The 72,089-nt window shown below is 42.2% G+C and overlaps 1 protein-coding gene, 3 long non-coding RNA genes and 1 pseudogene across 4 annotated transcripts; 4 read left to right on the top strand and 1 right to left on the bottom strand.

The window, feature by feature from the left end:
* Positions 26,414-27,999, top strand: LOC110430845. Its single transcript, XR_002448235.1, has 3 exons — positions 26,414-26,471; positions 26,714-26,834; positions 27,437-27,999. It is a non-coding gene; the product is annotated as an uncharacterized LOC110430845 (long non-coding RNA).
* Positions 31,145-34,185, top strand: LOC110431013. The gene is made up of 2 exons (XR_002448477.1): positions 31,145-32,337; positions 33,826-34,185. It is a non-coding gene; the product is annotated as an uncharacterized LOC110431013 (long non-coding RNA).
* Positions 36,252-40,666, bottom strand: LOC8073066 (annotated as a pseudogene).
* LOC110431012 lies at positions 41,240-44,577 on the top strand. Its single transcript, XR_002448476.1, has 4 exons — positions 41,240-41,438; positions 42,621-42,688; positions 43,966-44,111; positions 44,220-44,577. It is a non-coding gene; the product is annotated as an uncharacterized LOC110431012 (long non-coding RNA).
* LOC8058837 (protein FAR1-RELATED SEQUENCE 5) lies at positions 64,781-65,629 on the top strand. Its single transcript, XM_002438427.2, has one exon. It carries the CDS (start codon positions 64,781-64,783, stop codon positions 65,627-65,629), a length of 849 nt encoding a protein of 282 aa, XP_002438472.2.

Raw genomic sequence — 72,089 nt, 5'->3', positions numbered from 1 at the left:
TTGATAGTGATCATCCGATTGTGTGAGTGAGCGATTCAAGTGCGTTGCATTGAGAAATTGCATCGAGTGGCACTAGGTGTTCGTGTTGCAAGCCGGTGGTGCTTATTACTCTTGGAGGTTGCCACCTCCTAGACGGCTTGCTGGCTTGTGACTCCGTCGAAGCACGCAAGGAGATTGTGCGGTGCTGCAAAGAAGAGATTGTGAGGGGTACGGTGCTCACCCCGCGGGGATCGCGAAGAGCAACTCTAGTTGAGCGAGACGTGAAGAGCGACAAGTGGTCCGGCCGGGTCAAGTGCTAGAGCTTGTGGTAAGCACTCGACATGGGAGAGTGTGACTTGCGGGTCACCACTAGCAAGAGGACCGGCGGCAACCTTGGAGCTTGTCTCAATGGGGACGTAGCTTGGTGGCAACCAAGTGAACCTCGGGAGAAAATCATCGTGTCAACATTGTTCTTCCCGTTGGTTTGCAAGTCCCTAACACAAGCTTGTTCTTACATTCATATACTTGTGCTTGTGTAGTTGCTGTAATTAGTTAGCTTGTGTAGCTTGCTAGTTACCTTCTTGCTTGTGTAGCTAGAAGTAGTTCCCCTTGCGTGACTAATTTGGTTTGTGTAACCTTGTTAGTCACATTGCTTAGTTTGTGTAGCTAAGTAATTTGCGCTCTCTAATTTGGCATTGGTTGCCTTGTTATTGAGCATTGCTAGTGAGCTTAGGAGCTTTGTGCTTTTACTTGCTAGTTGTGTAGGAGCTCCCCGGTTTGCAAAGTACTAGTTGCATAGGTTTGCGTGACCTTGCTCCTAGAATTGATTAGGTGAGCTCTTGCTAAGGTAGCACCTTGCTTGCTTGTTTAGGATCTTTTCAAGGTGCTAGAGAACTTAGATAGAGGGGTGTAGTCTTGGCTAGACCGATAGTTTTAATTCCGCATTTGTTTCGGTTAGCCGGCGTAATAAATATTAGAATGGACTATTCACCCCCCCCCACTCTAGTCTGCCATCTCGACCCTTCACATACCCCTCAGTAGACTACCGACCAAATTTCATCGACACCTTGTGACCCTTATTGAGAAATTTATCATGCTCTCAAGATCAAAATCACATGCACACCACATATATATTTGTTGCTCCTACATTGGGAGTATGCAACAACATATTTTTCCATCCACCTAAAAATGTTTTGCTCCTACTATGGGAGAAGATATAAAAATATTTATTAGGAATAAATACTCTAAGTTCTTGTAAATGTCTTTCTTGAGTTCTCCAAATTGCAAAAGAGGTATGTGGCAATGCAAAAAGAAAGGTATGAAAAAATAGACAAGTGTTCAAGGTATCTAAAACAATGGGTACTCAGATGTCTACTTATAAAAAGAGAGAGACAGAGAGAAAGAAAAAGAAAGATAGCCCATACTCTCTAGCATGAGTTTTCTAAAGTTCTAAAATAAGAGAGACATGTTTCCAAGGAGCATAGTAGAATTAGGATAGCCACTATATATATCAGCTTAAAAAGTCATGAATGCCAAAGTTGTAGGAGTCATGAAGATCTACAACTTTTATTTTTGTCATACTTTCATTTGACAAAGTTTGAGCAGATGAATTTTGGAATTTTCAAAAATAATAAGTTCAAAATAAATTTTGAACCCCAAATGATTTCATCTTTGAAAGTGATGAATACCAAAGTTGTTCAACTAATGATTATCTATAACTTTTATTTTGGTGATTTCTTTGTTTGGTAGTGTTAATACACATTGTTTACAAAACTTACACATCTCATATGTAAGTTCTATGTACAATGTGACTAACACTTTGCTATATGAAGAAATGACCAAAATAAAAGTTGTAGGTACTGTTGAGTTCTACAAGTTTGGTTATTCATCACTTTTAAAGTTGAAATCATTTGGGGATCAAAATTTAGTTTGAACTTGTCATTTTTGAAAATTCAAAGTTTTTACTACCAAAAACTTTGTAAAATGAAAATATGACAAAATAAATGTTATAGATCTTCATGAGTTCTACAACTTTGGTGTTCATGACTTTTTCATTTAAAATCATTAAGGGGCAAAATCTGGTTTGAAGTTGTAGTTATTTGAAATGGGGTTGAACTCATGACCTCATGCTCCTTGCTTATCCACTGTTGAAAGGTCCTAATATGGCTAGAGGGAGTGAATAGCCTATTTTAAAAACTACAAACTCTCTAGAACAAAGAGTTAGTATATAACAAGCGAAGCTTTTTTTACTCTAGCTCTAATTGAGGGTTGCAAGCCACCTATCCAATAATTTTAATTGTTATGATCTCTAAGTTCAATCAATGACTATGTCACTACTTACACTAGAGAGCTACCTAAAGTTTTTATGCAAGAAAAGAAGCTACTCTAGTTTGCTGGAATGTAAAGGAGTAAGTTGTGAACTTGTATACCGCCGTGTAGGGGATGAACCAATCACCAATATATGAACAAACAATCACCGAGAGAATGGAAATCAATCATAATTGAGACCGATTTTTCTCCTAAGGTTCACGTGCTTGCCAGCACGCTAGTCCCTATTGTGTTGACTAACACTTGGTGGTTCGGTGGCTAAGAGGTGTTGCACGAACCTCATCCTCACTAGGACACCGCAAGAACCTACCCACAAGTGAGGTAACTCAATGACATGAGCAATTTATTTTGGCTCTCCACCGGGGAAGGTACAAGACCCATCACAATCACCAAGAGATGGCCATGAACAATCACCAACTCATGTTAATCCTCCTCCGCTGCTCCGAGTCATGTAGGTGGCGGCAACCACTAACAGTAACAAAAAAAACCGCAGCCACAACAATTCTCAAGTGCCACTATATGCAACCACTCATGCAAATGCACTTGGAATCACTCCTAATCTTACTATGAAGAAGAATCAATGATGGAGGTGAGTAGGAGGTGTTTGCTTAGGCTCATAAGGATGTCAATTATGTCAAAGTGTCAAGAGAGTGAGCCCTAAGCCGGCCAAATGATATTTATAAGCCCCTCTTCAAATAGAGTCGTTAGGCTCCTGGGGCTAGCCCTGTCTAGGGCATCAGATGCAGCCTCAGCATCCGACGGTCCCCTGATAGGCCCATGGATTGCTGCCATGTGTCCTTAGTTAAATGTGACCCATTGATCTCCAACTGTCACTTAAACATTTGTGTTCTCAGGTACAACGCGCCGAACGCGTCAAATGCAATGCACCTAGAGTCAGCGTCCAGTGAGTGTTTCACTAGAGCAACAAAAAATATTTATTTCATTTTCTCAAGGTATACCAACACCATCATGGGTGTACCATCGTGTACAAGTGTATTAGCATTTTCACAATCATTTTCTTCGAAGGAGTTAAATTAGTCCACTAGGTTCTAAATGCATGCACAAGAACAATGTCACCTAATGGCACTTGATAACCGCTTAGCCAAAGAATTTCCCTCTTTATAGTACAACTATGTATGCTAAAGATGATCATACCCTGTATGGCGACTTGATCACTAAAACTAAAACTCTAAGCAATACCTTTGCCTTAATCTCCATAGAGTTTTGTTTTTCTCTTTCTTCTTTTCCAAGTTGAGCAATTGATCATCTTGTGGTCATCACCATCATCACCACGATCATCTCTTGCTCCATCACTTGTCATGTAGTAACCTCATCTAGTCTACACACACTTAGCATAGAGGTTAGTACTTTGGGTTTTATCAATTATCCAAAACCAAACTAGGGCTTTCAATCTCACCCTTTTTGGTAATTGATGACAACCCATTTACAAAGATTTTCTATAAAATTTTCTTGGATTCATGTTGCTTGCCCAAGCATTTTACCATGTGCAAAGGTTATGGACAAGTTACATAGACCAAAATTGATAGCAATTGCTCCCCCTACATATGTGCTAAGAGTTTGGATTTGGAAGCTTGTACATATGCTTGAATAGGAAAGATAGGAGTCAATTTCTACCAAATGATGCTAAGGTGTAAAGAATGGACCTTTGAAGCATGATATCAATCAGAGTTGCCAATGTATACCATCCTTAGCACCATTAGTAACTTGACATTCACAAAACTAGAACACCCCATAAGATCAACATTATAAACAACGTTCTAGTACCACTTATGAAAATACAAAAGTCTAGTTACACTTCCTATGCATGGTAGTTCTTCATTTCAACAATCAAACCTACAACTAGCATACACCACACAAGCAAGGTATCAGATAAATAACTTTAAAATTAATGCAAATACATGCAAGCATATGTGATACACATTCAAATGCAACATACAAGATTATGAGCTTGCTCTCTCTACTTGTGTTCTTCAAATTTTTAATTGATTCTCTTCCTAATTGATCCCCTTCCTTTATCTTTGTAACTTCTCTCCCATTTTGTCATTAAAGACCACAAAAGGTGAGTTCAAAAATTTAGATAGGTTAGTGTGAAACCATGTGAAGTGAGATCATTTTCTTAAAATGGTTCAATCTAGATTACTTGCCTAAGATATTTAATTTAATCTAAGGACAAACTTTTTCACACCTCAAACAAGGGTTATCTTTTTCACATCTTTTAAAAATATGATACATGCACCCGGACCAGCGGATCGGGCCACATCCTTGTTAATCCGCGAGCCATTTGATCTAGCGAACAAGCGACACTGACCGTTTGATTGGGTCTTCACGGGTCTCCTACCCATAACGGGGCCGTCACCTGCTCGCGAACTCAGCCTAGGCACAAAATACCGAGAACCGAGAACCGAACCGAAAATACCGAGAACCGAACTGAAAGTACCGAAATCGAATTTTTCAGTACCTTGTTCCACTAGTACACAGAGGTTCTAAGCCTGCGGGGGTGAAACATTTGCATAGGTGGTTTTAGTTATAATGCGCCTATGTTGAAAATTTGTACGGCTAGAATTGAAAACCGGCTGTATAAAAGGCTCAGTACAGGCGGTTATTGTAAGAAAACCGCCTGTGTACATGAACCATTTACACAGGCGGTTCAGTTATGTGAACCGCCTGTGTAAACAAACCGCTTGTGAATTATCTTCCTATAAATACCCGAAGCCCTCTTCTTCCTCCTCGGGCAGATCTGTAGCTCGCAGCCAGCTTCCATTGCAGCCCATCTTGGAGGTCCAGATTTTTCAAAATACAAGGGGGGAGGTTTTGATCTTCATTTCTTAGAAGGAGTGGCTAAGTAAGGTTAGTTGATGCCTCTAATGCCTCTTTTTGTGCCCTCTTCCTCAATTTAAGCTACTTTTTGGATCTAGGGTATCACCATGAGAGGGAGAGAGTAGAATAGCTAGGTATGATCTATATTTGCTCAAATGAGGTTGCTTAAGATGGTTAGATGATGTCTCTCATCTCTTCTTTTTTATGTTTACTTCTCTAATTAGTGAATCCAAGACATATATATGTAGTAGTTTCCATGAATAGTGTTTCCATGCTTGGGAAGAGAGAGAAAGATAGGTTTTCTTTTTAGTTTTTTAAATTATATTGTTTAGGATGTTATTTTTATGTAAATTTGATTTAATTATGCGATAAGCATTTTTCATGTATGAGGTTGCTTAAGATGTTGACTCTCCTCTCACCATTTCCATGTTTCCTTCTCAAATATTTTTTAGTAATATAAAGATATATATTTAGTTTCAATCAACAGTGTTTTTGTACCTTGTCCAATTTATTTTAGTGGTATAAGATATATATTTAGGGTTTGATTTATATATTGTTTCAAATATATATTGTTTAGGATGTTATTTTTTATGTAAATTTGATTTAACTACGCGATAAACATTTTTGTGCCCTCTTGTTTAAGATGTTGCCTCTCCTCTCACCATTTCCATGATTCCTTTTTCAATTTTATTTAATTGTTAGGTCTTCTTTTATTTTTAATAACAAATATTTGTAGACAATATTTCAATTAATTTACTAACTTTTCAACAGGTCATGATGGAGAGGTCCTTATGGATGTATAACTTATCAAGACTAGATCCATCATATATACCTGAGGTGCATAGGTTTGTTGATGCCGCTATGAACCATGCGTTGAGAAAAAGACGAAGCATATATATTGTCCATGCTACGATTGCAGAAATTTTCTTCTATTTGAAGATACTGAAGTAATCATTTCTCATCTAGTCTGCCAAGGATTTATGAAGGATTACTTGATTTGGACAAAGCATGGACAGGGTAGCTCAGCGCCTTATACAGTTGGGGACCCAACACACATCGACACCGATGGTCCAGGCATGCCTGCTGATCAGTTTTTCCACGACACACCCCAGAGTGAACATGTTGTGCCAAATGTTACCGTTGGTGGATTTGCTGGGGGGAAATGATGGTGCAAGAACTCATGTCTTACCAAATGATACAGCTGCGGAAGATGTTGAATTCTTGGAGGCAATGTTGCGTCGTCATACTGAACCATCAATGTTATTAATGAAAGGGATGGAGGCCTTGAAGAAGGCGGCAGAAGAGCCTTTGTATGATGAGTCTAAAGGTTGTACCAAAGAATACACAACGTTACGAGCTGTGCTAAAACTGTTGATGGCAAAAGCCAGGTATGGTTTGTCTGATGCTGGATGCGTTCTTAAGTATTATCGGCGATATGCTTCCAATGGAGAACAAAGTGCCTGCTAACATGTACTATGCAAAGAAGTTGATCAGTCCGCTGACTATGGGTGTCGAGAAGATCCATGCGTGTAGAAATCATTGTATCCTGTACCGAGGTGATGATTACAAGGACTTGGATAGTTGTCCAAAGTGTGGTACAAGTCGGTACAAGACAAACAAAGACTATCGAGAGGATTGTGCTGCGTCCATGTGTAAAGCAGGGAAGAAGCGAAAGAAGCCCCAAAAGAACACCCAACAGAGTTCAAAACCCATGATCAAAGATAAAGAAGAGGTTGACTATTATGCGCAGAAAAAGATTCCTGCTTTAGTGATATGGTACCTTCTAGTGGTAGATCGACTGAGGAGTTTGTTTGCTAACCCTGAGGATGCAAAACTTATGAGTTGGCATGCTTCTGATGAACACAAAAATGATGGCAAGCTTCGCCATCCAGCCGATGGAAAGCAGTGGCAAGATTTCAATGACAACCACCGAGACTTTGCCAGCGAACCAAGGAATGTTAGGTTCGCACTGTGTACAAATGGAATGAATCCATTTGCTGAGAGGAGCAGCAAGCAAAGCACATGGCCGGTGATTCTCACCATCTACAACCTCCCTCCATGGTTGATGCAGAAGCGAAAATACCTTTTGCTAACCTTACTTATCTCTGGACCAGTTCAACCTGGAGTTGACATGGATGTTTTCTTGAAGCCATTGATGGAGGAAATGAAAATGTTATGGGAAAAAGGTGTTCCAATGTTGGACGAGTATCGCAAAGATTCATTCACGCTAAGAGCAATTATTTTTGTTACTATCAACGATTACCCTGCACTCTTTATTTTATCAGGGCAATTCAAGGGAAAGGTTGGTTGCGTGGTGTGCATAGATGGTACCCATTACGTGTCCCTTAATGCATCTAAGAAGATAGTGTACATGAGGCACAGACGCTTCTTATCGAAAGGACACAAGTACCGCCTGAAAAAGATGGATAAGTACTTTGACTATAATGATGAAAGGAACTCAGATGCACCATTAGGTAATAGCAAAGCTCATAAAGTTTTCAAAATAGTGAGCAACATTAAATTTGTGTTTAGAAAGAAGACAAAGGATGGAAAATTAAGAAAGGATGTCAAATCAACTCCAGGGGCAACATTCAAGAAGAAGTCAATTTTCTTCGAGTATTTGCCATACTGGAAAGACTTGGATGTACGACACGCGATCGATGGTATGCACGTCCAGAAGAATGTGTTCGAAAGTCTAATTGGCACATTGCTAAACATCAAGACCAAGACAAAGGAAGGACCCAATTCACGCTTTGACATGGTGCAGTTAGGCATAAAAAAAGAGCTTCATCCTGTTCTTCAAGAAAATGGGAAGTACCATCTCCCAGCAGCAAGCTACAACCTCAACATAGATGAGAAACATGCGATGTGTGAGTGGTTGAAGAAATTGAAAGTCCCATCTGGATTCTGCTCTAGCATACGGAGTTTTGTGTCAATGAAAGACCTAGCACTCACCAACTACAACTCACATGATTGTCATGTCATGCTGACTACTTTCCTCCCTATTGCAATAAGGGCTATAAATCCAGTATTCTTAAAGATGGCAGTCACACGATTGTGCTACTTTTTCAACAAGATCACACAAAAGGTAATTGACCGTGATGAGTTAGAATCCCTTCAGGAATTCGCAGTGGAAACAGTATCATAGTTTGAGATGTGTTTCCCCCCATCATTCTTTGATATCATGGTGCACCTTGTGGTGCACTTGGTTCCACAAATACAGGCACTGGGTCCCATGTACCTGCATGAAATGTGGACTTACGAGCGTTTTATGTCAACACTAAATGGCTATGTATCAACTCGTGCTTGTCCCGAGGCGTCCATGATAGAGGGGTATTGTACCGAAGAGGCGGTTGAGTCCGAAGCACCATTCTGCAATAATGTCCTAAAAGACTAGGTTGCAATAGGTTTGCCTCCGTCAAGACATGAGGGTAGGCTACATGGATGTGGGAGGATTGGACGAAAATCATTCATCCCACCAGATTACAATACAGTACTTGAGGCACATCACAACATCTTACATCAGCTCTCGATAATGGAGCATTTGATTGAACAACACATGGATGAGCTTCGAGAACATAATCCTAGGCAAACAGAGGATTGGGTAATGAAGGAACACAAGAAACAGTTGTACACATGGCTAAGGGAGCAGGACATTCCATATGGGGAAATAATTGAGAAACAAACCATCAAGGCTTTGGCATCTGGACCATCACGCCAAGTCATAACATGGCAAACCTATGACATAAGTGGATTCACATTTCATACCAAGTCCAAGGACCAAAAGAGCATGACACAAAATAGTGGTGTTCGATGCGAGGCCGTAGATGACAAAACTGGTGATATTATTACATAATTTGGCTTCATCGAGGACATATGGGAACTAGACTATGGTACATTTCAGATCCTTGTGTTTCGATGTCAATGGGTTGAAGATAAACATGTCATAGTGGATAATTATGGGGTCAGAGTTCTTGATCTAAGTAAGGTGGGATATAAAGATGACCCATGGATCCTTGCTAATCGTGCTGCACAGGTTTTCTATGCTGAGCAGATCCTTTCTAAGAATGAGAAGAAAAGTACCGACAAACCAAAGCATGTAGTTTTTCTAGGAAAGCAACAAGCAGTTGGAGTTGACGGTGTATCGGATCTGGAGGATTTTAACCAGTTCAGTGATATGTCCCTCTTTGTGGACCATCCTATGAAGATACAAAATATTGAGCGAAGCATCCCATAGAGTTCTTTGCCATGGGTGCGCCCTGAAGGACAAGGAAGAATAGTAGCGGCCTATATTGTATCTATGATTCATCATGTAAACGCTTTGTCAAATGCAAAAATGTCCTATTTATGAAATGTATATCTTGATGAGTGGAACAAACTTTGTATTCATGACTTTTCGAGTTGGGCACGTCTCGAGTTTTGAAAACGTGTGTAGCTGTGGAAATTTGAAATTTCAAATTTTGAGTGGTCCAAACTCTCTCAGATGAAAAGTTGACCCTTACACACAATGTGTATCTTGATGAGCTGAACAAACTTTGTATTCATGACTTTTGTATCTGAGGCTACCAAGGGTCTAGTCAAAGTGACTTTTTAGAAAAAATCCAAGATTTGACTTGGTCAAACTAGGCACTAAATGACCTCAAATGAAAAACTTTTGAATACATGGGTGTTAGAGCTCCTCAAGATACACATTCCATACATAGGATATTTTGGCATTTGGGAAAGGATTGGTAAACTCTAGTCACAAATTGTTGAATGTGACACAAACTTTATGAAACTATATGTGAGACTTGTGGATTTAGAACTACACTTTTGAAACGCTTTGTCAAATACAAAAATGTCCTATGTATGAAATGTATATCTTGATGAGTGGAACAAACTTTGTATTCATGACTTTTCGAGTTGGGGACGTCTCGGGTTTCGAAAACGTGTGTGTAGTTGTGTAAATGTGAAATTTCAAATTTTGACTAGGTCAAACTAGGTCCAACTAGGCACTAAAAGTCCTCAAATGAAAAAGTTTTGGATAGAGAGAAGTTAGAGCTCATCAAGCTCTACCTTTCATACAATATGCAATATACATTTGAAATTTAAAATAATATAAAAATAATATATAGGTGTGAAATATCATTATACAAATAATATATAAACAATATAATTATGTTACAAATATAGAATATAGAAATAATTATGTTAAAATATTATTATATTATAATATCAATATGCAATAAAAAATAGTAACCAAAAATATAGAAAACAATTATAATAATAATAATTGCAAAAAACTTTGTACACGTGGGTGGTATTGACCACCGCCTGTATAGTGCTATTTCTACACGCGGTGGTCAATACCACCCGCCTGTAGAAAACATTTTCTACAGGCGGGTGGTATTGACCACCGCGTGTAGAAATAGCACTATACAGGCGGTGGTCAATACCTGTCTCTTATACACATCTCAACCGCCTGTAGAAATGGAGGCCATATAAAGGCCACGCGTAGACCCCCGAAATTTTCTAAGTTCGAAGGAATCCACGCCGGCAGGCTGCTGAAAATTTCCACGGCGCCAGAGTTCGAGCATCCGTCGCCCGTCGTCGTTCCGTCGAGGTAAGCTCGCTCGATCGCCGCGGGAGCACACGAGGTCGGGGAGAGGGAGGCACCGCGTGCGCCCTCCGCTGCTCGCCGCCGGCGACGCGGCCTGAGGCGGCTGGACGGCGACGCGGCCCGAGGCGGTTGGACGGCCGTCGTCGGGGGCCGGGCTGCGCCTGCGCCTGTGGCTCTACATGGGGAAGGCTCGGGGGCCGCGCGCAGCCGCCTCGGGGGAGTCTCGGGCTCCTCAACCGATGCGGCGGCGGCGGGGCGTGCTGCGGCCGGCGGAGAGGGTGAGGGGGAGAGGGAGGGGGAGGGGCAGGGGTAGGGGCCGGTGGGCCGGCTGCGCAGCTGGGCCGGCCCACCAGCGGCCAATTTTTGTTTTCTTATTTTTTATTTTTCTTATTTGATGTATATGATGTATATTTTTAATTATTAATTGTCCAAAATAAATGTATATGATGTTTTATTTTTCTTATAGTTATTAATAGTTCTAAATAATTATTAATTGTTCTAAATAAATGTATATGATTTTTTATTTTTCTTATAATTATTAATTGTCTTAAATAATTATTAATTATTAATGGTCTTAAATAAATGTATATGATGTTTTATTTTTCTTATAATTATTAATTGTTCTAAATAAATGTATATGATGTATTATTAATTATTAATTGTCCTAAATAATTATTAATTATTCATTGTCCTAAATAATTATTAATTATTAATGGTCTTAAATAAATCTATATGATGTTCTATTTTTCTTATAATTATTAATTGTTCTAAATAAATGTATATGATGTATTATTACTTATTAATTGTCCTAAATAATTATTAATTGTCCTAAATAATTATTAAATGTGTATGATGTTTTATTTTTCTTATATACATTATGCATATGCTAAGTAGTTATTATTTATTTTTTATAATGCAATTATTTACAATGCAATTATATATATATATATATATATGTATGTATGTATGTATGTATAAAAATAATAAACAATTAATATTTGCTTTTAGTTTAAGTGTCTATGTATATACATTATATGCATATGCTAAGTAATTATTATTTCTTTCTTTATAATGAAACTATTTATTTGAATAGATAACCACGATGACTTCTCCAACCCCAAACCAAGCGTCAGGGTCTGACCGCATCGACCAAGCACCGGAAAAAGGTTCGGACCACACAGAGAAGGTGCAAGTGTCACACCACACTGAGCAAGCGCAAGGGTCGGACCACACGGAGAATGCAAAAGAACGTGAATCAAGTCCTTCGTACGAGACCTCCCCTAGCAATATTCCAGATCCTCGTATAGAGAGGAACGCTCGTCGTGAATTAGAACGTGACCCTGATTACATTCCAGAAGGAGATGAGGTGATGAATTACTCATCTATAATTAAATCTATCTAACTTTTATGTCCCTCAGTATATGTACAAGAATTATTTATGTGTTTAACTTTTAACATAAACAGGAGGTGTTATCTCAGTTTCATGAACTGAAAGAGATCCTATCCCAGGAAGAATTCACACATGAAGGTGCACCCGAACCAACGACGGAGACAACCACCGAGAAGAGCACCGAGAAGACTGATGATAGGAAAAGGAAACGAGGTGACAGAGGATTGAATCTGTTTCTAAAAGTCACATTTAGAATTACAGATGTGAGCCCGACAGGACAACCCCTAGCTCCTCCAGAGGCCTTACCTAAGTGGCGTAACGCACTTGGATTCTTAGTTAGGGACCATCTTGACATCAGAGTGGGCAAAAGTGGACCAAAATGAAATCACAAGAATGTGGGACGAGCTGCTTACAAGGTTTGTTTTACCTCAGGGTTCAGAAGACCTAGTAAAGGAGTACACATTGAAGCAGTGGGGAGTCATGTTTAGGAATTACAAGTCTGAGTTGAATTCTAAGTGGGCAAAGAAAGGGTTGGACCCGACCAAAAGATATAAAATCACTGCTGGTCAGTGGGCGGTGTTTCTAGACCAGAGAAGTACCGAGGACTTCAAAGCTTTGAGCGAATCTAAATCCAAGCTCGCAAAAAGGAACAAGTACCACCATCACCTAGGCACAGGTGGTTACCAGCGCAAGCTTGCCCAATGGGAGCAAGAGGATGAAGCGTAGAGGGCTAAGGGTCTGCCAGCGCTCCCTGACCAACTTGGTCGCACGGGCTCGAGGTGGATTCGTGCTCATGTACCAGCAAAGGAAGCCAAGTCTGGCTTATCATTTTCTGACCCAATGGTCGAAGAGGCAGCTAAGAATATTTTCGCTGTGGCAGCTAAGCAGCAAGCGGGCGAATTTAAGCCTCAAAGGGAGAAAGATGGCCTTACTGTTGCTCTGGGTAACCCAGAGCATCCTGGTCGTGTACGAGGCATCTCATCAAAAGAAGGATGGAAAGAAGGATTCGGACCAGAGTGGGAAGCAATGTATAGGAAACGGGATCGCTACAAGGCAGAAATGTCTAATTATTTTAAGGAGGAGGCTAAGAGAGAAGTCGAAGAGGTGATGTCTAAAATCCTCTCCAATCCTCCTCCTGAGTTGATGCAGCGATTGGCAACCGCAATGTCTAGCCAATTAAGTGGCCAGCAGCCTCCTCAAATGCAGCTAGTCGTCGCCCCGACAACAACAGAACAAGCTCCAGCCGTCCCAAGTAGTATTGCCTCTACCGGAGACAAGGTCCGCTATCCAGTTGATGAGATTGATAGTCCTGTTGCTTGCTCCCTAGTCATAAGGTATGGTTTTAACAATAACCGTACAAGGCAAGTAGCAACAGGACTTGCGATCTCGGGGCATCAATTCCATGGTAGTGAGATCCCTGAGGACTACTACAGGGTGGAAGTGTTGACAGTTGTCCAAGGATATGAGGACGACATGCTAGACATTCCCAGTCTCGAGGGCATTGAGAAACTGGGACAAGCTATCAAGAATTTTATTCATCGGCCTCGACGGGACGTCCTGCTGTCTCAGCTACCAGAACCATCACCCCTCGAAGTGTCGCAGACTCAGGAGTCGTCCCATCCCACATCTCTTCCCACTCCACCAACCTCTCCAATCTTGCATCCACAATCCCCAACACCACCATCACCAATAATGCCTCAACCACCATCCCCACCACCATCAAAACCCACTCCCCCACCATCACCTAAACCCCAGGCTTCACCACCATCACCTAAACCCCATGCTTCAACATCCGCAATCTTCCACACCACCAGCACCCAAAAATGATGATAAGATACCACCGCAACCAAAGAAAACAAAATTCTCGGTCCCCAAATTGGTTTCCCCGTACGAGCCAAAGAAGAAGGCCGCTGGTACGGCCCTATTTTTGTCCGGAATTACAAGGAGCCGCACTTCAAAACTCGTTGACTTAGCAGAGCATGAGAAGGAGGGGTTAAAAAGCTGCGAAACACGTATTGTCAATATCAGGCCACCAACGAAGGATGATTACAAATTTGTCCCTACTAAATATGAGGCAGGCAGACCACTACTTAGTTGGGACAAACTCAAAAAGATCCCAGCTGGTATAAAAAGGATGCATGACTGGTATATGAGAGCAGCTTCTGTAGGCATTGACACGATCAATGTGATTATACCACCAACAGCATTCAACAGTGAGCGTACAAAGGCAATCATTACCTTCAAGGACATGTGGCTAATGATGAACCTGCAGAGACTAGACGTGTAGCTGGTAACCATGTTTGCATTGTAAGTGTCACTCGTACTATCTTGTGTTATAATTCATGAGTTGCATCAATTTTCAACATCTAACATACAAGTGCTCATTGCAGAATGAATTTTGAACAACAAGAGATGCGGTACGGTTCAGATCCGGATAGGTCTGCCAGTAAAAGGGTTGCGTATCTGAGCCCGATGAAGATATGTGAGGAGCAGCACAACTTCAGAATCGGAGACAAACACGACTCCTTAGAAGGTTTGGATCCCGCTGAGCGTAAGAAGATAATAGATGAAATTCGACTAGATTATGAATGTAAATACGACCTCTACATAGCCTTGGCACTGCTCAAGTATCAAGATCGAGAATGTGTTGTTGCCCCATACAACTTTGGTAAGTGTCAATTTGTATTCATCGTCGTATTAGTAATTTCAATGGGCACTTGCATCATAAATTCGATTCTCTCAGGGACCACTGGATCTGCCTCCTCATTAATCCTAGTCTAGGACGTGTGCTAGTCCTAGACTCTGCAGACTATGATCCTTCAAGTTATACAAAATTCATTACACACTTGGAACGGTAAGCTGAGTACATTAAATATTCATACCTACTTTTATAAGAGTTTCAGACTAACTTGAGGATTGTGTATTCGATACTATAATATCAGAGGTGTAAGGTGTGATTCATCAGAACCGGGGCAGCCATTGAGATTATTTTATAAATGGCCGATACGTACCAAAATATCACAAGCTATCTTTTATAAATATAATATACATATGATGATGTTGCAACTAATAAATATCCACTTTTTCGTCATACATCAGTGCCATAAGCAACCAGTCAGATCGGTCCACTGTGGATTCTATGTCTGCGAGTTCATGAGAGAGACCGGAAGATTTGTAACTAACCCTTCTAAGGTATTGCTCTAATAGTCGTTTATATAATTGTGTCATTTTTTGTTGCTAAGCCTGTGTTATATTAACTATAAATTTATGATGTTTCTAACTTCCTCTGCAGCAACATGAGTTGGAAAAGGCAAAGAGCGTGACTCAAGGTGTTCTATACAACATATGTGAGGACCTCTGCACTTTTCTCTTGAGAGAAGCCATTCCCATCGAAGGGAAATATCACGACCCGACCAGTGCTAAGAGATATTAGTAGGCTAAAGCTATCTCGATCGGGTTATTAGAGCAGAGGTTTCAGATGTGAAACCTCATATGTCTGTAAACAAAAAACTTTGATGTGTGATGTTTGTAATTAATATAATTTTATGTAAAAAGTAATGGTATATATAAATATATTGCATGTTGCATTGATTGAATCTTCTAGCCTAACATAGTTTCAATATTAATGTATATAATATATATATAATATTAAAAATAGGGTTTGCTAGAAAATAGAGTTAAATTGGAAAATCTTACCACAGGCGGTTCTGTTATGAGAACCGTCTGTAGAAATTCTTTTCCATAGGTGGATCTCATAACTGAACCGCCTGTAGAAATTGGTTTCTAAAACAGGCGGTTCTCAGTTAACCGCCTGTGGAAACTTTTATTTCCACAGGCCTGTAGCCACTGGCGGTTCGACAATCCGCCTGTACAAAGGGGTTGTGAACCGCCTGTATAGTATCTCTCTGTACTAGTGTTCGGTTCCTAATTTTCAGGAACCGAATTTACAAAGATAAATTCGGTACTATACCTCAGAGAACCGAATTTACTGAAATGTGCTGAGTTTGAGTGTAGTTATATTGTTAATAGCACTATTTTAGTCTATTATATTTTATACATGTGGTACTTTACTCATATAATTTTGTAGACTTATATATGTATGTATTTGACACTAATATTTTTAAGAATGATTTCCAAATTATATCAAAATTAGCTTTTGAACTTGCTATTATATGTTTATGTGATCAGTTCAGTATTTTTTTAGTAAATACTGAAACCGAACCGAAAGTACCGAAACCGAATTTCTTCGGTACCAATTTTTGGAGGGACTGATCGGCACCTATTTTTTAAGGAATCAAATTTTTCTATAAAAACCGAAGTACCGATCCGAAGTACAGAATGCAGGATGATCGCGAACCATGCGTCGCACAGCAGCCGCCTCCTTGCGTCCTTCAGTCCTTGGTGGATGACTCATCCCTCCGCCTCAGGCCACCGTGCATCTATAGCTCGCGGGCCGCCAGATCTCAAAGTCACGCGCCGCTACGAGGCATTATAGCAACGCCGCACGCTCCTCCCTCGCAGCCTGGTGCGGGGCCAAGAAACATCCTGCACAATCCAGCCATGCAGCGGCGTCGATGAAAAACAGACCGAGTTGCACCACCATCCGCTTCCACTCTTGCGACCAACGAGGCCAGCTCAAAATCAACTCAGACTCAGAGTCGCAACCAGAGGTAGGGATGAAAACGGTACAGATATTTTCCGACCGTATTCGAGACCGAATTCGTTTAGATAGGTTCAGATGTGTCCCTATCCGAGTCTAAATGTTTAACATCCAATACCGTATCCGTATCCGAATAATTAAATCGTATATTTATGATGTCGACATCCAATCATATCTTATCCGACATGATTGACATTATCTGTATTCGTATCCGAATCCGACCAGAAATATGAAAACAAATATGATATCGGTGATATCCGTCCGTATCCGATCCGTTTTCATCCCTAACAAGAGGAATAGACCACCAAGTGCTCAACCAGTATTCCGTCATCTAGTGGCAGAGCTAAGATTTTAAACTTAGGTATTCTCACTTCCACAAAATCAAACTCATAGACTTAATTAAAATATATCCAATCGTATTGCAAGTCAGTAACTTTAAACTAATATTTGCTTTCTAGAATATAGACTTCTAATTAAAATACCAGTATTTTTACATATTTTAAGCTCAAATGTGTGAAAAATACTATATATATTATATTATACGTTTATATATATATAAATATATACACATATTCACATAAAAGTGTACCAAAATAGTTGGGTATTTTTTTAATACCATATAGTATATGCTGTTATCACCTTCCCTTGAGATCACGCCCACGGTGATCTCTGCTTTCCTTCAAACTTTGGCATGGTAAACACGAACCAAATCCCTCTTATATTTAGCTCTTTCAACTCGGGGGCTATATTTAATACTTCATATATATGCCCCAAGATTTGATGTGATGGAGAATCTGAAAATTTTGCAAAATATTTTGGAAACTATACAAGGCATTGGTGAAATTTTTGGGTTTTGACTACTCTAGCATTTTCGTTTATATTTGACAATTATTGTCCAATCATTTATTAACTAGGCTCAAAAGATTTGTCTCGTAAATTACATGCGAACTATGCAATTAGTTATTTTTAAACTATATTTAATGCTTCATACATATGCCACAAGATTCGATGTGATGAGAAATCTTAAAAAAAATTATAACTAAATAACCCGTCGTTGTGCATCCCTTTGAGTGCTTTTTAGGTGGATCGCAGGTATGCTCCTTTCTTCCCTCTCTAACATTTTCTGCTACGGCTAGAAGATGGACAGTAGAGCTGGGGGCACATTCTCGTTCCTGTCCATTGCATAGCCGCCGCCAATCTCCGCAAACCTCTGCTCCCGCCTCGTTTTCCCTTAGACAGCATCCACAGCCGCATTGTGTTTCCTCCATTGCTGCAACCAAAAGCCGCACTTGCCACCAAAATAGAGTAGCCCAAGCCCTCCGCCTCAGCAAAGGCCAGCGAGATGGAGTATGTTGTGTAGTCATCGTGGTTTCTGATGCCATGACTGAGGATAATGACCTCCTGAGGCTCCACGCGGTCATCATTTCCACACTGCCGGAGGGTACCGTCCGACCACCATAGAGCTGTCCTACGCTCTAAGCCAGCAGCTGCATGTTCCACGGTACAACAGCCGTGTCTCCCGACGACTAAAGGCTGGGGTCTTCCTGGCCGATTTCAATATTTGCCCGGAGTGTGACCATGCGCTCTGCAAAGCAGTTCATAGAAATTAGGGGCACCATCCTTTCCATCTGCCCATGGCACTCGACTGGTGGCAGTACTGAGTGCACATGGTGGTACCGCATCAAGGTCATCATGGAGAACATCCCCTAGAGACCTAGAACGAGGACGGTGTGAAGGCCATCCTAGTCCTAGGTGATGCCTGCATCATCGACAGACTTGACAGCATATCGGTGGACCATGAGCAAGTCCTCTAAGTTCCTTACTTGTTGGATTTGGATGGAGGATCCGGATGACCTCCCGAGGTTAGTAGAGTACTCCATCTTCACGATGGATGCGGGGAAGGCGCTCGACATCAATAGCCTCACTTTTCCTTTGCGCATCGCGTCGACTCCACCCAAGGGGAAGGACGATGAGTGGGCGATCCTGGTGCACCTCGCTCGATACGAGGACTAGAGGCCAAAAAGTCTCTGAGGGGATGACCTCAGGTACCTCCTCAGAGGTGGGCAACTCGTCACCAACAATCATCCCGTTTGACTAGATGCGGGGCGTGATCGATGGGCGGTCGACTGGGGGGAGCAGGCTGAGGCCCCAAAACTGTCGTGCACCGCCTGCCCCCTAGCCACGACATGATCGGGACCGTGACGATGACAACTTTGGACAAAAGCCACGTGACATGGGGCACATAACTCTAGGGTTCAACAGCTCTTCCATGGGTGCTCGTCGGATCATTAGTCCATGTGTGCACCCGTTCACCCCCATCCTACCGTTAGGCTAGGGCAAACGAGCAAGTATCAGTGGACTGCTGGGCAGGGGAGGAGCTCTAGGATCGCGGGCATTTGTGGTCGCAGTCATCTTCCCAGTTTGGGAGAGGCAGGGAGCTTCTTCAACATGCCTCTGAGGATTGGGAATGTCATCGCTCCTGCTCCTCTGCCCGACGCAACACACGCCACGCAATGCCACCGTCGATGAGTCTAGACCCCATGATCCAGGAGTCCCTCTTCCACCAGGGGGCACCTTAGCCCTGTTTCTCGCCGGCCAATAGTGGGGAGGTGATTGGCTCGCCTACATATGAGTCGGTCCTTGAGCTGTGGAAGGCATGTCACCCGTATTAGGCCTAACTCCGCGATGAGGGGTAGGAGATACGCTTTGGCCCGGGAATTCAGCTTCCAAGGCCCAAGTTCTGGGCCCCTTTTGAGCACAGGACGGGCCGAATCACCTAGGAGGCCGAGCACGTAGCCTCGGCCCGCTCGTCGGATGACGGCCAGGTTGACGACATCTCAGATCGAGTCACCCGCATGGACATCGACTCAACGGCGCTGCCTACTGCATCGACTCCAGTGACTGCCCCTGCTCCGACTATTGGCAGCAGAGATGAAAATGGTACGGATATTTTTCGACCGTATTCGAGACCGAATTCGTTTAGAGGGGTTCAGATCTGTCCATATTTGTAACACCCTAAAATTTACTCCTTTCGAAATAGAGTTAAAACAATTTGATTATATATTTTTGTGCCCATGAAAATATAGGAAAAATAATATTTTTCATTAAATTAAATTTATCGTAAGGCTTAGCAATATTGTTGTGCATACATGCTGGTGCATAAGATTTGATGTAATGTTTGCTTGTTACTCCTTTGTGTGTTGAGAGTGAGCAAAGTTTTTGAAATGCGTTTAGTAGATCAATCTTCCTTGATCTATCTTTATCTACAACCAAATTCCTTATTTCTCAACTTAAGTTTTTATTAGGAGCTTCCTAAAATTTTTTTGTCATCCAACTCACTCATTTCAGTTCCTCGTTCATCAAACAATATCTACAATCTTATTGGGAATTTTTCTGACATTTGTTTCCTCTTGTCTGTGAGCATAATCTAATTTTTAGATGTTCTCATTTATCTCATCACGAGCTCCAAATACTTTATTTGGGTTCCTCATATTCTATAATGTCTCTGAGAATTTTCCTCGAATTTTTAGAGCTTTCGGAGTATTTTTCGTGGCTTAAATAATAATTCTAGATTTTCCTAGAATTATTTTATCCATGAAATTAATTAATTTCGAAAATAATATATATATATATATATATATACGAACTCTTCTTAGACAAAGCACACCAAAGACTACCATATGGAAGCCTATAATTTGAGAATTCCTAAGGTAATAAAATAAAATTATATTTTCTTCTCTACAACGTGATCGCCCTCAGTCCAGTGTCGATCCGCCGTCGCCCTGCTTTCCATCTCCGCTTCGTACCTATCTGCGAAATCTCTATTGGTGAGTTTGTTTTTCCCGCATCAAATCGTGGCCGTAGGCTTAAGTTTCATGCTCGCCGGCTAGGAGCTCGCTGCTGCCAATGGCTGGCCGCCAGGCGTGTGCTTTGCTCCAATTAGTTTACCTTCGTTTCTAAATCAAAATACGTTTTAGTAATTACAAAATTGCAACCAGATTTGTTTAGCTCATAAAATCTTCATTTTAACTCCGATTTGATCCATTCAAATTGCGTTAGATTCGTAATCACAAGATCTACATGTTAATCTCACTGTTTTACAAGTTTACAACTTTTTATTTTCGTGATCCTATTTAATTAATTATTTTATTAAAGAAAATCTTAGAAAATTCATATCTTTTTCGTTATATCTCCGATTTTCGTGATCTTTACGTCTGTGTGATCGTAGTGTGATATAGATTCATTTTATAAACTTTTCATCTTTATTTTCTACTATTGGTGTATTGTTCTAATTATAGGTTTGTTTGCTTTGTATGATTGCCTCTAGATGATTGTTGTTGATGTGATGACTGAGCTTAGTCGGTGAGCTTTTACGTGGAGATCAAGAAGCAGTTTGTGGAAGGTTTGGAACTAAAAGAAGGATCTGAGTTTTAAGGCAAGTATAGCTTAGGATCACCCTTGTTTTCTAATAACTTTAATCACACAATTCATATTGCATGTGTCTCCTTGATAAGGATTTCCTAGTATTGATCTTGTACCTTGTCACCTATGGTTTTGCATTGGGTAGCTTATGCTAGTGCTCCACTAAACCATGATCTTGTAATTTGATTAGTGGAATATGCAATAAACATTAAAAGAGGACTTTTTAGCAACTTTGGTAAAGAGGGCTGGAGCATTGGGCTATCTTATGGTGTTCTAGTTTCTCTCCATAAGGACTTATCTGTATCTGACCATCCGGGACATACAGTACAACTGTGAGGGCTACATGGATCTGGCTTTAGCTCAGTATGAGGACCTTTTCTAGCTTGTTAGTGGTTACCCTTGTGGCGCAAATAGGGGATAGCAGACTGTGGATTCCTGTGGGTGAGTCACACGGACTGACTAACGGCTTCATAGTGAACCCTGCCGGTCTTCCTTGAGAGTGGGCTAAGGGGCTGATCACCTCGGGCGAAAGGGTAAATCACGACTCACAGTGAAAGTGTACAACCTCTGCAGAGTGTAAAACAGATATATCAGCCGTGCTCACGGTCACGAGCGGCCTTGGACCAATACAGAATAAATGATCACTAATGGCAAATCATTAAAGTTATTGTTGTTAATATGTTGTTTATGCTATTCTTTATTCACTTTACTTGATCATGAGTTTACTATGGGACTTGACAACTTGATGCTACTCATATGCTAAAATTGTGACAACTAAAAGCTACATGCAGTTTAACCAGTGTCTAGCCTTTGAGCCTCATGAACCTCATGTTATTCTTGCTGAGTACGAGATGTACTTACGCTTGCCTTTACATTTTATTTGGATAAAAATCCCGGATGGGTATCAGATTGCTAGTTTGGAGAAGAGTTTAGGCTTGTGCTCAACCAGTCAGTTGTCCCTGTGGATTTGGAGCTTTCGCATGAAGAACAGAGTGTTATTCCGCTGTTTGTTGTCTAAGGTTATATCTCTAAGTATGTTATATAATAAGCATTGACTATTGATATTACCTTTATTTGTGGCTATATGTGAGATTTGACTTCCTGGGCTCACATATGGTGTGTATCTGGTTTTGTTCTTAAAACCGGGTGCTACAATATTCGAGTCTGAATATTCAACGTCCGATAACGTATCCGTATCCGAGTACTTAAATTGTATATTTATAATGTCGACATTTAATCCTATCTTATCCGATATGGTTGAAAATTATCCGTATTCGAATCCGAATCCAACCAAAAATATGAAAACAAATATGATATTGGTGATATCCGTCCGTATCTGGAGCAGGCAATCAAGGCGATATGATTGGCCACACGTCAGCGAGGGGGGATATTTACATTTTTACCATTATAACGGATGTCACTTACTCGAATCTCACTCTTAATCTGGCTCTTACAAAAATACCAGGCGTGTGCAAGTTTGAGTTTCATTTTTGCCACTTTAGCTGATGTGGCACGCCACGACACGTTGACACGTTGGCACACAGTCAACAGGGCTAGGTAAAAAGACTCTGTTGCCCCTGTCTATTTGCCCACATATAATAATTTTGAACATAAACTGATATAAACTAAAAATAATGGAACTGAAATAAACTGGAAATAAACTGCTTGTATAGATGACAGGGGCATTATTTCAGTTCCATTATTTTTTCAGTTCCATTATTTTTAGTTTATGTTAGTTTATGTTCAGAATTATTATGTGTGGACAAATAGATAGGGGTAGCAGAGTCTTTTTACCTAGACCTGCTGACTGTGTGCCAGCGCGTCAACGTGTCGTGGCGTGCCACATCAGCTAAAGTGGCAAAATTGAAACTCCAATTTGTACGCTCTGTAAACTCACCTTTTACACCTCATATCCCACCTTTTTATAAAATAAATTGGTGGTATCTCATTTTGCTTTTCGCCTCTAAGCACTTGACTGATATGACGACATGGGATGCCATAGGACTCATAAAATTTGCAAGAGCACATACCAAACAAGTTTGATTTGTTCATCTGAACTATTCGCTCTTTACCAGATTGGCTGCTAATAGTGACAATTTTTTTATCATCATTCTCTGAAATTCCTTGAATAATGCAATGGTCTCTTGCAACCATTAGTTGTTCCTGAAACTTGTTGAAAATTTCATGAGTATATACAACACTACACTGCTTCTCCATGAACCAGGGTGTCGTCAATTTACGCTTGGAGTGAATACTTTTATTGTCAGCTATCAACTCCTCTTGGCGCTGGCACTCCAAAGCTGTAGAAAACCTTAGCCAAAACTCAACAAAGGACAATTTCCGATGAATGAAACGGTTAAAGAAAGAATTGGCACTCTCCGATCGTGATGTAGTCCTAAGGAGTCCTGCTAAAGGTATGTCCATAAAGTATGCTGGGATCCATGATTCTCGCATGGCGAACTTTGTGGAAAACCACTCAATTTCAGTGAGAGTATACTTGATCATGATAGAATTCCATTGAGACTCAAACTCATCTGAATTCTCGGAGCCCCAAACACACTCATTTAATAATTTCCAGAACTCCTCATCATTTTTTAGGTCGGGCCCAATCTTCTCAGGTACCTTATCCATGATATGCCACATACAGAGTCTATGAGTTGTGTTTGGTAGAACCTGAGCAATAGCAGCCTTCATGCTCGCATCTTCATCTGTGATGATTAGATGAGGTGCTACTCCACCAGTAGCCTTCAGAAAGGTCTGAAACAACCATACAAACGAGTCGATCTTTTCATCAGCCAGAAACGCTGCCCCAAGGAAAACACTTTGCCAGTGATGGTTGACCCCAGTGAATGGCACAAACTTCATATCATATTGGTTGGTAGTATATGTAGAGTCTACCGAAAGCACATCACCAAAAACACTACAATTTTTTCTACATGTGGCATCTGCCCAAAAGACACACACAAGTCGTCCTTCTTCATCCACCATAAACTCATAAAAGAAGGCAGAATTTGCTTCCTTCTTTCTCTCAAGTTGATGCACAAACATTTGTGCATCAGCATCTTTGATTTTGGTCCTCAAGTCACGATAATAGTTCTTGAAATCTCTCAGCGTGCAACCAACATGCTGAAATCCACCATCAGTGACTTGGAGAAGTCGAAATGCCTGTGATGTGCCAATACTAGCCTTATGACAGTTGAACAAAGTACTCTTTGCCCTCTCACTAACTCGACGGTTGGATCTTAGCAGGTGTCTCTTATCTGGCGACACGAACCCATGATTGTGCTCCTCAACAAATGACAATATTTCATACTTCTTCTCACTGTCAAGCTTCACAACAATACGTGCCGCACAACCACATCGGGTGTCCATCACATTAGATGTCTTCCTTTTTTTCCCGGACTGTTCAGTAACTTCCTGTACGCTCTGCTTCCTATACCCTTCCCTTGAGCACAAAAACCGCTGGTAAATTATAATCTCATTTTCCTTCTTATGTGCACCAACACGAACAGAGAAACCAGCATCATGTGCATACGCTTTGTAAAAATTCTCCGCATCATCAAGTGTATCAAACGTCATTCCCACCACAGGCTTTTTATTTGCTTTGCACTTATCTGCTATATTAGGAGAAGATGTTGTTCGTGGTGTGCTTGGTTCCTCAACATGGGCTACAACTCCAGCATCGACATCCATGATGGACAGGACTGCATGTTAAGGACGACATTACCAATGAGTGTAGTCAATGTGATAGTAAAGATGAAAGTTTTGTAGAAAAAACAAACCTGCATCGGGGCCGTGTGTTCCTGTGATCATAGGCAGCATTGCGGCGGCGTTCGTGGCAAACGACGTAGGCGACCCCGTGCTCAGCATTAGGGCGGAGTTCGTGAGCACCATCGGAGTGGAGTTTGTGGGCATCGTGACGGCCATCGGACGGGGTCCTTCGTCTCCACGGTGGACGCTGCCGGATGAGGCTCCATGTATGACCTGCAAGTTTTCATCATATGCACTGTGAGGAAATAGTTTACGGCTGCGGCGCGAGTTTCTCCAGACAGAGGGCAGAGAAAGGAGAGATGGAGGGGCTGACTAAATCGGAGATGGAGGGTCTCACGTCCAGCAAGATCGCCGGCTTCGTGGTGGATGCCCCTGCTGCTCCAGCGACGATGTTGCAGGCCTCGTGGTGGCTTCTCGATCACGTCCAACGACGATCCGCGGCGGTGGAGCAGTGCGAGGTCCGCGCCGGGGCGATCGCCGTCGTCGCGCTCAGGGTCCGCGGCTGCGGCCGGTTCGGCGCGTGCTGCTCGCGGAGGCCCGTTCGGCGTGTTCGGATCGCGATCGTGACGGAGGCGACCGTGACGGAGGCGATCGTGACTCCAGGCGATCGTGAGGAGGGGTTCCCGTGAAAAAAAACAACGAAACGGTGGGATGCTGCGGGCGTTTAAGTGTAAATATTTCCCACCTCTCTCAGCAGCCATCAGATCACGATCCTAGAGTCCACGTCCTAGTTTACATGTTTACATGGGAACCTTGGTTTGCACACGATCCGTTATATATATATATATAAATGTATAATGCTATAATCTATAGTATTTTCGCACATTTAAGCTCAAAACATGTAAAAAACTGGCATTTCAATTAAAAGTCTATATTCTAGAAAGTAAATATTAGTTTAAAGTTGCTGACTTGCAGTATGATTGGCTATATTTTAAGCCTATAAATTCAACTTCGTGAAAGTAGGAATAGCCGAGTTTGAAATTCTGCTCCGCCACTGGCTGGCCCTCGTTGCAACGGTGGCCGTCCTTTCCTCCTCCACGGCCCCCTCGCGGCCGGCTGTGTGCTGCACACTGCCGTGGCGATGGTGCCCCATTGTGCGGTGCAGCGGCGCGAGCGGCCACCGCGGGGCGCTGGTGGACGTCCTCTGCCGCGGCGCGTCAATGGCGCGAGGAGCAGCGGCGGCGTCACGGCGCGGGCGGCAGCGTCGTGGTTGGGACGCCGAGGTATTCCCCTAGCCCCTCCCTAGAACCCTCCTCTTCCTTCTTCTATTGTGTTGCATCGCATCTGAATCCGATGGATTCTGCGGTGGTGTTGTCATACGGATCTCTTCCATGGACGAGCTCCATTCTCTAGGTTTCATTTTTGCTACCTGAGCAGACTGAAATTGAGTGTGCTGATGTGCTCGAATTATTATTTTTTGTTCAGTCAAATTTGATTGGGTTTTGGATCAACTGTATTTGGGGCTAACCAAGATTTGCCGACAGGTGCCCTCTCCTTCTCTCTCTCCTTCCCTACACTCCCTCACCTCACTGATTCCACTTCCCTGTGATCGAACGTAACTTACCTCTATTCAGTTAATGAAAGTGGTGGATTCCAACATGTCTGGATGAAGAATATATTGATACTGTGTGGTCTGCTAATACAACTCACGTGTACTTTATGCATGGTATTTACAGGCTGCATATGCATTTATTTATTTATTTATTGAATATATGTGTGTGCTCAGGAGCCACTGCTATTGATTTTCATGTCACTATGAGGAAGGGGTCATTAAATGCTGCTTGCTCGGTTTTGAAGCTATTGTTGCCCTCTCTTCCATGCATATGCCGTGGTAGCACCTTGCCAATGTAAGTTATCTTCATCTTGCATATAACCGTTTAGGCGTTTACTTTTGGTATTTATAGGATATATATTTCCCACTCAGATAACCTAAAGATGCGATGAGCTATAGTCTATCTCTAGGTCCATGTGATTTGAAACATGGCTTTTATTGTAGTGAGATGTGCGAATTTACTTGCGACTGCTGAAACAAAAATTGAGGCAGTGCGTTAAACAACTTCAAAGTGTATAGTTCATATGGAGTGTACATGATGGTCTATCTATTCTGGAATTTTTTTTGGGGTGCTGTGTAGATCTCATGATAGATTTTTTACATGGTCACAATGGCCATTGCTAGATTATCAATTTAGGGTTACCATTAATATACAGGTGATCGTACACTATTTTAACATGTTCGATAGATCCTAATAAAGATTTTTTTCTCCTCATTGGATCACTGCGCACCATATCTTATAGGAGTTGCTTAGCCAGTGCAGGCCATCTCCTTGTTGCTGGCTAAGCTGGTAAGACACTCAGCACCATATCCTGTTGTATATGCTGGTCCTTAAGTAATTAACATATCAACATTCTAGATATATGCTTGTCTCTAAGAATAGCTCTTTGCATGCAGTGCCCTGCAGCTTATATGGTGGTTGGTTTGTCATACAGTTATTCATGTCCATCTATCTTTGAAACATATGGTTCCTATCTGATGGCTGCACGGAAACACAGACAATTTAGTATGGGGTAGGTACATTCATTTTTTTAGAATTGGAGGCCTTTTATTTTCTTGCATACCTCATGATTTTTGTTTACTATCCAAAAATGATGAACAGTTTCTTTTGTGAGCCAATTCACATTCTGCAGGCTTCTTTCCTTGTCTCAGGAATGCACTGATTCTGGTAAGTTCAGATAGGTGCAGTACATGCATCGGGAATTTGGTTTCAACATCTTTGGAACTTAGCTTTTCAAAATCTTTGCAGACCGTAATTTGGTTTTGTCATCTGCTATTTTTATTGTTTTTCCACCCTCGTTCAGCCTATGACGAAAATTTTGAACCCATTGCTAAACAATATGATCTGATATTTATTCGCATATGAGGTACTGGGCTTATATCATACAATTTTTGAGTGTAACTCCGCTGCCGTCATGCTTAAAAGTTCAGAGTTAATAAATAAATGATGATTCATATGTTTCTGAGGCTTAAAAAGCTTATTTTTAATGAAAAAATAATAACTTTTTTGGTAAGGCGACAAAATGTCGTCTGTCATTTTTTTATTCTCTCTTTCCTTATTCAGCCTATGATGAAAAATTTTTACCCATTGCTAAAGGATATGATCTGATGTCCATTCGCTTGTGAGGTACTGGGCATGCCTTTCACTTATTTACTCTTACAAACCTAAGGTTACTCATGCACAGGGGAGATGTACACGTCGCCCCTAAATCTCCCATTGGTCCACCTCAGCGCAACCTCCTCCTCCTTCCTCCTTCCTCTCGGGGTGGCGGTGTGGTGGGTGGCAGCAGCATTTACCTCTACAAGCCAGAATCTCACCGCCACAGGCGAAGCTATACACGTCACCCCAAAATATTCCATTGGTCCACCTCAGTGCTGCCTCACCTCCTCCCCCTCCCATTGGTCCACCTCAGCCAGCATGCCTTTAAGCTCCAAGTTGGTAGACAAATGATGAGTGGTATGTTTTTGAGGCTTCAAAAAAATCCTATCTTCAATGAAAATAAAAAGGATAGCTTTTTCATTACGGTACTAGAATTTTTTTCAATGTCGTCAGCTAATTGTACCATATGAGGGAAACTAATTGTACCATATGAGGGAAACTGATGAGGCCAACTTTGAAATACATGGCAGTTTGGAGATCACTCCAAACGGCTATACTTATTGTATTTAATGCACAATACTGCATTGATACTGCACCTATATGGACAAGTTCGTTGATTATGTGTTGTACACTTTCATTATTGTTTCCCTTCAAGTTCTGGAGCTTATTGTCGTGTATATGTTAGCAAATCTTGCTGGTTTCATGCCATCGAATGACATTTGCTCGATGAATTTGGGAAGGGAGGCCTTATCAAGAAACCATATTTTTTATTTCATCGGTGTATACTTTATTTTATTTTTTGTATCTACATCAACACTTGATCTGGGTAGTAGATTATTCTAATAAAGTAATAAAAGACCTGGTGAGTTAGCCATAGTATCATATATCTCAATGTTTGGTCACAGTTGTTTATGTGTTGCTGAGTGATGCAAGCTGTCATCTACCTCTTCCATCAGATTGCCTGCAGATTGTACTGCAGGTACCTTTGTTTAGGAAATAGCTGAACCAAAGTATCTGCTTGTGTTCTAAAATATAAGAGCGGATGTTGATTAGCCTAATTTATTTAACAGTCCCTCTGAGGCCTTATGCTTATTTTCCAAAATATCACGCTATCTGCACAATGGATCCTTCAAAGTTTAATATCCTATAGATTAGTTACTTTCATTTATTCATGCAGTATTGATTTGGATTCGTTGTTGCTTAAGTCATTGTTGTGGTTATCTTTTGCGATAGTTATAAAGAGATCAAGGGCAGCCAGTACTTCTATGGAGATGGCAACCTTTAAAGAAACTTAATATCAGTTTCGCCGTGTATATATGACATATAAAGGAAAGTTAAAAACATGTAGTATTAGCAGCCTGTATGTGCACAGCTATATTCATGCTGCCTATGTCCATGTGCTCCTTCTACTTGCATAGATCTGTGCCTGCGGATATGTTATTTTCATTAAATCCACTATTTCTATCTCAAATATTTTTTGTTTTCTTTTTTCCTTTCCCTTCAGAAACACGCGAAACTTCGGTTCTCTGCATTTTTTCCTGCCTTAATTTGCTTTTACTCCCTATGACACTAACCCTTTTCTTCATACCACAACAGATTTGACATGTACCTTGCATACTCCCTAGGCTGCTAACCCTTTTCCTACTGCTATAGAATGGAGCAGCAAGATCGGTCCTGCATTTGCAACATGAACATGGTCATACTCAGTGCATAGAACAACTCGCGGTTCACCTTGATAGGTTCAACCTGTGTATATGACAATGCCTTCTGAACTAGACATGGCAGCCCGCTTATAAAATTTCAAATGCTATTGTCCCAGTGTATATTATGTGAAGCACCTATACTCAGCTATGTATACCTACATTTTGCACATGTGCCATGTATAGGAACTGCTATAGGTCCTTCCATAGTGAGCTAAAATCATATATGTTAACTTCTTTTGTAACCAGAGTTTATCCAGTATTATATAATATACTACTTACTGTTTTGATCCCCAATCGGCACGCAGGGCGTGCCATTCCTACTAGTTCCTAACCATTTTCATCCAACTAGGGTCCTCAGACCTTGCTACCGCACACCACGACGAAATCCACGAGCAGTACTATGCTTACGCAGGTAACGAAACACAATTTCGGACCAAAACGCATACAACTAGTGCTATATTACATACTAACACAATTCTGTTAGTCAACAGGTTACAACGACGAGGCGACTTCGCAGCCATGAGGTATGCCATCTATAAAGTCCATTTAAATAGCCACCATATTGCAATAAAATATAGACCCCAAAGTTATAGAACATGTTTTGGTCTGCCCAAATATTGATACAGATTCATCGCTGGACTTTGTATGATGTTACTGCATCTATATCCAATTCCGAAAGAGCCCGTAGCCCACTTACTACTGACTTTGTATGATATTTCTAGCAAACACTTTGTGATGTTTTTGTATAGTTGGTTTGAGAGAGGCCACAGTCTGCTCCCTACTAATCTTGTATGATGTTACTGCCCAATGCTTTGCCGCTTTTATATAAACAGCGAACCTTACCATCTACGAAGCTTGGTAACCACCAAGACTCTAGATCATATGTAATATTTTGTATGGGTACCTACGCTTGCTACACTGTACTTCAGCATGTCAAAAAATTTATATTTCCCACATTCACAACTATCATGTATTCCAGGTCTCTTACCACTCGCGCGCAGGGGCGCGCGTTTGCCACTAGTAGCTATTTATTGGTTGGTCCTTTTTTAATCAAGGGTGCTCATGATTGTTTTGGTGAGAACCTGTATCCTCTTGTTGAACAGCTGGAGCGTGAGCAGGCTGCCAAGGTGACTGTTGTGCTTCTGGAGATGGACCAGATGGAGGTTCTCCACCTGCTGGAGTTGCCAGATGCTCTCAGGCAATGGTTGCTGAAGCCATGGAGGTCCTACGTTCTGCCCAGCATCTCCAGCAGAGCAATGCCCCACCCCCCCCCCCCCCCCCCACCCCACCTCCAGCTGAATTTGATGATTTGCAAACTGCTGGCAACTTTTGCTTGATACCTGTCCTTAACTAGAGTGTGATGACTTTGTTTACTTGGTCAGTTGGAGTTTTAGCTGCTTTATAATTAGCTTACCTCTGGTCAGAAACAGAAACTACTTCTCTTAAGACATGATTGCCTAACATTATGTTTGATTCTGCATGGCAAAACTTCTTGGTGGGGGTTGATTCTCTGAATAGCTATGTTACACGGATACTCCAAGGGAGGTGACGTATCCGTATCCGATACTCGTCGGATACGCGGATACGGATACTCGGATACACCATTTTAGTGGATTTTCTTTTGAGAAAGTGTGTATCCGCGTATCCGATACGTATTGTATCGGATACTCGTATCCGTACTCGTGTAACGTAGCTGAATAGTATGTTCCCAAATTTCCAATGCCTGATGGATATTTATGGGTAGCCATGGAACTACACAAATATAGGTTCATATGGCCTGCATTTTTACCTCTCTGCATGAAACATTGGGCATGAGTTGAAAAAAAAATAAAACTTGCAAGTTTTGATTCCAATTTGAAGAGACATGTACTTTATGATTTGAAGAGGCATATATGTAGAAACTATAGAGCTAGCTGAGGTCATTTCAGGTTTTAAGGCATTCAAATGTGTTAGATTTCTTAAAGAATACATTTTACACCCCCTGTTTAGTATATTATTTGTAGATTTCAATGAAATCCTATTTCCTGCTAGAACTACAGAGATCATTATTTTTTCTGCTATAACACTATTTTTTATGGGTCAACAATAAGAACTATGCTCGAGTGTAAGCCAAAACGTTTTATAATTTGGAATGGACAGCGAGCTGAGGTACACGATATAAACTGACTCAAATACTCTATCGATAAGGCAAAGCTTTGACTTTATATAGAAATGACACAACAGTGACAAATGGAAAATGACTAAAATGTATCTCAATGCGAGTAATTAATGTAAGCAAGTGTCAGATCTTGCTTATTGAACAAACTGTTATTATACTTTTGAGCTTATTCTCAGACAAGCATGTGGCAAACAAGACATCATTAACCCATTTCAAACGTGAAAAGATTCATTGGTCGATTTGCTCCAGCATGCGGCACACAGGGTGGGCAACACAGCAACATCTTTAGATGGACTCATCAGTCATCAAACGCGAGCCAAGCTCCAAACGCGACAAGGTAATTTCAGCTCCTCTCCTATCCTCTGTTTTTGCCTATCTGAAATTAGTGCTCTCTGAAATTGGGTGTTCTGTCACTTCAGTAATGTTTCTGGTAGAAACTATGTGGTAGCTGATGTCAAAGTAGTGTGATACATGTCTGTATTTTGAAAGCTACCTCTGTGGCCAAAAATAGAACCTCATGAGCACGCAGGGGTATTTAAGCTGTGACAAGGATAACTCTGGTTATCTTGTTTTTGCATTTCATAGAACATACACATTTTTATGCTGCTGTATCCTGGTGAATAGTTGCAGGCATATAATTTTGTCAAATTACAATTACAGTGTATCCCTATTCATTATATAACTAGCGTTTTTATTAAATTGTTTCTATCGGTGTGGGCCTTGTTTAGTTCCTAAAAAATTTTGCAAATAGTTTCAAATTCCCCGTCACATCGAATCTTGCGGCACATGCATGGAGTATTAAATATAAATAAAAATAATAACTAATTGCATAGTTTATCTATAATTTGCGAGACGAATCTTTTGAGCCTAGTTATTAGTACATGATTGGACAATATTTGTCAAATACAAACGAAAGTGCTACTATTCCTATTTTGCAAAATTTTTTGGAAGTAAACAAGGCCGTGGTATCTAAAAGTACAGCTTTTGAAATATGGCTTTTTTCATCTTAAAATGAGGAAAGTTCAGTTATGTGTCAATCACCATATTTTTCCTCATGCCATTGGACTGTCATATGCATGTTACCAATAATATATTTCAGTTGAATCATTTGTGTTTCCACATCAGATATATGTTGATCTTATAGTGGCACAAAAGATTAACGTGAATTATTTCTAGGTTGGACCATTAGTGTTCTTATTGTGTTATGTCTGGGATGATGTTTGTCTGTTATTTAACTAAATTAATGTTTAAAGCTATTTTTTGTTAATACAGCATGCTCTTATTTAGATTATTCTTGTGTCCTCAGCTTAGCATACCACATTTTCCCCCCTCATGTAGGCATTCTTTATTTGAGACATATCCTGTTAGCCTATGATGAACTGGCATGTGTCCTAGTGATAATAGGTGGTGGTCAAATTTTTTTGAAAAAGAGATGGTTGCAGTTGAATTCTATACATGCTGGAGCATAGGAGAGGGGAGTAGTAGAGGGGTAGTAGGAGAGCATAGGAGAGGAGAGTAGGGGAGGAGAGGAGACGTGTCACAAAAAAAAGCAACTGGTGCTTGCCAAAAAAATTTGAGCAGCTGCTGCCAAACATAGAGTAGAGGAAAGCAAGGAGCATTTAGCAGTTACTATAGCAGTAACTATATGTGATACTTCTTGTGATAACTCTTACCATTCTGTGTTTGTTTGCATATATATATATATATATATATATATATATATATATATATATATATATGAGCAAGCTAAAAATGTCCTCTCTGAGGCACTGGAACACGTCATTGCTAAACCCATCCACAAGAACCTCAGCAATTTGGGTTCCAGACTCGACGGCTTTGGTGAGCAGCTCGGTGACGTGGTGAAGAAGCTGGACAAGGTGATGCAGAAGCTGGACAGCATGGCTCCAAAGCCTAACTGATAGCTAACTAGCTATGGCAGCAAGGACTTCTGGTGATATAGCTAACGCAGGGGATGACTTTTGGATGTTGTGGCTTTTGGGGACTCTATGGCAGCAGGGACAATTCAAACTAGTGGTGATGTGTGCATCTGGTGATGATGATGGGTATTATGGACACCAAACTATGCCAGTGATGATGTTGTGATGTATATATTATGATATGTATGGAAACCTAGCTAAATGCATGGTTGTGGCTATATGCATCTATCTTTATGATATCTCTTTTAGTGTTTGTATGAGTCGTGTATTATTGTATGTTGTGGTGATCGGCGAGGTATGGTCTCTGAGGGGGTACGGACATGTGGGCCACAGATTAGGGGGTGGTTGGGACTGCTTCACAAACTCTGCTCCAGAAACTCTACTGTGGAGCAGCTCTACCAAAAACTAGAGTTTGTGGAGTACCTCTTTAGGTGCTCTCACAACTCCACCCTTTTTCCTCGAACTGAGTGCGTGGAGCTGAAACCGTTTGGCTAAAAAACATGGAGCAGAGCTGAAAAACGTGGAGCACGTGGAGCAGAGTAGTCTTAAACACCCTCTTAGTTTGTAGGAGCCCCTAGTCATTGAGCTGTACTTACAAATAAAATTACTAGAGGCAATTGGTGATTGAGCCGGTCCTACTACAAATCGAGCTATTTGTAGGGGTGACTCGTCGCACCAGACGCCCTCACTGTAGGGGGCCGGTCCAGTCGCCTCTAAAAAAAATTAGAGTGCCTGAGTCTAGGAACTCTGTTGGCTGGCCACATATGTGGATCCGCCCCTATAAAATCAATTACTATTTGATACTGCACTGTATTATACTCTATTTTCGATTGAATTGAAACAATGTGCATTCAATTAGTAACTAAAATAAAAGTCCACCTTTTTAAAAATTTTAAAAAAGGTGTCCAGCTCATGGCTACTTAAGTGTGCGCATTTAACTTTAAGCGAGATGGACGCAGTGATCTTATTTACTGCCGAAAAAATAAAATATAATTTAGTAGTCAAAATAAAGTTCAAGATGTAAGTGCACTCTGATTATTACATGCATACTTATAAGCAAGTACCGTGGGGGTCAATTAACATCCCTTACATGCTTATGCTAGCTCCAAATAAACAGACAAGAGTCTAAATATATTTGATACAACGCAGCCACTTATATCAACTTTTTTCAAATAATCCCCATATCCAGCATGGCGTGTATGGGAAATAGGTTCTGACGCCCACTGGTATATTTATACGTGAGCCTAACTGTTGAAACTTTGAGGTATTCAAATTATAAGATATTGTCCCATATCGTAAGGAGAAGAAGACAATCTCTTTAAGGATGAAATCCGACAAAATCAACAGGGTAGTGCCCGTCTGCTTCAGTGAGCTTATTATCTTTGGCTTCATCGAGGACAATGTCAGCATTGTCAAAGTCCCATTCATCATCGTCGCCATGTGCATCAGCAGGTGGTACTTCCTCATTGTTATTATAGTTGCGGATGACCCTCCATACATCATTATCATCAGCAAAGTCGTTGTGATTGTGAAGAAGATGACGTGTATTTGCAAACAGCGGTGGAAGGCTGATGGTAGTCTTCAACACCCACTCCATGTGAATCATGTGACCATTTTCTTCTTGTTCCTTAAGAATCCAGACTCGAAACTGGGGGCAGCGACCGCAGTTGATCCAATACAGTAGCGCAAAGCACACCCCTTTCTCTGATTTTCCCAAATAAAAGGTAGCATTCTCACCAAGTTTGCCGCCTGTTGCCGGAGGTTTGATCATTTGGTAATTGTCTTTGGACAAGGCTATCCTGCAATTAATTAAGGGTACAAAAAGCATGCACTACAGGAGGCAGCTGCTTTGCCGAGTGCCTGCGGCACTCGGCAAAGGCACTATTGCACTCGGCAAAGGCTTTGCAGAGTGCCGCACTCGGCAAAGGCCCCTCGCCAAAATTTGCGTCGGTAAAGAGCTCTTTGCCGAGTGTCATTTGTCGAGCACTCGGCAAAGGCTTTGCCGAGTACTCTCGCGGCTCTCGGCAAAGAAAAGGCACCGTCACGGCAGTTCCACCGCTAACGGTGGCTTTGCCGAGTGTCTTCCATCAAGACACTCGGCAAAGAAAACAATTTTTTTAAAAAAAATTCTTTACCTAGTGTCTTTCTATAAAACACTCGGCAAAGAAATGATTTTTTTTAAAACAATCTTTGCCGAGTGCCTCCTATAGGGCACTCGGCAAAGAAATTTTCTTTTTTTAAAAAAAAGGGCTTTGCCAAGTGCATGATCTTTAGCACTCAGCAAAGCTGGAAATTTTTTCAAAAAAAATTTGTGTGAGTGCAAGCGTTGTAGCATTCATATCATATTGAAGACCACCCTAACACAAGCGGAGGACTGATTTCATCAGAAGCTGGCTGGGCTCAATATCTTAGGCTGCACAAAAACAAAAAAACAAGACACCAATATCTTACTACAGCAATTAAACTCCTTTTCTCGACACTTGAACAATTTAACTAAGACATTTAAGCTTCCACCGTTTCAGTAGGAGCCTTGATCAAAAGACCCTTTGTCGGCTTAGCCAAAAGGTCGGTGGACTCCAGGAACGGGGTCTTCATATACTTAGTCTCAGTGCAGAACTCAGGAGTAAGGAAGCCATAGGTCTTCATCAGACAATCAAACGTTGTCTGCAATTCACAAAGATGTGAGCGTGACAATAAGCTATTGAGTTTCTCACACTAACAAAAATGAAATAGACAGTCTACATCCATAGATTCACTAGAGCTATACTCAAATAGGGATCAAGTGATTAGCTATACAGTACATTTAGGGATCAACTGATCAAATAATCGTAAACAACCTAGAGTTCATTGGAAAAGTTAGGTAGCTTCTTACAAACAGAAATTACATTCGCCAGACATGGAACAAAATATGGAATGGCTGGATAAAGTACAAAATTTGTGTATGAATATAACAGGGCAGGTTTTCCATTGGCCAGACATGGAAGAAATCTGTGCACAATTCAATATACAGATTGCACAGAACAAGAAACATAAGCACAAGAAACACAACTCTGTATCAGTCATTTACTGCTTTCAACACCATATGCCATAAGTAGTGTTATGTTAAGCAATAAATAACAACTGCAAGAGTGCAGGACTGGGCAGATCGAGCCAGCCCTGTTCCATGATGTCACTGGACAGAAATGATTTTCAGTGTTGTAAATTGATGTTCATATATGTGAAGGTGAGGCACGCGTAGCAGATGTACAATTAATGGAATTTGTGCTGAATCACCTTATTACGGTTCTATTTAACAAACCATAGGAAAGAAAGTTATAAATAACACAGAGCCCAAATAGTAACAACCAAAATTAGTTTGAACAGAAGACTAATCTAGGTGAACTACACTAGTTAACTTCACAGTTACAAGATGTGCAAATCACCTAACTTTCAACGCCCAGTATACAGAGCAACAAAGCCATCAATGAGCAAGCAATACAGGATTAGGCAAAGATCTAAGCTGGTATACCTTGACGAAGTTACCCAGTGTCTTGGTGAAGCCACGGGACGAGGTGAAGACGTCCTCAATTCCAGCGAACTGGAGGACCTTCTTGGGGACACAGGCGGCGACGATCCCAGACCCCGTGGGCACCGGCACCATGCGCACGGTGACGGAGCCGCACTTGACGGTGACCTTGCAGGGCACGGTGTGGGGCTGTCCGATTTGTTCCCCCAGTACCTCCTCCTGACGGGCACCCTGAGAGGCACGACCGAGAGCTTGGCGAGGATGATGGCGCCACGGATGGCCGTAGCGACCTCCTCGGCGCACTTGACGCCGAGCCCGACGTGTCCATCGCCTCGCCGACGACGTCGAACGCCTTGAACCGGGTGCGCTGCACGGGCGTGATCTTCGTCACCTCATCCTTGAGCCCCGGGACGAGCTGCTCCACGATCTGGTGCTCCTTGACGGGGAGCAAGTGCAGGTGTGGCGCGTTGGGAGCGGTGTGCTGGGGAGCGGCGGCGGCGCGAAGGGTTTGGGAGGGCGGAGGCGTGGAAGCTGGCGGCGGATTATATACAACCTGAGAAGATGGGGTTAGGGTTTGAGGAATGAGGAGTTGGGCTGGGCCGTGAGATTGTGTGGATGGGCTCTTTGCCGAGTGTCTTGATCTGACACTCGGCAAAGATATTTTTTAATTTCTTTGCCAAGTGCCAGATCCAGGGCACTCGGCAAAGATTTTTTTAATTTTTTAAAAATAATTTTTAAAAATTATTCTAAAAATACTTTGATTTAAACAAAATTTAGAAAAAATGGCATATTTTTTAATCTTTTTTATATTTATTTAACTTATTTCATTTAATTGTATTTTTCTAACAAATTCAATGGAATGAAATTATTTAAGAAATATAGCAAAAATTTATAAAAGTGTATCAAATTGAATATGTAGTTGCAGGTACTATAGTAGAGTTACAGAAAAAAAATTTGAGCACAAAAATAAAAAAAAATTAAAACTTTGCCGAGTGTAAGATAAGGAGCACTCGGCAAAGAAAATTTAAAAAAATAAAAAAAATCTTTGCCGAGTGCTGGAGAGTGGGCACTCGGCAAAGAAATTATGTAGAAAAAAAGAAAAATATTTGCCGAGTGCCGCACCCTCTAGCTCTCGGCAAAGCCAATTTTTAATTTTTTTAATTTTTCTTTGTTTTATTAAAAATAACAAACTTTATTCTTTGCCGAGTGCCTTGCAGCATGGCACTCAGTAAAGGCACTATGCATACTTGTTTGCTAAGGGCCTACCCAAGGCACTCGACAAAGTTTTTTTTGCCTCAAGACTTTTTGTGTTGACTTTGCACATTATTTTAAAGTGTATGTTAAAATTTTGCACAATTCTCGATATTATATATATATATTAAATTTATTTTGATTAAATGTATTTCTCCCAAAAATACAATATTGAACTACAGGTGCTTCCAATCATAGAATTTGATGATTGAAAAAATGATATTCACAATACTTATTATAGTTTGAGACCATTTCCAGAAGCACGCCTAAAATTTCAAACGTCTTATACACGAAATATGGCGATAAAGTTGCGAGAGAAATGTATTTTAATTATATAAATTATAAATGAAGTCCGAAAATCTTAAAACCTGGCGACACATCTCGACATCACATGAGGAGGCTATGATAAAAAATTAAGAACATTTCGCAAAAGTTGTCACATACGATAGTTATAAACCTACACCTCTCACTTCATCTCATATGTGATCACATGGGTGTAGATTTATAACTAACTTATGTGACAATTTTTGTGAAACGTTCCCCAATTTTTATCATAGAATCTACATGTGATGTAAAGACATGTCGCCAAGTTTTATGTTTTTCGAACTTCATTTGTAATTTATATAATTAAAATGCATTTCTTCCGCAACTTTGTCGCCATATTTCATGTACAAGACGTTCGAAATTTCAGGCATGCTCCTCGAAATGGTCTCAAACTATAATAAGTATTGTGAATATCATTTTTCCAATCAACTAATTCCACTACTAGAAATGTGTTCATCAATGACGAATCACTAATGACGCTTACTATTTTTGTCACAGATTTAGGTCATTCGATGATGAAATTAGTAGCTTCGTCATGGTTGACAAGTGGCGGAGCTTTGGCACGAAGAACAGTGACGAAAATGAAAACAACGTCATTGATCATCAAAACTAAATCGTCATAGATTGTTGGCAATAGTGGGTCCCACGGGCATGACGTGGCACCATGGTGGCACCTGTTGGTCCCACGTCGTGACGTGGCATCGTGGTCGCCCGAGTGGGTCCCCACCGGCGGGTCCCACCGTCATGACGTGGCGTTGTGGTCCCACCGATGGGTCCCACCCTGTTGACTGCTGCCTGGAGTTCTCCTCTGGTTTTTATTTTATTTGGCAAAAAAACAAGCTCCATGGGAGCTTGAATCCCACGACCTATTGCTGCAAGCACAGGTGAGTTACCACCAGACCACTCACTCAGTTGTGCTATAGTCTTGTATGTTGCTTTATTTGTTTATTTATTAAACCGAACTCCCTCTTTTATTTCCCAAAAAAATTAAAAATCCTCCACAAGAAGGTTTGAACCTACAACCTGTTCATTTAGAGGGTGGTACCTTTACCACCAGACCAATGAAGTTTTTTTTGTTTCTATAACACATGTTTGTTTATTTATGCACAGATTTTTTTAATCCATCCGACTTAATGGGCTCTATACCCATGATCTGTCGTCACTTTTACGTATACACGAGGTGCAGAGAAACCATCGCGCAAGTTCGTTCTTGGCGGCTACGTGCCAGGTGATCACCGTCGACGTGTGCATCCCTAGCAGGTGATCCTCAAGCATCCTCACATGCGTCCCTAGGTGATCGTCACGTGCGTCCCATCTGATCGTCGTTGTGCGTTCCCAGGTGATCGACATCGTGCGGCCTAGCTTTGAATCCTCACCATGCGTCCTCAGGTATTCTTCTTGTATATGTCGATCACCTGGGAACGCACAACGACGATCAGATGGGACGCACGTGACGATCACCTAGGGACGCACGTGTGTGTGTATATATATATATATATATATATATATATATATATATATATATATATATATATATATATTTGGTTTGAATTTTTTTGCATATATACATATATGTAACGGCAGGCGTGCGTGGGAGTTGCTGCAGCAGCAAGCGTGAGGTGGACATAGCAGCACGTGTAGAGGTGCATCGGGTAGCCGCAGCACGCGTGTGATAGAGGTGTGGTGACGCGACTTATGCGGCGTTGAAGGTTCGATTGTGGTGGACGGTGGTTTTGTCTCTTTTTTTATTGAATCCTTAAAAAATCATAGTAAATAGAAAAATTATAAAAGTAGAAAATCTAATTTTGTTGAACTCCACATGAGTAGATCTATATAGTGAACATATAATATGGTATAGTTTAATACAAACTTTTTGTTGTAGTTTTAGGTCTATGATTTTTTATAATTAATTTGAATAATTCATATCAACAGCTTTTATGATCCAAATGTGATGAAATTATTATAGTGAGCTAATTATTGCATGCTTAAATTATAGTAAAAATTCATATTTATTGGATCATGTATAACTTAATTTCAATATTGACAGCCTCTAGCTTTTTTTCTAAATATAAAAAAGAAAAATGAAAATTTGGATACTAGCAGTGCTGGTTTTTTTCTGAATATAAAAAAGAAAAATGAAAATTTGGATACTAGCATTGCTGGCAGTGGCACAGGTCACTTCGCAAAACCTTGCACGCTAGCAGGCCGCCAGCCCGCAGCCCACACCAACCCCACCTCCTAATTAAACCCTACCTGCCTCCGGGAAGCATCTCCTAAACCACCCACCCTCTGCTCTTCCCAACCGCCCCGAACCCTAGCCTCCCTTCCGCGCCGCCGCAACCCCGCGCCGCCGGTCCGGATCTCTTGGGCTCGCGTGCGGCGGGGATCCGTCCAGGCTTGGATTGATTTCTCCTCTGCGCGGTAAATAATCCTAATCCCATTTTTTTACTCGGTTAAATCGCTGTTGTTGGTCCACTGGATCGTTCGCTCCGATGCTGCCGCTCAAATCCGATTGTTTGTTTCTCTGGATTCCGTAGAGTTCGTCGGGTATTTGCTTGCTTGCTTGCTGTGTGAAATCTCATAAGCCATTGCAATATCAAACGAAACAACATCTTTCAATGTCCGCCTAAATATCTGGGTCTAGCTAAAATCTCTCTCTCTCTAATGTTTCAAGAATATGGTAATATCACCATCTAAGAATACTGTACTTCCCTTCGATGTTGAGTTTCAGTAGAGGTTCTGCTTAAAGTCAATTTTCTTTTAGCACTGGCGTGTCTATAACTGTCCAAACCAGTGTACTTGCCCCCATTTTTTCACTTCTGCATATAATGATATGCAGTATTCCTGCGTGCTCGAGAAAAAAAAGAATAATCTGCTTACAAAATATGCAAATATCATTTACATTGTCACATATAGTATAGTTTTTTAGTGCTATGTTCAAATTGGTCTTCGTGTGTACAAGGAGCATGTAGTAAGTAGGGAAGATCATACATTGACCAAGAGAGCATGGGATAGATAAGAGTCTGGGATAGCTAAGCTTGAAGCTGCGTACAATCTTCTTTTTGGGGATTTGTTTGTTTAGATCTAGGACAACTTGGACAGCCTGATCTCAATCTCACACCAAACAAAGCCCCCTTTCCAAAGAGGTTTATGTGATAGAACTCGAGAAAGCTGATAATGCACTGGGAACCACAAAATTTAACAGCTTGGCTTCACTATGAATGCTTAATTTTTTTTATTGGTTGGCCAATTATATATAAATTCATTGCTATCTGAAGTACCGGTCAGACTAGGGATTATCCAACCTTTGGCATGTTTCAGATCAGCATGCAGGACAACTTTGCACTGGATGATTTTGGTCACCGGATGGTTTTCTTATTAGGGGATTTGTTAGTGGATCCTTTAAAACTTGTAATCAACCTGTAATATGTGTTTTCAGCACCTTTTTCTTTCTTAATTAGTTGAAAGGCAGGGCTCCTGCCATCTCTCTCTCATCCCCCCACCCCAAAAAAAACTTCGTATTCAGTCTCCTGACTCAAGTCATGCTTCCTGAAACTTGATGATTATTTGGTTGTAGTAATGTGCTATTTTTCATGGTTACAGGAGGCTCCAGCCTTCGATCTACTGCCTCAAAAAGAGTAGGGAGATAAGACAATGTTGCAGTGCAAACGGTATATTGTTAAACACACATTATACTTCATTTGTGCTACATCAATTGTAATCTGGAAACTATATCAGTTAGTTGAAATGTGCAGTATCTTGCTTACATATGCAGACTGCATCAGCTCCTGGACCGACAAAGGCAAAATGCAGCCGCTCATTAACCAAAATACTAACAGAGCAGCATCAAGCCATTAGCAGCTAGGCAGTTAATATAGACTACCAAGTATATAAAGCACCTGGCAGCGCATATAATATATGTGCCTATATACCATCTTGAATGTGTAATATACACATTCTGAATATATATGTGTACGTTATTACTCATACTACAATCTACATATTCAATATATTTTCTCTATGTTCAAAATTTTTCATGTGCCTCCCTATGCGCGCGATGGCGCGCGCCCTGCACTAGTATGTTAAAACTCTAGTCATCTCTGTGGGGTGATGTACCTTTGTTATCTGTTGGTCGATATAATTTAGTTTGCATTGGATGCTGATGATGTTAGTGCAGTGACTTGTTCATCCTATAATATATTTATTTGCAATTTGAGTGTACAATATTTACACTGTTGCTTTTCTTTATGTTTTTTTCTTCTGGAACATGCAAGAGAGCTATGTTTCATTATATTAAGAAGGAATATTTATGGCTTCTTTGAGTATGTTCTTTAGCTTTGAATGGTCGCACAGATACATTGGTTGATTTAGGGCTTGTTTGAATGAGTTTCAGATTCTTAAAAACCAGTTTTGCCTCTAGTTTCTAAAATCTAGATCCTGAGCAAAAACTGGTGGGGGTATTTGGATCCCCTAGTTGAATCTAGCTTCATTTATTGCTTAAAAGGTCACAAGAAACTGGCAAAAGCTGGGTATCAACAGCTTCTTGGTTTTTAAGAATCTAGCAAAAATTGACACAAGAAACTGGGCAAAAACTAGCCTGTTTGGATCCTACCCAGTTTTCAAAAACCAGATTTTTAAAAACTGGAGGGATCCAAACCGGACCTTAGCTGTTTAGTGATAATCTTGGATTGCTGATAAGGCTAAGCAAATATTATGGATATATGTGCTTTAATGTGGATAAAAAATTTGCATACAGTGCCTTTGTTGAATGAGTTGTTTGTCTAATATCTGTGCTGTGAACAATGTTGTTTTGAATGCAAAAGCTTTAAGCTACGCTCAACTGTCTGTGTGACTGACCTTTAATAATATGCACTGCTGATGTATTATGTTGCTTATTGATTTTCTGTGATTCCTTGCTAACTGAAAATCTGTTATTTTTTTTATGCAGGATACAACCATGGATATCACTCAGGTTCTACTAGCTGCTCAATCTCTAGATGCTAACCTTCGAACAGTAGCAGAAAGCAACCTCACATAGTTCCAGGAGGAGAAGCTTTAAGCTACGCTCAACTGTCTATGTGACTCACATTTGATGTAAACCTTGTTATAAAAAAAGACATGTTGTAATTTATTCATTTCAAATCAATGTTTGTTCCAATCTATGTGTACTATCACTATTGATTATACTTTTATTCTGTACAGGTACTACTTTCTCAACTTGGGTAGTAGCAACAATAAGGTCATAAGGTCTGAAGCTTTCTCTACAAGTACCTGCACATGATTTTGTTGTGATCTTAGTGGCAAATTGCTGTGATCTTCACTAAATAGAAATGACAGTGATGTTGCTGGTGGTTGCCTGTGGCCCTAGTTTAGTAGTGTTGTTGTGAATTTGGTTGAGTTGTGAGTCAAGTACTGATGTCCCTAGTTATCATGCTACTGATGTCAAGTTAGTTGTGAGTCAAGTACTGATGTAAGTGAGTTATGCAATAACTTATGTTGCCACTTTGTGGAATCTTTTAGTCATTTCAATGTTATTAAAAAAATGCATGTTTCATTCCTATGATGAAGAGTTCACTTCTGTGATGATTTTATTTTATGTTCTGTGACGATCGCATAATATGATCTGTGACGAAAACGAGAACAAATCACAGGATGCCACGTGGACCCATTTAAAAATGATATGTGGCAGCCAACAAAGTCGACACGTGTCACACGCCACGTCAGCAAGTAGCCATGTCAGCACGACACGTGTCGTTTGCCACGTCAGCATGACTCGTGTCAGGTGCCACGTCAGCGTGACACGTGTCGGGCTCCACGTCAGCACAACACGTGTCATGCCACGTCAGCAGACATGTCAGCTGACAGCGTGGCAAACGCCGTCTGTTAAGCTAACGGGACATCATGTTATGACGAAAGGAACGTACATCTATGACAAAAATATTTTGTCATAGAATGGATTCACTTCTATGACGGTACATATTTCGTCATAGATTGCATGCACATCTATGACGAAATTATGCATTTCGTCACGGTAGTCAATCTATGACGCTCATTCCATGACGAACGACTTTTCGTCACAAATTCGTCATAGATGAAGTTTAGTGACGATTTTGGGGTTTTCTGTGACGAAAGTGGAACGTCATTTATGAGCAGATGCCTAGTAGTGTTCTATGATTGGATGCACCTGTAGTTCAATACTGTATTTTTGGAAGAAATACGTTTAAGCGAAATAAATTAAATATATATAGGAAATATATCGAGAATTGTGCCAAATTTTAATATATACTTCAAAATAAAGTGCAAAGTACGTACAAAAAGTTTAGAGACAAAAACATAAAAAATAAAAAAAATCTTTGCCGAGCGCCAAATTTGACACTCGGCAAAGAGCCTCTTTGCCGAGTGTCTTCAAGTGACACTCGGCAAAGCCTGACGGTGTGTACCACCGTTAGCCTTTGCCGAGTGACATGCTTTGCCGAGTGCAGCTCTCGGCAAAGAGCCTCTTTGCCGAGTGCCCGAGTTTTGGCACTCGGCAAAGCATATGACACTCGGCAAAGTTCGGATTTCCTGTAGTGATGAATATATATGCATATGCCTAATTAGTGATTGAGCAAATATATTTGCATGCATACATGTAGTTGTACAATAATGATGATGATGATAGATGAAACGACTAGTAGCTAGCTAGTACGTCATGACAGAATCATTTTGACAGTGCACATAGAGAGCTCCCCGAAAATAGACGACCTTGCGGCAATCCCAGCAATCGGATTGCAGCATATCGGCCATGGTCCCGGCAGGCTCCCCTGGCGGACCTAGGACCTCTCCTCCCACCTCCATCTCCTCGACGAGAATACATGGGTTCTGAATGTAGATGGCGGCCATTCTTGCTCCTCAATGTCGATGGTGATGCTTTCCCGATTGGCCAGACCATGGGCAAGTGAGGGGATAAGAAATACCTCAAAGTGCTGCGCCGACTCCACCATAGGATCGTACACAAGGTAAAAGCTTGAATCCAACAAGTGGTGGTTGTCCTTCTCCTGATCCTGATCCGTCGCGGTCCCGGCCCAGACCCTGAGCCCACCAAGCATGTCGTCAATGGATGGTTCCGGAGAGGTAGGCAAGTTGGCCCATTGGCGTGTGGCAGGGTTCACCACCATGTCATACAGCAAGAGTAGACCATTGCAGTGATCCTCCACTTCGAGAATCATGTAATGTTCCAAGAAGTCAAGGCAGCCGCCGGGGATTCGACGCGCTGCCGAAGCAGGGCGTGCGAAGAGATAGGTCAGCTGCTCGAAGCAGTCGAGGCAGGTGCAGTAGAAGGCGTCGAGGCGGAGAGGGAGGAGGTCAACACGCAGCAGGCGGCGGGCGTCGATGATGGAGCACCAGTGCTTGCGGACGCAGCGTGATGCCGCCAGGCTGCTGGGCGGGAGGCGGCCCAAGACATCGGCGAGCATGTCGTCGGGTAGCTGCTCCATATATAATCTTATAATAATTAGCTTACTGTATGATGAATCGGCGGCGCGGATCGGATCAGATCGGATCAGATGCAGGAGATTCGGATGGTGGTGGTGGACCGGACCGGCCGTGGAGCTGGACGTACGGGAGGTACGACGACGGTGGCGACAGGTCAGAGTATATGCATATGATGGTGATGTGGTGGTGGAATCGAAATCGATCATACAATGAATAGATTGGAGTCGGAGTCGGAGTCGGAGTCGGAGTCGGATGGATTATTAGTAGGTGAAGCGGGGCGGGAGGAGGAGGGTATGGTGGTGGTGGTGATCGATGATGGCCGATGGGTGCGATGCAGCCGGAAACTGATGATGACTGGTCGTATCGGATGGGAGGGTAATAAGGCTAGTTGTGTCGATCTGCATGCTTGTGCGGCTGCATGTCTTCATCGTTTTCTCGATGAATGATGATGATGCATGCAAATACGGAACGACCTGCTCCTAAGTGTGTCCGGACGCACCTCCGACAAACCTCCCGATACCGATTCGATCTCCATCAATTCAAACTCGACCTCAGTCGCTTGCGCCCGCGAGTCCTTCCGCCGCGCTCGTGGACGGCAGGTCCTTCCGCCGCACCGCCCGTCCTACAGAGCCGCCGCGCTCCCGTCCTACAGATCCACCGCCGCGTTTGTTTCAGCAGCGGCCACAGCAGCCACCGCGTGGTGTGCCCAGATCCGCTCCCCTCTGACATCGTGCCCACATGTCTCGTCTCCAATCGATCATGGAGTTCCCTGCGGGGTGTTGACACCGTGTTTTGACACGAGTCAGGAACGTTAATGAAGCTTGGATCGGCAGATGGAAAAGTAATGACTGGCTAATAGAAAAGTTGTCGATGGCCTATGATATCGATGATAAGGCCTCGGGAGGGAGATATGATTAAATCTGGGAACAGTGGTTGATCGGAACCGATAGTCGATGTTGACGATTGCCGATGGAGGATGAAGATGCCGATGATGGTGCACGGAGACGTGGGAGTCGTCAGCAGGAATAATGGTGGTGTGCCGATCGTCCAAGATAGATAAATTATTGTTTTCTATAATTATTAGAGTTTATTTTATGTACGAGTTCTATTTAATTTGGAATTAGAATCCTAGTCGTATCTGGTTGTAACTCTTTAAGACAGAGTATAAATATAGGCCTAGTAGCGATGTAAGAGGACAATCCAATCAATCATACACAAAGTTCTTATATCTATTTTCGCATCTACTTTCGACGACTTCGTCAGCTCGCATATTTTCTTTTACTTACGAGTTTTTAAGAATTATTCGAGTCATACTCAACGAGTTCTCGAGTTCCGCGTGAACATATACATGTGAAGGGTTCGGTTCGACCCGCTTGCGAAGCCGATCCGCACCTGAAATTAGCTTGTGGACCGATTCGGGTCGACCCGAAGCAGAATAGGAGCAAAAGGGTCGTGACCCTATCGACCCCCGGTGAACCTCGGGTCGACCCTTCGACTCGCCTCCTCCTCCTCTGGTAACCCCTTCCACCGCCTCCTCCTCCTCCTCCTCCACTTCCCTTACCCTACCTTAGATTTCGCGCACGAGTACAAGATCTGCCACTAAACGCTGCACCGAGAGGCTCATCTGGCGATTTGGACGGGCTCGCCTCGGCCGCTCCGCGCTTGTGCGGTAGGTGGAGTGCGGGTGCAGGAAGCCTCGCCAAACCTAGCGCTGCCGACTGCCGAGCTGGGTTGGGGCGTGAGGAGTCGACGGGAAGACAAGGGTGAGGCTCCTTCCTCGCTCACCTTGCCCTGATTGAATTGCTATGATTTTTTGTTCATTTGTGATTTGCTTCCAGGGTGATTTTCCTCTGGCCACTAGCGACTAGATGATGGATCCCTACTCGCTAGTAAGTTGAATCTGGCCTACATCTGCTCTGCATCCAAACCAAATCTGGATTGTACTCTGCACTGTAATTTGGCTTTTTTTTAAGTAAGATTAATTTGGCTTTACTTAGGTCCAGTTCACCTTTTTCTGTGCAAAGAGTGAAAACGATGTGCCAATAGTCCAAGAAGATCTGTTCACTGTTAGTAACTTCCCCCCTTCTACTGAAAGTCTGAAAAGAGAAGGAAACAAAATGGTAGAGAAAAACAAAGTTGGTGAATTCATTCATTCAGATGAAGCCTGGTTAGCTATTCTCTTTGTTTCAGAAAAAAAGAAATAAAATGAAATGGTGGTTGAAATATAGTTTTAGAAAGCAGAGGTGAGCAAAACCAAGATTTCTACTGCCTAATAAAACTGTGAAGAGATCACGGTTTTAGCAATGGCATGGCCATGATGTTCAGAACTAGTGCAGACGTGAGGTGCACACTTGACAATGCATCATATGATTGATTTGCTGAAGCACCATCTTGTGCAACAGAAATTGATACCAGTGCAGGGAGAGCTGCTTCACCATCGATGTGCTGGACATGTCATAAATCTTATTGTGAAAGATGGGCTCAAGTTTGTTGAACCGATTGTTGACAACATCCGTGAAAGCATCAAGTACCTTCGCTCTTCAACTTCTAGAAAACAAATGTTCAGAGAAATAATTGCACGAGAAGGCATTACATGTAAGAAAAAGCCATCACTAGATGTGATCACACGTTGGAACTCAACATATTTGATGCTTAAAACAGCCCTTAAATTTAGGAAAGCATTTGAGGTGCTAGAATCAGAGGACCAAAAGTACACATATTTACCCTCCCCTGAAGAATGGAAAAGTGTTGCTGTACTTTGTAACCTGCTAAAGGTGTTCAAGAAGGCAACTAAAGTTATTTCAGGCACTAACTACCCTACCACAAATCTCTATTTTCATCACATGTGGAAGATCAAGATGGATTTGGAAGAAGAGTTAAAAACTGCTGAGCTTGAGTTACAAACTACTGAGCAAGAAGATAATTATAGCTCTGAAGTTCCTATGCCAGATCAAGCCAAGTTAAGCTTCCTAAAGGAGATGATCAAGGTACTAAAGGAGATGAAGAAGAAGTTCAGCAAATATTGGAACAAGTCACACATAATACTATGTGTTCCTGTGGTTTTTGACCCAAGGTTCAAACTGAAATTTGTTGACTTTGTTTTCAGCAAGGCCTTTCCTAAGACAGGAAAGGAAAAGATTGATAGACTACAAAAACTAGTCCATGGGCTGTTTTCAGCATACACCTCTCAACAAGAAACCCCAAGTGCAGCATCTACACAACAAATACCCAGAGTTTGTTCAGTGAATAATGACCCATGGGCGGAATGGTATAAAAAAGTCAGAGATGATCTTCGAACTCAGAGAAGCACGGAGCTTGATAGGTATTTGGATGAGGACCCAATTCAAGCTGAAGAGTTTGACATAATAAATTGGTGGATGGGTAATGCGACAAAGTATCCGACCCTTTCTTGTATAGCCCGAGATTTGTTTGCTGTTCCAGCCACGTCTGTACCTTCAAAATCAGCTTTTAGCATGGCAAGAAGATCCATAAATGATTTTCGAAGTAGCCTAACCCTGAGACAGTAGAAGCACTTATATGCACCCAAGACTGGTATAGGGCAGAAGGTAAAACCTCTTTTCGGTGATATACATAGTTTCAACACATTTTTAATTAATCCTTCATCTACTGCAACTTAAACTTTGCAAATTGGTATATAGGTTCGGCACAATTTTCTACCGCAGCAGTTGATGGTTTCATTATGGAAGAGAATGAACCATGAAATTCACAGGTAATATGCTTGTATTCTACTCATTTCATTGACAACTTTGTAATTATTTGAAACTGAGCATAATAGTATAGTAAATTATTTTGATAGCAAGAACAGTTTGGATTCTGTCAGTTGCTGATTGGAATCTTGGATGGGAGTAGTAAGAGTCTGATTTGCTATTGGACTCCATGTGAAGAAAGGATTCTGTCAGTTTTAATCTTGGATGGGAGTAGTAAGAGTCTGATTTGTTAAGTGCAGCGCAGTGCTGTTTACTCTCTAGCTAGTAGGGTGTCAATACTTAAGTCATGCATGTAGCAGCAAAATCAGTCATCCTCTTTGTATGCTTCCCAATCAACAGCGATACTGCCACTTCCTATTGTGTCTACCTATTGTCAGAGAACATATCTCTAGTATTATTTTCAACATAAATATATACTTTGGATCTAGACAGATTTTTAGTTATATATATGATAAATTAATAATAATATAAGAGCTGATGCTAAAAAGGAGAATCCACAAGTGCTACTGATTGTTTGTTGGTCTTCTTGTAACTTAATTTTAGACAGCAGGCAAAACCATAAATGTTTGTTGCTTATTGATCTTTCTGTAACTTAATTTTTATGATGTTCTTTGCAGGTGTTACCGATTAGAGTGATTTCTAGTTGCAGTCGATGATTTGGTTATGGAAGAGGATCAAGCATGAAGTTCATAGCTCCTATGACAAATTGGCCACAATTGCAGTTCATTTACTTTTCCTGTATGGTTGCTGAATTTTGGAAACTTGTTATGTTGCTTCTTTATTGTGCATATACAGGTGAAATTGAGCATTTTCAGTTTCACATACAACTAATTTTTGGTTGATGGCTTGGTACTAATTTTTGCTTCTTTATTATGATACTTAGTTAGTACCATAATAATTATTATGGTACTAACTAAGTATCATTAGATTCCTTCTTAATTATATTTTTATAGTATACTCATTTTACGTTACAAATCTTAGTATTTTTCTCTATAATTTTGGTCAAACGTGAAAATGTTTTGACTCTCCAAAATTCTTGGAATGGCTTATAATTTGGGATTGGGGGAGTATTAGTTTGACAAGATTTTGTATTCTGTATTTTTTTTCTTCCAAAAAGTATGGATCACGCGCTTGTACGTGAGCAACAGCGACACATACATATGTGGGCTGGCCGTGGACTGTGATTTGGTATATACGTTGGCTGCGTGGACTGTGATTCGATATATACATGGGCTGGCCGTGTGATACATGGGTTGACCGTGGATAACCGCGGTTCATGCGGGGCAGGCACTTCGCGGTTCAGGTTCGATCCGTGAACCTTCTTTGTGTTAGATGGAGCAGAGGGTCATGGATAGGAGCGCTCCGAACCGGCCCCTTTGCAGGTATAAACACCTCTTGGCCGTGACATCCAGCGCATCGCTGTTGTCGGGACCAAAGTGTTCGAGTTATCACCTTTGTCGATTGCAAGGTCAAATCGGCTGGCACGCCTTAACGTTGAATTGGGTATTAGCCCTTTGTGTTTGCAGATCTACTTTTGCACCAACACATCTTTTGGCACGCCTAGTGGGACCAATCTATCATCAAGATCAAGATGTCTACTACTGAGTTCGACACAGAAAACATCATTGCTGTAACCGAGGCTGATCTCAGGGATGAGCAGAAGCAGGCTATGGCAAGAGCTATGGAAGAATACAAGCAGCTCTGCTTGAAATCCTTCAGTGTCAATAGGAGCGGTGAAGTAATCCAGAAGCAAGACCTGCCGATGCCTCGGCAGATCACTTTTGAAGCCAATCCTGGTAAATTGCAAGATATGGTTGATAACGCTATTAATCGTGCTTTGATCAACCAATCCAGTGTGCTGTCCAATACTGTTTTCAACGCTGTGGCTAGAACTTTCAAAGAAGGACAGGCACCACCGTTATACATGGGCCCGGCCTATCATCAGCCACGGTTGTCATCGGTTACTGCTACATCGGCTCCTCCGGCCGTTGTGGGTACGGAAGCTACTTCTCCACCAAGCACATTAGGGATGACTAATGGGCAATCTACACCGATGAGAACTAATCCAGCAACATCAGAGGGGCGGGTTCAACTCAACACAGATCTATCGGCAATGGCAATGTTAGGATCTGTATTCTAGAATTGCCAAGTTCCTCCCAATTGATGGGGATATGGTATGCCCCTAGAATTTTTCGCAAATAGTTGTAGAACATCTCAGGTGGCTGACTTGACAGGAAAAGCTCCTATGACATCGGCACATCCAGTTTCGCCGATGACTCAAAATCCTTAGTTTTCAACTACTACTACTGCGAGGCCTATTACAGGGAACTTTCAGATGCCAACGTTCTAGATGCCTAATGCATCGACGGATCCACTGCCGGCGCACGAGAGGTTTATGACTCAGACAGGGTATGTCAACCCAATGATGACACCCAATTATCAGCCATCGGCAGGACCTGCGCCGATAAATGCCAACAATGGGTGGACAGGGCAGTTTATCTTTCCATAAATGACACAACAGAATCATCAGGCTACAGGATTCCAGCAGGGGCAGATGTAGGTTGGATTTTAGAATCAAGGACTAGCCAATCAGCCGATGAATCTTGCTCAGCAGATTGGTGGCCCGCAACCTATCGCCAACGCCATGTTCCCTGGAGATCGTGCACCTCAGAGACATGTGGAGGTTTATCAGCAGGTGCCGGAACCTCAACCCCCACATCGGTAGGATGCCGATGCCTATTGGGCCGATAAGATAGCTGAAGTAATGAGGGATCAGTTTGGGATAAAGCCCAAGGTCAATACTTATTCTTATCGGACACCATATCCTCCTGCATACGATTTGATTCCGCTTCCAAATCGGTACAATGTGCCAGATTTCACTAAATTCTCTGAACAGGATGACACATCGACTATGGAACATGTCAATCGATTCATCATCTAGTGTGGAGAGGCTGCTAACAGAGATGAATTAAGAGTTTGTTTGTTTTCATCATCTTTGTTAGGGTCGGCATTTATTTGGTTTATTTCACTACCTCCAAACTCAGTGATTACTTTGGCTGATCTCGAGAAGCAGTTCCACAAGTACTTCTTTTCTAGAGTCCATGAGAAGAAGATTACCAATTTAGTAAGGCTGAGGCAACGCAATGATGAATCGGTTGAAAGTTTTGTACAAAGGTTGCGGGATGTCAAGAACAAATGTTACAGTCTGATTCTAGATGATCGGCAGCTAGCCGATTTGGCTTTCCAGGGATTGTTGCCACACATCAAAGACAAATATGCCTCTCAAGAGTTTGAAAGTGTAAGTCATCTAGTGCAGAGGATTTCTGATCAAGATATCAAGACTTTTGAACCTAGGAAGGCTTGGAATAAGAAAGTGTCATTTGTCGATGAGGCAACAAGTTCAGATTCTGATGAAGAACCAGTCATCGGCTTGGCAGAATGGGTGAAGAACAAAAAGCCGATGTCTTGTCCCTTTGCCAGAAAGAACCAGAGAAGTTCACTTTTGATACTACTAAGGCCGATAGGATATTTGATTTTCTACTTCAGGAGGGGCAGATTAAATTGTCACCAAATCATGTGATCCCATCGGTAGAAGAATTGAAGAAGATCAAGTATTGCAAGTGGCATAATGCAATATCTCACAGTACAAATGAGTGTAAGGTGTTCAGGCAACAATTGCAATCGGCTATTGAATCTGGGAGGATTAAGTTTGATAATTCCAAAGCTCAGAAGCCGATGAAGATTGATCAACATCCTTTCCCTGCAAACATGCTGGATGCCAAAGGCAAGACTAAAATACTAACATTAGAAGCAGTTGAGGAAAACGCATCGGTGGATCCCCAACACCAGGTAACTACCGATGACGCCAAAGGCAAAGGCTTGATCCAGGAAGGAAGCAGCTCTAGGAAGCCTCCACAATCTGGTATTGTTATCACCCATAGGCGGCATTGGGAGACATGGCAACAACGTGAAGATCAGTATCACCGTCAGCAAGAGGATCAAGGTCGAGAAGAAGAAAGACGCCGACAAGAGTGGAATCAGCATAAAGATCACTGGAATTGCCCGTTCTTTATTCACTGTTGGGAGCAAAATATCAAGTTACCGACTGTCGGAGACTGCCCTGAGTGCAATGGTTATAATCGGCATGATCGGTCAAATCGACGATTCCAGAACAATGATCGACGCTTTAATGAGCCAATCAGGGGGAGGATGTTAGTTCACGATCGGCTAGGGGGGCAGGCTTAGCGTGCATGACATGCTTGGTGGACGTGTTGGGCATTTTCCAAGGAACCAAGAGGAGCTCGAAGAAATGGCAAATGCACGGGTGCCCGATGAATTTATTTTCTGCAGGGATGCTAACACTCATCGGGTGGAATCAAGGGAGGTTCGCTATCAACCAGTGCGAAAGACACAGCTTCCCCAATGGTGTCTGGAAGGGTTAACCAGGACACAAAAAAGGAGGATGCAGTAGGAGAGGCAAGAAGAATTAAGTATCGAAGAAAGTTCTTCTAAGTCAGAGAATTGGAAGCAATCAAATCTCAAGGGAAAAGGACCATCGGCAGATGTTAACATGGTGTTTATGTTACCGATGGAGTTTCTTGCACCTTTCAGTGATGATGAGGGGGTAGATTTCCCTGACCAAATAGCTCAATTGGCTCTTGATCCAATGACGGCTATCTTTGAGAAACCTTTTTATGATGAAAGACAACATCTTAAGGCTCTGTTTGTCAATGGTAGGGTTGATGGGCAGCCGATTTCCAAGATACTCATTGATGGAGGGGCTGTAGTCAACATTATGCCATATGTGGTATATCGGAAACTTGGCAAAGGAGATCAAGATTTCACCAAGACCGATATGATGTTGAAGGATTTTGAAGGGAATGTGTCTCCGGTTAAGGGGGCCATATGTGTTGAACTGACCATCGGCAGCAAGACTTTGCCGATGACTTTCTTTGTCATCAGTGGGAAAGGTGCATATAATTTGCTACTGGAGAGAGATTGGATTCATGCCAATTGCTGTATTCCTTCTACAATGCACCAGTGCCTTGTTCAATGGGTAGGTGACAAAATTGAGATTGTCCCTGGAGATTCTTCATATGTCATTGCATCGGCAGAATCATATACTTATGAGAGGACCAGATGCATTTCACGGGAAGTTTGGGAGAAATATTTTTTCAAAGTTGCCGATTATGAAATTCCACCGATCCAAGCAGTCAGTTCTGATGAAGAGTTTTAATGGATAGGTTAGTCGATGATGGAAAGTTAGGACAGGGTTTTACATCAGCTGATGATCTAGTAGAAGTAGATATAGGTAATGGTGATAGACCAAGGCCTACTTTCATTAGTGCTAAGTTAGATTCTAAATGTAAGCAGCAATTGACTGATTTGTTAAAGGAATATAAAGATTGCTTTGCTTGGGATTATATAGAGATGCCTGGTTTAGACTGATCAATTATTGAACATCGGTTGCCTATTAAGTCAGGATTTCGGCCGCATCAGCAACCAACACGCCGATGCAATCCTAATATTCTTTCTGATATTAAGGCCGAAATAACCAAACTTATTGAAGCTAAGTTTATTCGGTAGTGTTGGTACGCCGAATGGATTTCTAGTGTTGTCCCTATTTATAAAAAGAATGGGAAGCTTCGTGTTTTCATGGACTTTAGGAATCTTAATAAAGCTACGCCGATGGATGGTTATCCGATGCCAGTGCCGATCTATTGGTTGATGCTACGGCTGGACATCAAATTACTAGTTTTATATGATGGTAATGCGGGATACAATCAAATATTCATGGCTGAAGAGGATATTTCCAGTACTGCATTTAGATGCCCTGGTCATGTTGGATTGTTCGAATGGATAGTCATGACTTTTGGTTTGAAAAATACTGGTGCTACTTATCAGAGGGCCATGTATTTTATTTTTCACGAGTTCATCGGCAAATTGGTGGAAATCTATATTGATGATGTGGTGGTTAAGTCTGAGGATTTCGTAAAGCATCTAGCCGATCTGCGAAAAGTGCTGGAATGCACAAGGAAGCATGGTTTAAAGATGAACCTTAATAAATGTGCATTCGGTGTATCGGCAGGGCAGTTTCTTGGTTTTATGGTGCATCAAAGAGGAATTGAAACTAATAGAAGATCTATTGATGCCATTAACAAAATAGTTGCTCCCAGCAATAAAACTGAACTTCAATTATTGATCGGCAAGATTAATTTTATCAGACGATTTATATCTAATTTGTCAGGTAAGATTCGTGCTTTCAGCCCTTTGCTTAAGTTAAAAGCTGATCAAGAGTTTGTATGAGGAAAGGAGCAACAATTAACCTTGGATGAAATCAAGAATTATTTGGCAAATCCTCCAGTTTTGGTTCCACCTCAACAAGGAAAGGCCTTCAGATTATATTTGTCTATCGATGATATGGTCATCGGTTCAGCTCTCATTCAAGAATTTGAGGGAAAAGAGCGTGTAATTTATTATCTAAGTAGAAGATTGGTGGATGCTGAGACAATGTATTCGGCAATTGAAAAATTATGCTTATGTTTATACTTTTCTTGTGTCAAATTGAGACATTACTTGCTATCGGCTGAGTGCACCGTTGTATGCAAAGATGATGTAGTCCGGTACATGTTATCAATGTCGATTATGAGTGGTAGAATCGGCAAGTGGATATTAGCATTGTCGGAATTTGATCTGCGCTATGAATCGGCTAGAGCGATTAAAGGGCAGATTATGGCCGATTTTGTAACTCAGCATTATGCTATGGTGGATGCTTTGGAAATTGTTCCTTGGACGCTCTTCTTTGCTGGATCTACATGTGATAGGGGGGCAGGTATCGGCATAGTGTTAATTTCTCCTCGGGGGAAGAAATATGAATTTTCTTTGCTGATTGTTGCCACGTTGACAAATAATCAAGCTGAGTACCAAGCCTTAATCAAAGGATTAGAATTATTAAAAGAAGTTCATGCTGAGGCTGTTGAGATTTTCGGCGATTCTATGCTCGTTATAAATCAATTGGCTGGGAGTTATGAATGCCGAAGTGAAGTTTTGATAGCATATTACGAAAGATGTGTACAATTGTTGAAGGAATTCAGAGATTTTTGGTTAGAACACATCCCTCGGTTGCATAACGAAGAAGCTAACCGATTGGCTCAACATGCCTCGGGATATCAACCTATCTTGGAAATCTTATCGGCAGATAGTGCCGATGATTAGAGAAAAGAAATTATTGATTATTTAAAGATCCATCCAAGAAAGTTGAGAGGCGTGTTAGGTTTCAAGCTACAAAGTATGTACTCCTCAAGGAAGAATTGTATTATCATACGATAGATGAGGTTTTGCTTAAATGTTTAAGTGGTGATGAGTCCAAAAGCTTGATGGGTGAAGTTCATGAGGGAGTGTTTGGAGCACATCAATCGGCTTTTAAGATGAAATGGATGATTCAGAGGAATGGGTATTATTGGCCGACAATACTTGAGGATTGATTTAAGTATTTCAGAGGATGCCAAGGATGTGAGAAGTTTCGCAACATTCAAAGGGCGCCCGCATCGGCTATGAATCCTATTATTAAACCTTGACCGTTTAGGGGTTGGGATATTGATCTCATCGGTCAAATTTATCCACCATCAAGCAAGGGGCATAAGTTTATCCTGGTTGCCACCGATTATTTCACCAAGTGGGTTGAGGCTATTCCCTTGAAGAAAGTAACATCGGCTAATATGATTGATTTTGTAAATGAGCATATTGTTTACCGATTTGGTATTCCCCAAACAATTACTACCGATCAGGGCACTATGTTTACATCAGGGGAGTTTGATGAGTTTGCAATTGGTATGGGGATTAAGGTGTTGAATTCTTCTCCTTACTATGCTCAAGCTAATGGGCAGGCCGAGGCTTCTAACAAAGGGATTATTAAGCTCATTAAGCGGAAAATTGAAGAAAATCATAGGAGATGGCATACATTGTTAAATGAAGCCTTATGGTTGTATCGGATGGCGTGTCATGGTTTAATCAAAGTATCACCCTATCAATTGGTGTATGGACATGACGCGGTATTGCCATGGGAAAATAAAACTGGTTCGAGGCGCGTCTTTTCTCAGGATCAACTAACTACTGATGACTATGCTACTTTGATGAAAGATGAGCTGGATGATTTAGCAGGGCATCGGTTGAGAGCTCTAATTAGCATAGAGGAGAATAAAAAGAGAGTTGCTAAATGGTATGATAAGAAAGTAAAGGCCAAGGAGTTTGCCGATGGAGATTTGGTATGGAAGCTGATCCTACCGATTGAGACTAAAAGCTCAAAGTTTGGAAAGTGGTCTCCTAATTGGGAGGGTCCTTATCGGATAAATCGATCTGCTCCTGGCAATGCTTATATTTTAGAAACTCTTGAAGGAGTTGAATTCCCTAGAGCTTTAAATGGAAAATATTTGAAGAAATACTAAGCGAGTATCTGGATTGATGCATGAAAGTTTAAATGCCGATAACAGTCCTATCGGCTGGACAAACTGTTAAGTGTATCTGGAGCCATCTATGGAGTTTTAGTGCCGATAACAACCCTATCGGCTGGACCAAAATGATTGAAGTTTGAAGACAAAACTAAATAAGTTGCCGATGAAAAGTTCACAGATTCAGCAAAGCCTGGATGGACGATATTGCGCACAGACGAATCTGATTGGCCTCTTCTATTTCTCGAGTGTCTTCGTCGGTAGAGCCCTCCACTGGCTTCAACTTCTTCTTCATATACAACGCTTTGCGGGCTTGGACATCTCTTTCTTGCTGAAGAGTCTTGAGTGCATCGGGCAGCTGGCTTTCTTCCTGTTGAGCTTGAGTCAGGGCCTCTTCCACTTGCTTAAGTTCAGCTAGCAGAGCTTCTCTTTTTGCCGATAGATTGGAGATCTTTTGTTTCAGCTCATCCCCTGAGGACTGCAAAACACCGATGCTCTTGTGTTTCTCGTCGGCAACATGCTTTACTTGCAACATCTCCTCTTTGAGCCGGGCATGAGCAGCACTATCGGCAAGGCGCTGGGTAGCCTTCTGATACTGGAGTTGGTGACTCTCTAGGTGGGCAGCTTGGAAGAGGATTTCTTCTGCATCGGCTGGAATTTGGCCACGGAGGGTCTTGATTATGACTTTGGCCAGATCGGAATCGTCCACTAGTTGGGCCGTGTCTTGGTGCAACAGAGCTAATAAGTCTTCCAACTTGGCCTTAATCTCTGCCGATGTGATTCCAACTGCCTGAGAGGAGCTTGCTTCTTCGCCTTCATCATCAGAGATGTCGATAGCAAAGGAGAATAGGCTATCTGGGGAGTCTTGCTCCTAGAAAAGGAAGAAGATAAGTTACTCAAGATTAAGTGTTGATAGTCTGGAAAATTGGATAACTTACTTGCTTCAGGGCGATTTCCTATCTCTGACGTGGAGATGCAGCTGGTACTATAGTTTGATCGGCTGGAGTTGTCGATGGAATGACTTCAGCTGAAAAGTTACAAGGATGATTATAGCTTATAAATAAATTCATCAGTAATAATTCTGTGATCAGTACTTTACCTTGAGGAGGTATGGTAATTGTCTGCTCTAGAGGGACGACCGATGATGTGCCCAGATCAACGGATCGGCAATCCGTTCAGATACATCAGCTGGAGCTTCTTGCGGCTGGGGTACTGATCGAGGGGGAGAAGGTACTTCTTGCGTCTATGGCTCCGATTGAGAAGGAGAGGATGCTATTTGGATCGGGCATACTGGACGAGGTGGAGAGGATGGCGTTGTCTTCTGACGCTTTGGCTGGGTCTTGGTGCTTTTCGGACCCTTTCTCTTGGCTGGGGCTTGACTGGGCTGGGGGCATCGGCACCTGATGTTTGGGCGCTCTTGGTCTTTGCTGGTTTGCCAGTTTGCTGTTACAACAACTAAAATTTCATGAGTTAAAATACAAAAGGGTACTGATAAAGTTTTGCTAAAGAATAAACGTTACCGATGAAGTTCCCATCGCAACCGACGTACCCTGAAAAGATAATGTGAGTATGGGATGGAATCGGTATAAACAAAGAAAATTAAGAGTACCTTAAAAGCCTATGCCAGAGTGGCAGCAACGACCGATGGAGATGTTTTCGACCATTTGGTGGTCGTCTTTTTGAAGCACACGTTGCGATGCATCAGAGCCGCTAGACTTGGCGCATTGCGTCCGATCAGAGAAATTGGGTCTGATTGAAGAAGTTCGATCGGCCTCCCACTTCTGCTAATTGTCGGCACTGGGTCATCGACCTGTTGAAATGAAAATAAATAAGTTGCCAATAAGGTTAAAGATAACGAAGGAACTGAGGTTTCGGTAAAGGACTTACAATGTTATCGGGAACTTTGTAGTCAGAGTCAATCATGTCATGGTATGTATGAGCCGATACACTGAACAGATGCTCCTTCCATTCTTCCCACCAGTGTTTATACAACTGAGTAATGAAGAGAGCCGAAACCCAGGCCGATAGATCGATGTCTATCGTATCGGTGTCTGGCTAGAGTTGAGCAATCCTAATCCACTCAAGTCCCCCTAGTTATTGTCTCTCTTGGTTTTACCACATCGGCATAACAAAGTCTGATCGGCAGTTGACCAAACGCCAGTTGGCGAGCTAGTGCCGATGGGTTGTAAAACTCATATGTGGTATTAATGTTTTTCCTGCTGCCAAAGCTATTCACTGGAATTGCTCTCGGAGTGATGATTGCCATAATCAAATCATTATCTTTGTTGAGAGCGTTGTCAAAAGGGTGGAAAGTGAGCGGAAACCTGGTTTCTGGGTCTTCATAAGGCATCCATGCCCGCTGATCTTTGGAGAGGCCATCATACAAGGTTTGGAAGAATCGGCCGATCTAGTTTTCATTGGAGGCGGTGCCAGGGAGAACTATAAAAGCTTCACCATAATTGAGGGGTGAGCAAGTTGCCGATTCATCATCTGCCAGTTCATAATCTTCGGGGATACCTCTGGGAAATTGCTGTGCAAAGAAATCAAACCGTAAGCGTTTGTGCATGTGAACATTGAGCCACATGTTGATGAACCACCAAGGGCCTCCTAGATTGCCGATAGGTTCACCTAGCAGGAGTTTCTCAGTTACTTGATGGAGGAGATGATAGACGGAGCCTAGCAAGTATCGACCCAGAGGGAATCGGCCACCATCGGCTAATCTTTCTGCTGCCGATAAGTAGACAGAGGTTGGTCCTACCGATCGGCCGCAGAAGATGAATTTATCTAGCCACATATTCAGGAAAGTGGCGTGTTCCCGCTGACCAACCGGTCCCGTTTTCTGATACTTCTGAATGTATCCTGGCCAACCACCAATGTTGCGGGTCTCTACTTTGCGTTTGGCTCTGCGGCTGAATAGCTGGCCGTCAGCGGCGGTTGCGATATCCAAGCCAGTGAGCATGAATACATCGGCAAGCGTGGGAGAAGCTGAGCCATGACCAAAAATAAAGGCGTTGAACGTGTCTGACCAGAAATATGAAGCAGCTATCAGCATTGATTCATTTCTTTCCATATCGGCAATGGACAGCCTGATGCACTGGTCTATTTTGCATTCACCCCAATATACTTCATTTGTGTTGCTAACCCTCAAAAACCAATCCTTCCATCCTTTGGTGGGGTTTGGCCAGGATCGGAAGGTATCGTTCCATAGATCTAAAGAAAAATTTTCGGCCCTAAAAGGTATCCTATTGGTTTCCGCATTGATCGAATCGGTAGGATCTAGGTCACCTAGTGGACCGAGGCATTGAAGGTGGGGTTGTTCGGTAGGAATAACAATTAACTCACTCAGTTCCTAAAATTCAAAGATTGAAAGAACAGAGAGAAAGAAGGAAGGAGAAAAATGTTAAGTAAGTAGATTTGCGAAAAGTAAAGGGTTGCAGTAAAGAAAGAAAAGGATGGGAATAGATTAACCTCGGGGATGACGAAGTAGACGACCATTTCTTCCTGAGGAAGAGAAGATTGAAGACTTGAAAGATCGTTGGAGGAGATTTTGCTGGTGTTCTTGAGCTTTTCGTCAGTACCGCCGCCAGAGAGATGAGTTTGGGGGGATGAAGGATGGAAAGATGGAGGAGGGCTGAGGAAAGAGGTATTTATAGGATAAAGTGAGCAGGGGTATTTTTGACTTATCTCTTTGCCGTATCCATGGAAATCGAGAGTGTTCAGGTGGATATGGTAATTGTTCGCATGGTAATCAAGGGATTGTGCAGGTGATTTAACAGCAAGTAATCATGATTTTAAGAGATATTTCACTGTACGAGATCTCTTGGTCGGCTCATCGGCAGTCAACTCTAACAGAACGGTTGTCGATGAGCGAGTGTTTAGGAGATTTGGTTTGGGTGGTTGAGAAATTCGAGGAGCATGCTGGAAACCCGAATTAAGGTTGTTTGGATTTGGTAATTAATTGCTATCAGAAAGGGAATAATTGTAAAAAAGCATCATTATCAGGAGAGAATTTCGGAGCATTAAATGATTTTATACTCCAAAATTGGGGGGCATGTGTTGACATCGTGTTTTGACACGAGTTAGGAAGGTTAATGAAGCTTGGATCGGTAGATGGAGAAGTAATGGCTGGCTAATAGAAAAGTTGTCGATGGCCTATGATATCGATGATATGGCCTAGGGAGGGAGGTATGATTAAGTCTGGGAACAGTGGTTGATCGGTACCGATAGTCGATGTTGACAATTGCCGATGGAGGATGAAGATGCCGATGACGGTGCAAGGAGACGTGGGAGTCATCAGCAGGAATAATGGTGGTGTGCCGATCGTCCAAGATAGATAAATTATTGTTTTCTATAATTGTTAGAGTTTATTTTATATACGAGTTCTATTTGATTTGGAATTAGAATCCTAGTCGTATCTGGTTGTAAATCTTTGAGACAGAGTATAAATATAGGCCTAGTAGCGATGTAAGAGGACAATCCAATCAATCATACACAAAGTTCTTACATCTATTTTCGCATCAACTTTCGACGACTTCGTCAGCTCGCATATTTTCTTTTACTTACGAGTTCTTAAGAATTCTTCGAGTCATACTCGACGAGTTCTCGAGTTCCGTATGAACACCTCTTGGCCATGGCATTGGGCGCATCGTTGTTGTCGGCACCAAAGTGTTTGAGTTATCACCTTTGTCGATTGTAAGGTCAAATCGGCTGGCACGCCTTAACGTTGAATCGGGTATTAGCCCTTTGTGTTTGCAGATCTACTTTTGCACCAACACGGGGCATCGTCGCCCACCGATTGTTGAGGGCAGCGAGGCAGATCTATGGTTAGAGGGGCGCAAAGTGGGCTCAAGCTTCGTCTATGGCGCATTAGAGTCTCGTGTTGTGATTTCCAGTGGCAATGAGGTGGTGGAGACGAACCCTTCTTCTTCAAGACAACATTTACGTTGTGTTGCAAATCTTGTGTTGCAATTATACTTATACTGACTAGATGCTCTGTTTTGGGTCCCTATGTACATAGCATGGCTAGATTCTGAAACTTGTGTTACTATACTCCTGAAACACTAAACCACTTTGATCTACAACAAGAATTTTGGGTGCTTGCCTGTTCTATGATACCCTGTTCTGTACTTTTTTTTGTTTTGATAATCGATAATGTAAATCACATCTATAAAAGAATTGGAACTAAACCAAATTTCCAATGCCTTGAAAATATGCAGGACAACATGATACATGGGAAAAGAAACATCAATGTAAACCATCAGATTGATCCCACTTCAAGTGGATATCATCAGATTGCTGCAACTTCAAGTGGACATCATCAGATTGTTACAAATTCAAGCGCTAACATGGCTGATGTTGTTTCAGAAGTGTGTTTCTAGGCACACTTTAAATTTGGATGTTTCCTTCTTAATAATTAGTTGGTGTTGACTGAATGCATAGTCTGACAACACATTTGCAATGCAGGGTTCCATAGGCCCTAATCTTGATCAGAATCTTTCTCATGGGGCAAAAGTTGAGCCATTTGAGGATGTTGAGGTGGAAATAAGTGTTCAAAATGAGGTGGTGTATGAAGAATAAGAGGACGTTGTAAGCTCCCAGCCAGTTGCTCCATTTGTTGGAATGGAATTTGATACAATAGATGAAGCCTTCAGGGTGTAAAATAACTATGCATTCAAGATGGGATTCACTGTCAGAGTAGGATCATCGAGAAAAAGTCTTGTGACTAAGGAGTTGATACGGAAGGAGTACGAATGTTCGCATGCAAGAATTACACCCACTGAAAATGAAGACAACACATCAAGTAATGCATCATCAGCAGCAATGGAAGGATCCAAGAAGAAAAGAGTTGGTGCTGTGATGACTACTGCAACAAGGAAGTGGAGTACGTTGATGAAGGCCGATTGCAAAGCACACATGGCAGTGGGTCTGTGTGAGGGAGGTGGAGGGTCGTGGTGTTTCGAGAAGAACACACACACCCTATGGTGAAGATAAAGGGCAGGGTAAGGCAGCTGCGGTCTCACAGACGGATATCATGGGCTGATTATGAGTTGTTGAAGACACTACACCATCGAAACATATCCACATCATGTCAGTACTAGGAGACTTCCATGGAGGCATGGGAAACCTCACGTTCAACAGTAAGGACATCTCCAACTTGAGGACACACTTGAGGGTGGGTGTACGGTATAGAGACATGGATGTTGTCCTCGAGTACTTCCAGAAATTGCAAGCTGAGAGCCCCAACTTCTTCTATGCTGTCAAGCTAGATGCTGAGAATGCTGTGAGAGGGTTGTTTTGGGTTGATGGCAGATCAGGGGAGTTGTACAAGTGCTTCAGGGATTGCATATTCCTTGACACGACGTTCTACACTAACCGGTACAACATGCCCTTTGCACCAATTGATGGGATCAACAATCATGCCCAAAGCATCCTACTAGGTTGTGCTCTGCTTCCGGATGAGACTACTAAAACATTTCTGTGGGTGCTTCAAACGCTCAAGGATGCAATGGGTGAAATAGCACCAACCAACATCATGACTGACCAGGATAGGGCCATGAAAGCTGCAATAGCACAGGTATTCCTTTCTACAACACACAGGTGCTGCAAGTTTCATGTGGTCAGCAAAGCTTGTGAGAAGTTTGGTTGGTTAATTAGAAACAACCCAGAATTTGCAGAGGAGTTTGACTATTGCATCAACTTCACCGAGTCTCCAAAGGAGTTCGAGACGTTGTGGCATAACATAGGGGTGAAGTATGATATGCATAGCAATGATCACTTTCAGAACATGTCTTCAACCAAGTCTTTGTGGGCACCTGCATATTTCAAGAAATGCTTCTTTCCCTTCACAAGCACAACAGGAAGATCTGAGAGTATGAATGCATTATTCAAGACAATGATGCACCCACAGGACTCAGTGTTGCAGTTCCTTACCCAATATGAGTACATAATGGAAACAAGGTGTTGATGCAAAAACTGATCTGCAAACACAAAGGGCTAATACCCGATTCAAACGTTAAGGCGTGCCAGCCGATTTGACCTTGCTATCGGCAAAGGTGATAACTCGAATACTTTAGTCCTGACAACAGCGATGCGCCCGGATGTCACGGCTAAGAGGTACTCACGCGGAACTTGAGAACACGTCGAGCTTAAGTCGACGAATTCCTAAGAACTCGTAACAAAAGGAAAAAGTATGACGAAGTCGTCGAAAAGTAAATGCTGGAATATGAGTAAAAACGTGTGTTTGATTGATTGATTTCTTCATTCGATTACAAGGCCCTAGGGTCTATATTTATACCCTGCTCAAAGAGCTACAACCAGACACGATTAGAATTCGAATTCCAAATTATACGGAATCCGTATACAAAACGATGCAAATAATTAAGGAAATAACAAAACTATCCCTCGTGACAAACCAAAACTCCTCCACATAACGACCGGCAGCTTCCAGACTCCTCCTTTGCATCATCGGCAGATCCTTTGCCATAGTCATCGGCAGACTTTCTTATCTAGCCATCGGCACCATATTACTGCCTGTCACATTCAACTTCTCCCTCATCGGCAACCCGCATCGTACTGCCACCTTATCCTGCCATCCTAGACACGTGTCCAAAAACGGTGTCAACACATGCCCCCCAGTTTCAGAGTATAAAACTATTAATGCTCCGAAATTCTCTGCAGTAATGATGTCTTCTCCCGCAATTAATGCTCCTAATCTGGTAACCGACAACCTCAATCTAGACAACTCTGATCCTAATCCTCCGCAGATTCCTCGAAATCCCCAACTTCCTAAACGGGCATTTTTCTTGGTCGTACATCGGCAACAATACCGTTACAAAGATCTGCCGATGCTCTGACCAGGATATTCGCAAAAACGGTTACCTCCCCTCTATCCGCCCATCGGCAAGATGACCGTTATAGAATATCGCCGATGGACCGACCAGGAGATCTCGCACAGTAAAATATCTTCAGATAATGACCGCTTCCCGTCAAATCACCTGCACAATCCCTGGATTACCGTGCGAACAGTTACCATATCCACCTGAGTACCCTCGGGTTTCTCGGATGCGGCAAAGAGATAAGTCGGATTTGCCCTTGCCCATCTTGTCCTATAAATAGTTCCTTCTTGGGTACTCCTTCCTCATCACACCATTCTATTACCCAACTTTACTTTTCCAGCGGCGGCGCCATTTACAACCTTCAAGACCTCCGACAAGCACTCCTCTTCATCAACTCCGGTGCCCTCCAACGTCCTCTTCACGACAAGATGGCCATTGGCTTCGTCGTCCCTGAGGTCAGATCTCCATCTCATCTTCTGTATTTTTTATTCCTATTCATCCGCGATTCATCTTACTGAATATTCTCCTTTTCCTTTTTCTTTGTATTTTTATTCCCCCAAAATCACTAGGAGTTGTCCAATAAAATTGTCATCCCCACCGATCAACCACACCTTCAATGTCTCGGCCCTCTAGGGGATTCAGATCCAACCAACCTTATCAACGCAGAAACCAATAGGATCCCCTTCAGAGCTGAAAACTTTTCTTTAGATGTGTGGAAAGACTCTTTTCGCTCTTGGCCCAGCCCTACCGTAGGGTGGAAAGACTGGTTCTTGAGGGTCAGCAATTCTTATGAAGTCCAGTGGGGCGAAAGGAAGCTAGCCCAATGCATTAGGCTATCCATTGCCGATATGCACAGGAATGAGTCACTGCTGATAGCTGCGTCCTACTTTTGGTCAGACACCCTCAATGCTTTTGTTTTTGGCCACGGCCCTGCTTCTCCTACCCTTGCCGATGTAGCCATGCTCATTGGTCTAGATATATCTTCTGCCGATAGCACCCACTTTTTTGATACTGCCCCCAGTGCCAAAGTGGAGACTCGCGCTATCGGCGGTTGGTCAGGGTACATTCAGAAGTACCGCGGGAGAGGGCCTGTCACCATAAAGGAGCAAACCACCTTTCTGAACATGTGGCTGGACAAGTTTGTATTCTGTGGTCGATCGGCAGGACCGACTTCCGTCTATCTATCGGCAGCAGAGAGACTGGCTAACGGTGGCCAATTTCCTCTTGGCCGATACTTGCTTGGCGCTGTTTACCACCTTCTCCATCAGGTAGCCCAGAAACTCCTGCTTGGCCAATCCATCGGCAACTTGGGAGGCCCTTGGTGGTTTATCAATATGTGGCTCAATCTGCACCTGCATAAGCGCCTTGATTTCAACTTGTTCTCACAGCACTTCCCAAGAGATATAGCCGAAAATCATGTGTTGGGTGAAGAGGAATCGGCAACGCGTGCCCCCTTGAACTTTGGCGAAGCCGTCATAGTCCTACCTGGTTCAGGGAGTAATCCGGATCAGATCGGCCGATTCTTCGAGACTCTGTATGAGGGTTTGGCCAGAGATGAACGACCATGGTTGGCTTATGATGACCCAGATAGCATGCTCCCTCTGACCTTCAATCCATTTGATGAAGCTCTCGACAGGGATAATGAGGCGATGATGGCAATTGTGACTCCCAGAGCCATTCCAGTGAATTTCTTCGGTAGCACAAAAACTTCTCCCTAGACTTATGAATTTTACAATCCATCGACATTAGCTCGCCAGTTAGCTTTCGGCCAGTTGCCAATCGCACTTCCTTATGCCGATGTGATAAAACCCAGAGAAACTATCAATAACTTTCTTGAGTGGAGTCGAGTAGCCCAATTACCACCAAACGCTGATACAGATGTAGATCTATCAGAATGGGTTCCGGCTGCTTTTATCACTCAGGCATACAAGTTATGGTGGGTAGAATGGAAAGAGCATCTATTCTGCAGATCGGCCCTTTCATACCGCGGCATGATCGACTCCAAATACGAAATTCCCGATGACACTGTAAGTATCTCCAACCGATGTTTCATTTTTTCAACATTATTTCCATCAGTAGCTTATCCTTGTATTCCTTTTGCAGGTTGATAACATCCCCTCATCGGTTAGTAGGAGTGGCAAGCCGATCGACTTATTTCCATCAGGCCCGATTTCCTCAATCGGCCACAATGCTCCCACTCTGGCTTCCATCGTGCATCGGGGTGCACGCCTCAGGAAAGTTACGACCAGGAGAACCCAGACATCACCAACGGTAGCTGCTCCCACTCTGGCGCGGGCTTTCAAGGCAATTTGTCAAATCTTTATGTTTTATGTTGACTATCTTTATATCGGCTATATTTATGCTTATAAACTCTTGTTCATTATTGCAGCAAACCGGCGCATCGGCGAAAGCTAGGTGTGAGAGTACCGATGCCCCCCAGTCTACCAACCCAAGAGAAAGGGCACCACGGGTGCTAAGACTGGAACAAAGCGCCAGAAGATAGCAACTCCCCCTCTTCCTCCGGTATCTCCAATTCCGGTGGAGTCTTCTCCTTCCTCTCCAGAAGCCTAGCCACAGCAAGCACCATCTCCCCCACCTATGCAGGAAGCACCACAGATAGAAGAACCCCAACAGGAAGGGTCTCAATCAGCTGACACGGGTGAACAAACAACTGGCCCGGTGGGTCCAGTTATACCATCGGCAGTTCTCCCGATTCAGACAACCGTCGTCCCTCCTCCAGGTAACATACTTTAACAATATCGCTACCGATGAACTTATTCTTATTTAGTCTCACAACTCCTTTTGTCTTCTTTCAGTTGACACTGTTCCATCGGCAATCTCAGCCGATCAACCTATAGCTCCATCGGCATCTTTGGCCGATCAGCCTGCAGCTCCGTCAGCCCTTCTCAGTCAAAGACAAGAGATCGCCTTGAAGCAAGTGAGTCACCGTTTACCGTTAGCACTATTTGCCGATTCTCTAAGTATGAGCTAATTTTGCTTTCCCTCCCAGGAACAAGATTCTCCCGATAGCCTGTTCTCCTTCGCCATCAATTTCTCTGAAGAAGAGGGTGAAGAAGCAAGCACTTCTCGGACGGTTGGCATCACATCGGCAGATGTTAGGGTCAGGCTGGAAGAATTATCAGCTCTCCTTCACCAGGACACAGCGCAATTGGTTGATGATTCCGACCCTACCAAGACCCTGTTCAGAACTCTCAGAGGCCAAATCCCAGCCGATGTCGAAGAAATCCTGTTCCAAGCCGCTCATCTGGAGAGTCGCCAGCTGCAGTACCAAAGAGCTTCTCGGCGGCTTGCCGATAGAGCCGCTCAAACTCAACTCTCCGATGAGATGAGGAAAGAGAAGCTTTTGACCGATGAGAAGCACAAGAACATCGGTATCCTGAGATCTTCTGGAGACGCGCTGAAGCAGAAGATATCCGATCTATCGGCAAGAAAAGAGTCCCTGTTGGCGGAGCTCAAGGAAGTAGAGAACACTCTGTCCCAAGCCCAACAGGAAGAGAGCCAATTGCCAGAGACCATCAGGCTTCTTGAGCGCGAACGAAATGCTCATGGTCGCAACGCGCTCCAACTGAAGAAGAAGCTGAAGCCGATAGAAGGTTCTGCCGATGATGACATCAAGGAGATAGAAGCAGCCAACCAAATTTGGCTACGTGCTATATCGGCTATCCAGACGCTGCTTAACACATAGAGTTTCCATCGGCATTGTATCTGCGCTTTCCTGCTTCCTCAGCTTTTAGTCTAGCCGATAGGACTGTTATCGGCGCCTAAACTTTTGAAACACCAAGTCTTGTCCCCAATCATTTGGATCCAGCCGATAGGAGTGTTATCGGCACCTAAACTTTTATGCATCGACCCATATACTGGGGTAATACTTCTTTAAATATTTGCCGTTTAATGCTCTGGGAAATTCAATTCCTTCGAGGGTTTCTAGAATGTAGGCATTACCGGGAGCCGATCGACTTATCCGATAAGGACCCTCCCAATTCGGAGACCACTTCCCAAACTTCGAGCTTTTGGTCCCAACTGGTAAAATTAATTTCCATACCAAATCCCCATCGGCAAACTCTTTAGCCTTCACTTTCTTATCATACCATCTAGCAACTCTTTTCTTATTTTCTTCTATACTCATTAAAGCTTTTAACCGATGCCCTGCTAGATCATCCAATTCATCGGTCATCAAAGTGGCATAATTGTCGGAAGTTAATTGATCTTGAAAAGATAATCGCCTAGATCTAGCCTTAATTTCCCAAGGCAACACTGCATCATGTCCATACACCAATTGATAGGGTGATACCTTGGTCGATCCATGACAAGCCATCCGATAAGACCACAATGCTTCATTTAATAATGTATGCCACCGCCTAGGATTTTCTTCAATCTTTCGTTTAATAAGCTTGATAATTCCTTTGTTAGACGCTTCGGCCTGCCCATTGGCTTGAGCATAATAAGGAGAAGAATTCAACACTTTAATTCCCATATCGATTGCGAATTCATCGAACTCCCCCGACGTGAACATGGTGCCCTGATCGGTAGTAATCGTTTGGGGAATCCCAAATCGGTAAATAATATGCTCCTTCACAAAATCAATCATATTGGCCGATGTGACTTTCTTCAAAGGAATAGCTTCAACCCACTTAGTGAAATAGTCAGTGGCAACTAGAATGAACTTATGCCCTTTGCTAGATGGTGGATAAATCTGGCCGATCAGATCGATGGCCCATCCCCGGAACGGCCAAGGTTTTATTATAAGATTCATAGCCGATGCGGGTGCTCTCTGGATATTACCAAACTTTTGACAACCTTGACATCCCTTGAAATATTTAAAACAATCTTCAAGTATGGTTGGCCAAAAATATCCATTCCTTCGAATCATCCACTTCATCTTAAAAGCTGACTGATGCGCTCCACACACTCCTTCATGGATTTCCCCCATCAAACTTCTGGCTTCATCATCACCCAAGCATCGGAGAAGAATCCCGTCGATAGTTCGATAATACAATTCATTTTCAAGGAGCACATACTTGGTTGCTTGAAATCGAACCCGTCTTTCAACTTTTTTGGATGGATCTTTCAGATAATCAATAATTTCTTTCCTCCAATCACCGGCACCGACTGCCGATGTCGCATTAATCATTGGCTGATATCCTGAGGCATGCTGAGCTAACCGATTAGCGTCTTCATTATGCAATCGGGGAACATGCTCCAATCGGAAATCCTTGAATTCCTTTAACAGTTGCATACTTCTCTCGAAATAAGTTATGAGAACTTCACTTCGGCATTCATAGCTTCCGGCCAATTGATTTATAACCAACATAGAATCCCCGAATATTTCAACAGCATCAGCACGAACTTCTCTTAACAACTCCAATCCCTTGATCAGAGCTTGATACTCAGCCTGATTATTTGTTGATGTAGCAACAATCGGCAGGGAAAACTCATACTTCCTCCCCTTAGGGGAAACTAATACAATGCCGATTCCTGCCCCCCGGTCACAGGTAGACCCATCAAAGAAGAGCGTCCAGGGTACTATTTCCAAGGTTTCCACTAGACCGCAATGCTGAGTCACAAAAT

This window comes from Sorghum bicolor, chromosome 10 (genome assembly GCF_000003195.3).
Source record: "Sorghum bicolor cultivar BTx623 chromosome 10, Sorghum_bicolor_NCBIv3, whole genome shotgun sequence".
NCBI lineage: Eukaryota > Viridiplantae > Streptophyta > Magnoliopsida > Poales > Poaceae > Sorghum > Sorghum bicolor.
The sequence above is the reverse complement of the archived record's forward strand: the minus strand, read 5'-3'. Positions and strand labels throughout refer to the sequence as shown.

Excerpts from the sequence above, each read along its gene's own strand:
- LOC8058837 (XM_002438427.2), top strand. The coding sequence starts at position 64,781 with ATGGGAAACCTCACGTTCAACAGTAAGGACATCTCCAACTTGAGGACA.